At 40.1% G+C, this 72,089-nt stretch overlaps 2 protein-coding genes and 1 pseudogene across 2 annotated transcripts; 1 reads left to right on the top strand and 2 right to left on the bottom strand.

The window, feature by feature from the left end:
* Positions 1-19,625: 19,625 nt before the first annotated feature.
* Positions 19,626-19,971, top strand: LOC131478644 (kita-kyushu lung cancer antigen 1 homolog). The gene has a single exon (XM_058659153.1). The coding sequence runs from the start codon at positions 19,626-19,628 to the stop codon at positions 19,947-19,949; it is 324 nt and encodes a 107-aa protein (XP_058515136.1). The 3' UTR covers positions 19,950-19,971.
* Positions 19,972-23,197: 3,226 nt separating this feature from the next.
* On the bottom strand, positions 23,198-48,189 carry LOC101518877 (sodium- and chloride-dependent neutral and basic amino acid transporter B(0+)). Its single transcript, XM_004587622.2, has 14 exons — positions 47,983-48,189; positions 46,873-47,038; positions 42,830-42,961; positions 41,402-41,563; positions 40,388-40,526; positions 37,301-37,433; positions 36,080-36,220; positions 33,699-33,927; positions 32,449-32,574; positions 28,622-28,740; positions 28,054-28,153; positions 27,687-27,796; positions 24,736-24,903; positions 23,198-23,542 (listed from the first exon to the last, which is right to left on the bottom strand). Exons 1-14 carry the CDS (start codon positions 48,028-48,030, stop codon positions 23,396-23,398), a joined length of 1,920 nt encoding a protein of 639 aa, XP_004587679.2. The 5' UTR covers positions 48,031-48,189; the 3' UTR covers positions 23,198-23,395.
* A 19,366-nt stretch (positions 48,190-67,555) lies between these two features.
* Positions 67,556-68,011, bottom strand: LOC118760462 (small ribosomal subunit protein eS24-like; annotated as a pseudogene).
* Between the last annotated feature and the right edge of the window lie 4,078 nt (positions 68,012-72,089).

The raw sequence follows: 72,089 nt of genomic DNA, 5'->3' as shown, positions 1-72,089 counted from the left end.
GGCCTCCTTGGCAGTTGGGATATAGTCCTTGTTGCTCGTATTAATAGTTTGTGGTGAAGGTCTGGGAGTCTTCATGGTTGGGACCTGGGGGAAAAAGTGTGTTCCCCCTTCCTGCGTCACTAGTCCAGCGGGAGGGCATGAAAACTAGGACGGGGGCTGGGGTGGCTAGACAGAGAGGCACTCAGCAATATCTGTGAGGGCTGGATGGTTGAGTTGGTTAGATGGAACTAAGCTTTAATACCCATTGACAAGTACAAGAGCCAAATGGGATGGGGGACAGACTGGTCTACTGCTACACATACTGGCAAACAAGGGTAGGGGGTGGGCCTGATGGGGGTTATTGTGGGTCGCCCCGACTAGGCTGCAGCTCCCACTGGTTGATGTAAGGGCCGAGTATGTGCTGGGCAGAATCAGACTGGACTGCAACACCCATTGGTTCCAGTGCAACTCAGGACTGAAAACAGAACCAACACAGCAATTGCAACCACCAGCTGGTCATGGCGATGGACTGTGCCGGGCCCGGTGCTGGCTAGAACATACAAGAATCTGGTCTGGGAATACCTCAAGGTTTCTTTGGAGATCTCCCCAATCGAACTGCTGGACTCAGAACTCTAACCAAGAAAAGACAGAAGACAGAACAGGTCAATCATTCATCTCAGCTATATGTTGGCAGCGAAATACTGGGCAAACGGAGACTTTATGATGGACCATATCAATCAGTGGACGACCTCATCGAGCGAAACTGGCAGCGATTTATAACTGGAGAACTATTAAAACCACTTGAGCACATATCTCAGAGCATGCCCCACATCCGGGACTTGGGGTGGGTAGGAAACCGGGTGGGGCTTATCCCTCAATATTCCCCTTTACCTCAGATACATGATGGAAACAATATGGACATAATAGTATTACTCACTTCCCTATACCCCCTGAACCTTTTTTTTTTAACCGCAATTAACTATGTAAAGATTGTCAACAACAATACAATAAAATAAAAAAAAATTCATATCCCCCCTCAAAAAAAAAGAAATACAGTGACCATAACAGGTGCAGACTAACCACTGTCCAAGCTGGAACTTAGTGGTCCAAGGAGCTTTAAGTACCATGTCTTATTATCTAATCCAGATAGATGAACTGATACCCTAACTGGCTCAAAAAATTTCATCTTCATGACTTTATCCTCTGATGGGCACAGGTAATCATGATAGGCTGAGGTCACTGTGGTAGTTATGGTCCAAGGAACTGATGCTCCATCATCCCAAAGATGAGTCACATATGGCATGCACAATGTCCAGGGTCCCGAGACACACACACCTCTATACTGGAAAGCTGTTTTCTCCTATCTTTATTACTTTCTGATTTTCTTCCTTCTCCTCTGTCCACAGGGTATGTCTACAAAAGGATTCCTATATTCACCATGGTGGGAGGGTTTGGGGAGGGGTGGGGAGAATCCCAGTACCTATGAAACTATGTCACATAATACAATGTAATTAATGAATAAAAAAATTAAAAAAAGGATTCCTCTGCATGCTTCATCCTTCCTGATTGCCCTCAGAGAGTGCATGTTGTATTAAACAGTTTTCACATTTGTAAGTGCTAGATTCTGCTCTCAGCAGTGACCTACATACTGGTTAGGATTGGGCCTAAAGTGGTTACAAGTGATTAGAAAATGATCTAAGCCTTTAAATTATTCAGAAATACAGACAATTGATATGGAGTTGGTGGTATGTTCAAAAACACATCAATGAAATTACCTATCGGCGACCTGCTGCAGTTCTCATCCGACCAATACGAGCAATACTTCCATGGAAGTTCACTTTGAAAAGACGCAAACAAGTAGTAAAGACTATAGGCAATAATGACATTGTAATAGATTGTCACAAAAATGGATATCAGGACCATTGTAATTCCCACACCTGGAAAACAGAACAATTCGTAATCAACAGGCTTCAGTGAAATGTATTGTGCTAATTTAACTTTCTTTTTATAAAGCTACATCACAGTTTCCATGAAATCATCAGTTAAACAGCTTTTTGGTTGCTTAGAAAAATGTACTAAGGTCAAGTGAATGGGCCTGGGCTTGTGGTACATCAGCTTAAGCCACAATCTGAGGCACCATCATACCATAAGAGCACCAGGCCCAGTCTGGGTTGCTCTATTTTCCATCCAGCTCCCTGCTAATGCACCTGCAAAAGCAGTAAATGGGGCCCGGCGGCGTGGCCTAGCGTCTAAAGTCCTCGCCTTGAAAGCCCCGGGATCCCATATGGGCGCAGGTTCTAATCCCGGCAGCTCCACTGGGAAGGCAGTCGAGGACGGCCCAAAGCTTTGGGACCCTGCACCCGCCTGGGAGACCCGGAAGAGGTTCCTGGTTCCCGGCTTCGGATCAGCATGCACCGGCCCGTTGCGGCTCACTTGGGGAGTGAAACATCGGATGGAAGATCTTCCTCTATGTCTCTCCTCCTCTCTGTATATCCGGCTTTCCAATAATAATAAAATCTTTAAAAAAAAAAAAAAGCAGTAAATGATGACCCAAGTGTTCAGGCCCCTGATACCCACATGGGAGACAGGCATGGAGTTCCTGACTCCTGCCTTCAGGCACGCTCACTGCAAACTACCCTTTGCAAACATCTGGGCAGACCCTTACAAATACTTTCCAGCAGTTAGCACATACCAAAAGGATGTTTAATACACAGACAGAAAGCTTCATGTTCCCTATTGCGTGAGGAGTTTCCAGGAGAAAATAATGACCTGCCCTTCAACCCTTCTAAATTCAGCCTTGTAAAAGACATGCGAGGCACTAAACTAAAACAAAGACTGCATATTTAGCAGAAAAATGCTAGGCCCATGAAGTTAACGCATAACTGGACCATGTGACAAAAGTATTCAAAAGGTGAAGTTTAAAAAGTAATGCCATTTAGCCCGAGCAGCCCAGCAGCTCCGAACCCTGCTCTTTATCCGGAGCTGTTCATTCCAAGGCTGAGGCAGAAAGTCTGCATGGGACTCTTGATGATGTGGCTGCCCCACTGGCACTCACTGACAGCCTCCACATGCCAGGCAGAGTTGTTGGGCATTTCACAAGTGCTCCAGGCTCTGAGATCTCATGATGACACAGCAAAACAGGAATGTATGGTAACTGTGTAATAGAGCCTATCAAATCCGGATGTGAAGATATAATGCAGTGTGCATCTCTACTTCCAAATCAAAGATGGACTCCCAATGAAACTGTTAAGTATATCTTGACAATAGGATGCTGGATTCTCTGCCATTGTCCATACCTCAGTGTCAGGATACACTTAAACAGCAGAATGATAGACTTTTGACCATTTATGAAGGACTCTATCATTGTAATAATATAGGGAAAATCAGTATGGGGAGGTGGGGACTTAGGATTGGGAGAGGAAATCCCAGACCTACGGAAGTATATTATAATAAATAAATAAACAAATAAAATTTAAAAAGAAAAATAAAGTAATGCCATTTGTACTGTTCTCTCCAGTGATCTTCCTAACCTCTCCCGCCTCTACAGCACACAAAAATCAAGTAAAAGTTAACACTTTATTTTACATTCAGCTGTGGCTAAGTGTACAGGAGAGCCACAAATGCATGATTCTTTGCCTTTACAAGTCTAGTTTAATTTTATGCATCAACAGGTAAAATTGTATTTATTTACTGAGGACAGTATCACATTTTGAAGTAAACATGCATTGTGGAATGGTGAAATCTAGTTCACTTACAAACTACATTACCTCACATGGTTATCAGTTACATTGTCTTTACATCTGTCCCAAACTCAAAGTACTGTCAGTTTATGTACTAACTGGACTCACCATGCTACACTGTACAAGTCACCTCTTGAGCTTTTATTTCTCTTACTTCACACATTTCTCCTATCCAACCTTGGTCTGACATCTCCCTCACCCCTGCCAATAACCATTTGGAGCTACCATTATATTCTCTTCCTCAAGGAAACCAAACACACCCAAATTGTAAGCACCATCTTTCCACGTCCTGCAGAAAGGTAAGTCCACAGAGACCAATAATCATGATGAAGACAACTCATACAAACCTTGAAACAATGGAAGAATCCTCCAGACTGAAATTGGACCCAAGCTAGCAAACTGCCCCATTGAACACTCTAGGAAGAACAGTGGTAGACCAGCCAGTGCCAGCATAACTGTGTAAGGTATCAAGAAGGCACCTACAAAAGGCAGGAAAACACCATTACATCTTCAGATTTGGTGGCACCTTGACAATCACCGTGGTATTTTCTAGCATCCTGATGCAGTGGAGACAGGGAACACTGGGTTTGGGATCCAAACAAACTACATTCTGTGAGATTGCAGTTTGAATCTCTAAAACTTGGACTCTCATCCATGAAACTACCATGCTAGGATTAAGTAATGAGGATATGATCATTAGAAACACTAGCCCATACCAAGTAAGCTGGAGGTGTGAAATGACCACAGACTTTGCATCCAGACAGAGCGAAGCTAAAACCCTATTTCCATTATGTACAGTTATGGACCCAGGGCAATTTGCCTAACCTCTGACTGCTGGATTCCACATGAAAATCAACAACAATAGCAGCTCATCAGTTTGTGGTAGGGGTTCAAATACAGGGTCTATGTGAAAACACTTGGCTAAATGGCAGACTCTGGTGTTTCATGATAGGTTTACCTCCCACGGTTAAACAAATCGTTTCTACGGCTGGTGCCCTGGGCTATGAGGTTAAGCTACCATCTGCAGTGCAGCACCACACATGGGTGCTGGTTCCTGTCATGGCTGCTCCACTCCAATCTCACTCCTTGCTTATAACTTGCAAAACAGAGCATTCAAATGAGAGATACAAAGGAGGCTTCTTGTTCCTGACTTCTATGAGCTCATCTCCAGCCTTTGGGGCATTTGAGGAGCATGACAATGAAAGACAGAGGATTAGCCTGTTGAGTCACTGCTCCAACCCAAATGAATATTTTTTAATTAAAAAAATGCACTTTTATCAACTGCATATCTAGGGATTTTGTGAAGTCACTTGTTCTGGTGGTTCAGTTTCTAATATACACATTAATTTTTGACATTTTCCAATAAACCACATTTTCTTTTCTTTTTAAAGCACATTATCATTTTATTAGTATCTCCAAATTGAGACAACTAGGCACCAATCTAGTAAAATTTGCATTAGATCTTTATGTGGAGTGCTTCAAAATTCTGAATCAATGAAGAAACATTCCATGGTTATGGAGAGGAAGAGTAAGCATTGTCAATATACCACTAGTTCTTCCAAACTCAACATGGGTTCAATGCAATCCTAATAAAAATTGCACCAAATTATTTCATGGGTGTTAACAAAGTGATTCTAAATTTGCATCAAGAAGCAAAAGACTTAGAAATGGTCAATAGACTAATGGACAATGTCAACAGGCTGTCAACACCTGCCCTCAAGATGCTTCAAGAAGCCACAATGATTGACAAAGTTCAGTGTTTGGTAGAAGGACATAGAGACCAAAAGAACTGAAAAGGGAGAACAGTGCCATAGCCAGCTGTTCTTTGCAGAGGGGAAGGGGAGAAGAGTGCTACACAGACAGGGCCTTCCCTGACAAACTGTATTACAACAGCTGTACACCCACAAGCCAAAAATGATTCCTGATGCAGGCTTCCACTCTTTACAAAAGCTAACTCAGAATGCAGCATGCAGAACTGTGACAGTTTCAGAAGACACAAAGAGAAAATCTGTGAGTTCGGTTTTGGCAGCAACTTTTTACATAGGATACCAAAGGTGTCCATGAGAGAAATAACTGACAAGTGGAAATTTACTGTGAAAGTAAACCAGCTTGTTTGTGAAGATGTTGTCAACAGAACGATCAGATAACTCAGACCGGAAGAAAACGTTCACAAAAAATAACCGCATTTTCTTATAACTTCATTCAATTATTAAAAGATCCTCTAAAGAAGCTATGGCACATCTCTCCTCCACGGGTTGCTTACTACTCAGTCATTAAAAGCATAAAATTGTACCATTTGCAAGAAAATGACCCATTATGTTCAGTGAAATATGCCAATCCAAAAAAGACAAATAACATGTTCTCTCTTATGTACGGCAAACTTCATGCAAAGTACAAGATCAACAGATATATAGGTAAACATGCATGTGCCTACAGTCATCTAGAGGAATTGCGTAACAGAGACTATCTTGGTGCATGCATCTCTATTCTTGAATCAACGGTCGGTGCTGCCCCAATCTGAAGCCAGGAGCCCAGATCCTCTTCCAGGTTTCTCACGCGGGTGCAGGGTCCCAAGGCTTTGGTCCATCCTCGACTGCTTTCCCAGGCCACAAGCAGGGAGCTGGATGGGAAATGGGGCTGCCAGGATTAGAACCAGTGCCCATATGGGATTTCGGCACATTCAAGGAGAGGACTTTAGTCAATAAGCCATGGCACTGCACCCCTAAATTCTTTCTTCAGGGCCTGTGTCATGCCCTTGTAGGATAAGCCTCCACCTGCATTTGCAGGTGCCAGTTCCTATCCCTGTTGCTCCACTTTCAATCCAGCTTCCTGGTTATGGCCTGGGAAAGCAGTAGTGGATCTGCCAAGCCCTTTGGACCCCTGTACCCTTATGCGGTATCTGGACGATGGTCCTGGCTTCCAATCGTCTCAGCCCTGTTGGCCTGTAGCCATTTTTTGGAATGAACTAGCAATAGGAAAATCTCTGTCTCTCCCTCCCTCTCTACTTCCCCGTCCTGCACCCATCCACTCTATAACTCTTCCTCTCAAATAAAAATGTAATAAATCTTTAAGACAGTTGCAACTCAGATTTTAAAGAATAAAATTCTTTCCTGTAATTTAATAATCGAGCGTGCCTTCCATATTTCACATCAAAATTTGCCATGGTAGTTTTTGGCATCATGACCTAGATTCAGCTTCAGTGTTCTTCATGAACAATACCCCAAACTAGTAGGCTGTATTGCTGTAGAACCTCCCGTCTGTGTCTTCTCACTCAAAATACATTAAGTCAATCAATCATGTTACAAACTGGAGAGCAAAGAACCAGGCAGCTATCGCTGAATACCTGGTTTCCAGAATTAATCAGGGTTAAAGCTTCTATAGACTGACACTGGGCTGAAAGGTGTGTGATCAGCTCATGTGCAAGCTTCTGGTTGGTTAGTGGAGCTCATGACTGTTGTACTTAAATGAGCCAATACAGACTAGCATAAAAGTCCTTTAGGTACTTGTCGTTGAGAATGGGCTCATGCAGGAGGACAGGAGGAGGCTTGTATCCCAACTCTGGAGACTCCCGGATCCTCACCAAGGACTATCAGTGTGGGCACCAAGGATTATATCCCAACTGCCAAGGAGACCACAGGGAATTGGAGTGCCCACGTAAGCCAAGAATTCTGAGGTCATCCATTCCGTATCGTATCTTCCACACGGGATGGAAGAAGCCCAGATCCTTCCTCACAGGATCTAATGTCATCGGAACAACAGCCAGGAGCCCTGAGCAGTCCTCAGAAACAGAAGAACAGTAAACTTCCTTCGGGACTAGGGAGAGAAGCTTTCTCTGGTCCTTACTTAGTTCTAACTTTGGATCCCCACCCTCTCTTGCAATGACCATCAGGGTCGCTCTGGAGCACCCCCCCACCCGCCGCAATAAAAAAAAATGGATTACATAAACACAGAACAACAAAGAAAGCTTAGAACCAGACAGGAAGCGGTCAGCTTGGACTCCCATATACTTTACTAGGTAGGACACAAAGATTAGTTACTCCTCACTAAGGCATTGAAGATTTCTCTGCACACCCCTCCTAAAACTGTTCAGCGCCTCAAGTGTTAACATATGCCTTGTTAGAGTTATAAGCCTGTTTGGACTATCCTAAAATTCAGTAAAAACCACACTTCAATATTATAAGCTGCTAAATATAAAAATGAAAATAGACACGAGAAGCTAGCAGCCAGTTGTGCGTAAACTAAAATTGAAATGTCAATGAAGTAGTCACAGGATGTGATTGAGAAATTGCATTTTCTAATATATTGGTCACTCAATACCATGTCAATTAACTTTATCATGTAGTAAATTTTTGTTGATGTTGTGTTGTGGCTTTTCATTGGAGGGGATGATATTCTGCCAGCTCTATTTTCAGACCAGGGATGGTCTCCCAATGAAACTATTGAATTTGTCTGGACAATAAGATGCTGGACTCTCTGCACGGTCCATGTCTGCAATGAAAGAATCATGACTGGGTATGAACTGCACTACTATAACAATATGGGGGAATTCAATGTGGGGGAGGGGTTTTGGAGGGGCTGGGAGAATCCCGGAGCCTATGAAACTGTGTCATAAAATGAAATAAAAAATAAAATGGGAATGGAAATATACCAACCAAAGAGGGAGAGAGAGAGAGAGAGAGAGAATGGGCTCATGCCACCCAAGGATGAAGTACAAAACAGCAGGGTTCATAAAGGAAAAGACAAATAAACCAGCAGGGGTTCAGGGGACTGAGCTAATGCAGAACTATTTTAGGGATGAAAAATTAGGGCCTTGCACAAGGATCAGTTGGCTAATCCTCCCTTTGCAAGCACTGGCATCTCATATGTGTGCCAGTTCGTATTCCAGCTGTTCCACTTCCTTTCCAGCTCCCTGATTATGGCCTGAGAAAGCAGTAGAAGATGACCCAAAGCCTTGAGTCCCTGACCCAGAAGAAGCCTAAGATAGAGACTCAAAGCTGCTCTTATCAGCAGGGTCAGTTAGGTAATCTGAGTTGGATGTATGTCAAGGTGTCTGATTCAGGGTTTTCTCTCTAGGAGTAGCTCCTGGCTCAAAGGTAGGACCTGCACTCCTCTGGTGGTTCGGACCATCGGGGAATGAACCAGCAGAACAGCGAACATCTATGTATGTGTGTGTGTGTGTGTGTGTGTGTGTGTGTGTGTGTGTGTGTGTGTGTATTTCTCTCTGTGTAATTCTGAATTTCAAGCAAGAATATACATATTTTTAAAAAACCTTCTAAATCAATCTTAGCCACAAAGGTTTTTGAAGGAATGGGCTTTACACTAGCTTCACCTGATTCTTATTGTCAAACTTAGCTTCAACTGTTCTGTAGGTCATCATCTGAAAGTGCTAGGTCAGCATTAGCTTGCTGGGAATTGTAATTCTGTATGATTCAAACAGGCACTAGGCACAAAGCTCAAGAAATATACATTAAAGCCAACATCAGAGAAAAGGATTATGAAGAGGAATATATTCCTGGTGAGTTTTAGTCCCAGCAAGACCCCAGGGATGTGCCAAGTGCATTTGCTGCAAAAGCAGTGAACACTTCACCAAAGACTGTCAAAAGTCCCCCAGGGCTGTGTCCTATCTGTAGAGATCACTGGGGGTTTCACTTGTACAATTTTCCTTTGAATATATAAAAACTTGCATCTCTCCTATTCTGCCCTTTGGAAAGGCAAGTTCCTCCTGGTTTCTTGTTTATCATAGGAATAACTGATAGCTAGGAGGAGCTCCTGTTGGAATGTGAATCCAACTTCCCTCCTTGAGTTTCCAGGTATATCACAAAGAGCAAGGAAGCCAAAAGTCTCTAAGAGAGCAAGGGTTTGTCTCCCGAAAAGCTATCTAGTAGAAGATCAAAATGTCAACCTGCAGTTTTATTATGAGAAAGCAAGGAGGTAGCATGTGAGATTTCAGCTTCCTGTGAGAATGTGGGAGAAGGTTACCAAAGGCCAACATTCTGCTTCTTGGTATTGAACAAGCTGGACCACTAATGCATTCTCAGCCTTCTGAGTTTCCTCCTCACCTTCTAATCGGTCAACTTTCTTTTTAACTTTCTCAGAAACTGTGCTTTAAAGACACGACTTCCACCATTTTCTCAGGTCTTTGCTTTATTGGAGTCCTTTCTACAACAGATTTCTCACTTAATAAATCTTGCTTTGCTCGCTGACATTGTCCACATTTATTGTGACACAAGAAATGAGGTTGCCTTCCATCGTTCATGTAATTTCTCCAGTAACACTAAGAACAAGTACCCAGTGCCAAAGTTAGGATGGACCCAGTCTCTGGAGTCCAGTCCATTGCTCAAGGTTCTCCTGGACAGATCATACTTCCCTGAGCAGTAAAGTGAGCCTTTGCTCCCCCCACCTTCCCCCCCACCCCCAGGTAAGCCTGCATGTAGCAATTCCCTGTCCCAGCCCCAAGGAATAGGCTGGGATGTGGGAGCTTGAATCAAAATATCTGGCAGTCTATATGACAGAGAGCTGGACAGATGCCTTCACAGTCTCGCCTCCTTTCCTAGGTCCCCTGCTTCCTCCTAACCTCACCTATCTGCCTGGTTTCTGTCTTGAAGCCAAGTACTAGGAACTGGGATGGACCCAGAGTCTGAGATCCAATCTATTCATCATGATTCCCTGAAATAGACCATAATGCCCTTGGCTCACATATTTCCCGGAATGCTGGCCCTCCTTGGATAGCAATTGGTCCCCTTGAGGCAAACGCTGCTTCCAGAGGGAAAACCCTGAATCCTGCACCTTGACTGGCAGCCAGTTCAGATAAGATTACTCATCTGGGCCTGCCTGAAGAGAACAACTTGGAGTCCGTGTCTTCGACTCCTTTCCCAGCCTTCAGGACAGCTTTGTCTTTTACAGGGATTGCTTTGTGTGGGATTTCAAAGACAAACACAAATTATTGAGCAGGTTTTGTTAAGAGTAAAGCTCAGTAGGTTCTTTCCTCGGGTGAGTATAGAAATAAAAAGCCAGAATCTGCTGCAAAGGAGAAGTTTTATTTGCAAAGTCTACAAATGGACCTGAAAAGAAGGAAGGGGAAAGCATCTCCCGGGAGATATTCTGGAGATGGGATATCTCCTGAACGATTGAAACACCAGGTTACAAGAAGACTCCTGAGCTTTTAAGGATCCCCTGATGCCTTATCTGGACAGGAGCTTGTAGAACTGCCAGATTGATGGCCTCTAATAAATTAGGAAACAGCTAGGCAATTCCTGTGCTGTCCACTTGAAGGTGCTATTTTCCTAGTAACCTGGTGAGAAGGAACTAGGCAGCTGACAAATGGTGTGTTTCCCAGCAATCTACATGCCAACATGGGGCAGTGAGATGGTGGCCCAGGAAGAATGAACTTACAAGATTTGTGCCTGGATTTGACAAGATTTTTGTGGGCTTGGATGATGTTATGTTTATGGGATAGTCTATCCTAATCAAAGGAATCCACTCTGCAAAGATGATGTCTAGAAATAAACTATAAAGCAACATTTTAACTTGGCAGGAAATAAGTGTTAAAATGCTGTTCACCACTGCAGTGTATTTTCACAAACAAACTCAGAAGAATCAAGGGAGAGAACATACATCCCTGCTACCCCACACTCACAATCAGGAACCTACACAACAGGTAGGACAAGCCACCAATTAAGCTGTGAGGGAGAGGTTCTTTCTAGTACCTGTCCCACCAGCAGAGATATACCCCAGCTTGTAACACATCAGAGCTTCATAAAGGCACAGAATAAAGTTTACTTCAATTTATAACCTGAAAATGCATTGTACACAATCAAAATTAACTCAAACAGTTATTGTCTAACCCAGGTGAGTGTCCTCGCCTTTGAGAATTCCCAGGATCCAATTGAACATCTCAGAGACTTAACACTCAAGTTATAACTTCACATGTAAAGACTTGTCAGAGGTTCAAATTATTTGGTCAAAATAAGAGCTTAGATCATTATAAAAGTGTTCACCCATTAAACTTGAGTGTTGCAACCAAATTGCAAGCCATATCCAATCAGAGTTCAGGTGATCACCCAAATATTTGAAATAGGCGGATAAAATTAACTTTTTTAAACCTCAGTTCTTTTCAGTAGTCAAGGCTCAGTAAAAAAAAAAAAAAAGCAGAAAACATGTGAGGCATTCCCTTAGGGTCTATAAGAAGCTGTTTATCCAGTAAACAGAACACAGAGAAACCTTGATAGTGCTTAACATGAACATCCGTTGCTTAGGACAGTTAAATGCATCAAGAAACAAAGGAGTTAGAGATTTTTCCAATCCTGCTAGCTGGACCTCTTAGAAAAGGTAACCAGGGGCCCAGCACAGTAAGCCACCGACTCAAGCCCTCTCCTTGCACAAGCTGGGATCCCATATGGGCACTAGTTCGTGTCGCAGTCACCCGGCTTTCCATCCAGCTCCCTGCTTGTGGCCTAGAAAAGCAGTCGAGGACAGTCCAAAGTCTTGGGACCCTGCACCCATGTGGGAGACCTGGAAGAAGCTGCTGGCTCCTGACTGATCAGCTCAGCTCCGGCCATTGTGGCCATGTGAGGAGTGAATCACTGGATGAAAGATCTCTCTGTCTGTCCTCTGTATATCTGACTTTCCAATAAAAAGAAATCAATCTTAAAAAAAAAAAAAAAACAGAATAGCTAACCAGAATAACTTCCTTCTAATCTCACCCATCCTAATTTCAGACAGCACTCAACATCCATGGACTGCAACATATTCACTCTCTCCATTCCTCTTTCTTCTTTTATTCTTATTTTAATTTTTGAATTTTATCATATAATTCCGTATGGTCTGATATTCCCCTCCACCCAATTTCCACCCCTCAAATGACTTTCCCCCATATTGTCACAATAGTACCTTCCTTCCTAAATAGTCACAATTCCATCAGTCTGCTATTTAAGCGTGCCCCGACATTGCTGGTACAGACAATGTCAGACAGCTCATCACCAGAAGTCCTTCTTCTGTTTGGAAGTAGAGATAGATGTTGCAGTGTGTCTTCACATCTGGATATGGTAATCTCTATTACTCCACCACTATGCATTCCAATTTACATGATGGATTCCTTACATTTAGAGAGAACATATGATATTTGTTCTTTGGGAATTGACTTATTTTACTGAGCATGGGACCATGCTAGTTGGGACCATGTAGTTGCAAATTGTATAATTTCATTGTTTTTAATGGCTGGATAATATTCCATGAAGTAGAAGTACCACAGTTTCTTTATCCACTCCTCTTTGGATGGGCATCTGGGTTGTTTCCATGTCTTTGCTATTGTAGATTGTGCTGCAGCAAATATAGGATTACAGGTCCCTTTCTCATATGTAGTTTTAATTTCTTTTGGGTATATTCCTGGGAGCAGGATAACTGGGTCATATGGCAGGTTTATTGTCAATTCTCTAAGGACTCTCCATACTGATTTCCATGGTGGTTGAACTAGCCTGCATCCTCACCAGCAGTGAAGGAGGGTACCTTTCTCTCGACATCCACATCAGCAGGTGTTGTTAGCTGAGTTCCGAATTAGGACAACCTGACTGATGTTAGGTGGTACTTCAATGTGGTTTCATTTGTATCTCTCTGATGGTTAGGGTGCCTGAGCATCTTTTCATATGTGTGTCTGCCATTTGAATCTTTCATTTGAAAAATGTTCATTTCTTATGCCAATTTTTAACAGGGTTTTTGTTTTTGTTTTGTTTTACTCTCCCTGGGTTTCTGAAGCTCGCTGCAAATCCTGCACATAAGTCCATTTTAAATTGTGCAGTGTGCAAAATTTTTCTCTCATTCTGCTGGTTGCTTCTATACTTTGTTAATCATTTTCTTTTTAGAAGCTTTTTAAATTTGATGTAGTCCCATCTGTTCATTTTGGTTTTGACTGCATGTGCTTTTGGCATGTTTTCTAAGAAGTCTTTCCCTGTTCCTATATCTTGGACAGTGCTTCCTATGTTTTCCTTTAATAGTTTGATGGTTTCTGGGTGTAGATTTAAGTTCGTGATCCATTTAGAGCTCATTTTTGTATAATGTGACAGGTGCGGATCTTGCTTCTTAATTCTGCAAACTGCTACCCAGTTGTCCCAACAGTATTTGTTGAATAGCCAAAGTTATTTCCCTGGATTGTTTTTAGTTTTCTTGTCAAAGATTAGTTGTCTGTACAAGTGTGGGCTCCCTTCTGTGTTTCTGTTCTGTTCCTTTGATCTCTGTTTCTGGACCAGTATCAGACTGTTTTGATTACCACTGCTCTGTAGTATGTCTTGAGGTCTGGAATTGTGATTCCTCCAGCTTGATTTTTATTTTTCAGGATAACTTTGGTCATTCTTGGTCTCCTGTGTTTCCAGATGAACTTTTGTATCTTCTTTTCTATTTCTGAGAAGAATGTTGTTGGGATATTGATTAGAATCGCATTGAATCTGCATATTGCTTTTGGTAATATGGACATTTTGGTGATGTTGATCCTGCCTTTTAAAATGTTTTATACTTTCCATTATAGGTCTTCCATGTTTTTACTTAGCTTAATTCCTAGGTATTTAAGATTCCTCTCTGCTATTTTAAAGGAGACCGTACTTACAATTTCATTTTCAACCATGGAATTATTTGTGTACACTACTGCCGTCAATTTGTGTTCATTAATTCCGTATCCTGCTCCCCTGCCAAAGTCTCTTATGAGTTCCAATAGTCTCTTGACTGAGTCTTTTGGTTTCCCTATGTAGAGAATCATGTCATCTGCAAATGGAGATGATTTCAGTTCCTCATTTCCAAGTTGGATTCCTTTAATTCCTTTTCTCTTGCTTAATATCAAGGACTTCCAATATATATTGAAGAGTAGTGATGACAGTGGACATCCCTGTCTAGTTCCAGATTTTAGTGGAAAGCCTTCCAAACTTTCCCCATTTAGTATGATGCTGGCATTGGATTTTTTTGTAACTTGCTTTGATTGTGTTGTAGAATGTTTCTTCTATGCCTATCTTGCTTAGGGTTTTCAGCATGAAGTGGTGTTGAATTTTCTCAAATGCCTTCTCTGCACCTATTGAGATCATTCGGTTTTTGTTTTCCAATTTGTTGATGTGATGTATCACATTTATTGTTTTGCGGATGTTGAACCATCCCTGCATGTTTGGGATGAATCCCACCTGGTCCGGGTGAATGATGTGCCTGATGTGTTGTTGGATTCTGTTGGTTAGTATTTTGTTGAGGATCTTTGCCTCTATGTTCATCAAGGATATCAGTCTGTAGTTCTCTTTCTGTTATTTCTCTATCTGGCTTTGGTATTAAGGTGATATTGGCTTCATACAAAGAGTTTGGAAGAACTGCCTCTTTCTCTTGTTTGGAAAAGCTTGTGGAGGATTGGGGTAAGTTTCTCTTGAAACATTTGGTAGAATTCAGCAGTGAAGCCATCTGGTCCAGAACTTTTCTTGATTGGAAAGGCTTTAATTACTGATTCAATCTCAGCATATGTTATAGGTCTATTTAGATTGTTAATTGCTTCTTGATTCAATTTTGGTGGATTGTATGTGTCCAAAAACCTATCCATCTCTTCTAGTTCTTCACATTTGTTTCCACACAGTTGCTTGTAATAGCTCCTAATGATTGTATGTGTGAAGTATCTGTTCTTATATTTCCTTTCTCATCTCTGATGCTATTGATGAATATTTTCTCCCTCCATTTTTGATTAGGCGGGTTAGTGAGGAGTCTATTTTGTTGATTTTCTCAAAGAATCAGCTCTTTGATTCATTGATCTTATGTATAGATCTTTTGGTCTGTATTTCGTTTATTTCCTCCCTTATTTTGATTATTAATTTGTTCCTACTAATCTTGGGATTGCTTTGCTGTTGTTTTTCTAGTTCCTTCAACTGCAAGGTTAGCTGATTTACTTGATGCTTTTCTAGTTCCTTAACATAAGCATTGATTGAGATGAATTTTTCTCTTAACACTGCCTTGATTGTTTCCCATAAGTTTTGATATGCTGCATTGAAGCCTTCACTTGTTTCAAGCAATTTTTTAATTTCCCCTTTGATTTTCTCTGTAATCCATTGCTCATTTAGTAACATATTATTCAGTCTCCATGTGTTTGCAAATCTTCCTTTTTGTTTTGACTTCTTGGTCTCTAGCTTCACTCCATGATGGTCTGAGAAGATGCATGGTATAATTTTAATTTTTTAAAAATTTGCTGAGGCTTGTTTTGTGGCCTGTTACATGGTAAGTTCTGGAGAAGGTTCCATGCACTGATGAAAAAAAGTGTATTCTCTATCTGTAGGATGAAAAGTTTGGTAGATGTCAACTAAGTCCATTTGCTTTTAAGTTTGAGTTCTGTTGTTTCGTTGCTAAGTTTCTGTTTTTCTGATCTCTCCATTGATGTTAATGGGTTATTGAATTCCCCACTATGATTGTATTGGAGTCTATTTCTCCCTTTAAGTCCATTAATACTTGGCACTTGGTGCATATATATTTATTATGGTAATCTCTTCTTGCTGAATGGATCCTTGGATCATTATGTGGTGTCCTTCTTCATCTCTTTTAATGTTTTTGACAATGATGTCTATGCCATCTGATATAAGAATGGCTACACCTGCACATTTTCCCATACTATTCTCTTGGAATATGTTTTTCCATCCTGTCACTTTCAGTTTCCTTTGATCTTTGTTGATGAGTTGTGTCTCCTACAAGCAGCAGATAGCTTGGGTTATGTTTTTTAATCCAGTCCTTTAATATATGGTGTTTGACTGATGCGTTTACGCCATTTACATTCAGTTATTATGAATAGGTGGCTGTTCGGCCCTGTCATTTTAGCAATGGATTGTTCTTTGATTGATTCTTCTTTTAGTCTTTTAGTGGTATGTTCTCCACAATTGCCTTTGGTTTTGGTAGCTGTTGTTCCTTTTCTCTTTCATGACAACATCTTTGAGTATTATTTGTAGGGCAGGTTTGGAGGAGACAAATTCTTGGAGTTTTTCTTTATTCTGGAACAAATTTATTTCATTTTCAGACAAAGGAGTGTTTTGCAAGATATATTACTCTGGGCTGAAAATTTTTCTCTTTTAGAGTCTGAAATATGTCACTCCATTCTCTCCTGGCCTGTAGTATTTTCTCTGAGAGCTCAGCTGTGCATTTGGTTGAGGTTCCTCTATGTGTCAATTGATTTTTTAAAGTGCACATTTAAAGATTTTTTTTCCTTATGTTCAACTTAAGAGCGATTGATTATCATGTGTGGAGGTGAAGTTCACTTTTGATTAACTCTGTTGGGAGTTCTGTGCCCCTCCTGTATATTGTTTCCCAATATTTTCTCTAGATTTGGGAAGTTTTTGTTTATTATTTCGTTGAATAAACCTTTAATCCCATTTTCTCTTTCTGTGCCTTCTGGAACTCTCATAATTCTTATGTTGGATCTTTTAATCATATCTTTTAATTCTTGGATACTTTTTTTTAGCTTGACCCAGCTCTGCTTCCAGTTTTTTGCTTGCTTCTTCATGGTGACAGGTAATATCTTCCAATTCCCAAATTTTTTTTTCTGCTTCATTCATTCTATTTTTGAGATGATCCACTGTATTCTTAACTTCTGAAATGTCAGCTTTCATTTGATTCATTCCCTGTGTAACATATTCCTTAAATTCTTTGAACTCTTGTATTGTGTACTTCTCCTTGTTGTTCAGAGGTTTTATAATAAGTTTTCTGAATTTTGTGTCCCCCACTTTTTCAATGCCTTTCTTAATTAGCTCTGAGGGTGGTAGAGGCTTTTGTTCCTTTACTAGGGAGTCTTCAGTAGCATTCATTGTGCCTCTGTCTCTTCCTTTAACTTTTCACATTGCAATCCTTTTTGGTGGATTTTTCTCCTTAGTGTGGATTTCTAATATGTATTATCTGCAGGCCTGCAAGTCAATTGTTATGTTCAAATGTTCAGTCTGTGTCCTGTATTGTGAAGGTGCCAACTGTCCCAGATAACTTGTTATTTGGTGGCTCTGATCTTGTCTAGACACACAAAATGGCACCCAGCAGAGCGCTGCCCGAGAGCTGGGGCTGTTGGCCTTAGGATCCGGGGACCGGGCCTGGTGTGATAGCGGCTAAAGTCCTCACCTTGAACATGCCAGGATCCCATATGGGTGCCGGTTCTAATCCTGGCAGCCTCACTTCCCGTCCATCTCCCTGCCTATGGCCTGGGAAAGCAGTTGAGGACGGCCCAAAGCCTTGGGACCCTACACCCACTTGGGAGACCCAGAGGAAGCACCTGGCTCCTGGCTTTGGAATGGCTCCAGCAATTGTAGCCACTTGGGGAATGAACCATTGAACCATTTTATGGAAGATCTTCCTCTCTGTCTCTCCTTCTCCGTGCACATCTGCTTTTCCAATAAAAATAAATCTTTAACAGAAAAAAAAAGCATCCAGGGACTACACAGATCCTGCAGGACACAAAGCTGACACTGTCCTCCCCCTCGGATTAACACGGGTTGACTTGCCATAAAAACGCCCACTCAGGCATTTGATCCCTGTGATGTTAGCTCCGACCTGCCACTACTCTGCCCCATGGAGTCTGCAGCTTCCTTTCTGTTCATTGCTGGGCCAAAGTATTCGACACTATTAGCCAGACCCAGCCTGCCTTCACTTCACAAGCTCCCCATGTGAACCCAAGCTCCCACCTGGCTGCTGTAAGTGCTGATCTGTGGCCGCCGCTGGGTCCCGGTTGTCACTGGAGTCTGGGTCACAGCTCACCAGTGGCTGCTGGTTTTTCTGTTCTCTGTAATACCACTCCACTGTGGTTGCCTCTTCCCGGTGTTTAGGCAGTCTCAAGGTACCCCCCTGTTGACTGCCTGACCCCTATCTTTTTCTGTAATCTGCTCTCTGTTCTTTACCCTGTCTAATGATTCTCTGTCATCCCAAACATGTCTACACTCTATGACACCATCTTGATTCTCCTCTTGAAATTTCTGTTAAATTTTTAGCCTAGGAAATTAAATAGTATAAAACTAACAATGTTTCATTAAAAGATACTGCCCCATGAATCTAGTACATGTATTTTAGTAACATCACAACAATGGATGACAAAACAATAAAACAGACGTGCTCACAATAGTAGTTATAGCATTTAGAAAGAACAGCCGGGTTTCTCAAACTTACAACCCAGCGCAGTGATAATCAAGGAACTCTCTGAATATAACAAGGGCAATTGAAGGATAAAAGGATCCTGAACACATGGGCAGAAAAACCTCAGGAGTTATTTATAAAATGGGAAACCCTTGGGTTAGAGGACATGATAGAAAAACATGACCCTACACAGGGTCTGGTTAGTAGTAAATACCAGTAGTTTCAAACAAAACATCTTAAGGCCAGTTCTTGCCAGTGCTTTTCTCAAAGAATAGCAAAGGAGGAAAGTAGTAAGTAATAAGCAAAGATCTTGGTGCTGATAGATACCTGTCACTGGGTCCTGGCTGTCAAACAGACTCTAAATACTTTAAATGCTCATTGGCTACTACCCTCTCCCATTTCAATAATCTATAGTGCCTCTCTCCTACCTTTTCTGCTTCCTCCCCATAGCTCCCTGCTCTCCTTATGGGAGCCTTGTGGGCACTTACAAATAATTAAGGTCTAAATAAGGTCTCCTGGGCTAAAAGTGGGAAATAAATGCTTTTATTTTAGTTTAGAACTCAAGAGTCATTGCAGGCCTGTTGAAGTACCCAACACAGTAAGAAAAGGATATTGCACTTTGATGTTATCAAGTTTCATTCACAAGTATTTTTCTTCTCAGGCCATCTCTGGGGAGGGTGTGTTTCCCAACTGTGAAATCATGTAAATATTTTCAATCTCCAGTTTGAAGGATAAATCCATCCTGGTAGCCAATAGTAACCAAGTTATTGATGAATTTTGGAATTTGCTAAACTCAATGGACTACACATGTACAATTTCTTTCCTTTACAGAAAAATACTGGTCAACGGTCATCAAATCTGGCTTCTCTTGCACTAGTAGCAACTGCTACTGGGTCAGCTAAACACAATATCAATGAGGGTCTTTCAGTCAACAGGCTCTCTCAGGATATCTTAAACAACTTCCCTCACTCCGTAGCCATGCAAAAGCGAATACTGATAAACCTCAGGATTGTGGAATACAAGCTGGCTGAACTGGAACATTTCCTACTTACTCAGGGTATTAGTGATGCAGTACCTAAACGACAATCCCCTAAAAAGAATGCAAGATGGAGTGACAGTGGAAGCAGTTAATAAAGGCGCTTTGCTTGACTTCGATTGATCATGTGGTTGTACTGAATGAATCACTGGGGGAGAGGGGTGAGCACACCAAGTTATACACAAAACACAAATATCAATTGAGTTGTTCGATCATGTTCGATTTATTTGGAGACTTGGTGACCTGTTGTTAATATATATTTTACTATGAGACGAATGAAAGCACCATGGAGATGGGAAAACAACTCAAAGACCTGAATTATTTGTATTTTTTCAATACAATAAAAATGCTGTCAAAAAGGATATAATTGATCTTAATTGTATTCTAAGTGTGAAGTGTTCTCTAATAGTCTATAATATTGTGACTGTGTCCAAGAGTGCATTAAATGGGATTTGATGGAACCCTTACCAATGGGTATCATACGGTTTTGTCCACTCTTGAATCTGTGTAATGAAGTCCATCATGAGAACTCTGGTAAGATCTGTGTTTCACATCCTTGTGAAGACAGTGACACAAACTCTTAATTACTCCTGTGGTCAGTTTTCAAAGGTATTTCTTCCTCTTTGCACCTCCTCTACCCCAATTAAGTTTCTTTTTCATTTCCAATGTGTCCAATTCTTCCCAGAATTACAAGAATCACCCATAGAAAACTGCATGCATTTTTTAATTGGACGAACAATCAACATCTCAAATGCAATGGTTGGATGCATGCAATATTATGTGGATTAAAACTAACAAAATAGAGACCTGGCATGATTACTGTATTAGCTAATTCTCCCCCTTGCAAGAATCAGCATTCTATATGGGAACTTGTTCTTGTTCTGGCTGCTACACTTCCCATTCAGCATCCTGCTTATGCCAGGTGAAGTCAACAGATGGCTCAAAGCCTTGGGAAACTGCACCCACATGTGAGAGCAGGAAGAAGCTCCTGGCTTCAGATTGGCTCAGCTCTGGGCATTGCTGCATTTGGGCAGTGAACCACTGGAGAGATCTTTCTAACTCTCCTTCTCTCTTTAAATCTGCATTTCTAATAAAAATAAATCTTGGAAATTTTATAATAAAAATCTAAGATCCAGTTAACATCAATCTTAAATTATTTTATAAAATCTGGTATAACTACAGAATTTTTACTCAACATTTATTAGCAATATTTGGCCTATTATCACAACCTCAATGCTTTCACTGAGATGGCATGTTTCCCTCCACCTAAATCCCATCACCAATATAAATCAAAGTTGGGCCTTTATCCCTTAGTACTTTCTTGATCTCAAGTCAAGAAGAAGGGAATAAGAAATGTTAAAGGAAAAAAATTGCTTCTAGTTACAGTCACTTGCAAAGCCCAAAAAGCCAGTGGTACATGTTTTTTAATTTTTAATTTAGGACTACTTGAGATTCAAGGAAAACTGTAAAATATCAGCCCTAGGGAAAAACAAACACATTTAAACATACGCAAAAAGGTGACATGTATAATTTTGCTGTCATCTATTCTAGGGATTAGATTTTAAAACTTTGTAACAAGTTACTGAAAAGTTCCTTTTATAGTGGGGGCAGATAACATCAGTGATACATAAACAACACAGAATGCTTTAGTGATGTATTTCATTGCATTTTTGTGGGGAAACAGAGGATTGTCTAATTTGGCCTCCTCATCCTTGACAAGTTGAACAGGTTTCCCTAATATACTATGAAAATTGTACATCACTTCTCAGGAGTAACTTTGTCAGGAAGACACAATCACTCTAGTGATCCAGTAGCTAAATAAAAAACCACAGAACACTAAATTTGGTTGAACTAATTTTCTCATTAATGTTTAGTCCATATCCTATTTATACTAGCCTATATTTCAAAGAGCATGATAAACTATTCTTAGTTCTGTGAAACACATAGAGAAACCAGATAGGTCAGTTTTATCACACCTGGCACGGTGCCCTGACCGCTAAAACCCTCGCCTTGCGCGTGCCAGGATCCCATATGGGCACCGGTTCTAATCTCAGCAGCCCCACTTCCCATCCAGCTCCCTGCTTGTGGCCTGGGAAAGCAGTTGAGGTTGGCTCAAAGCCTTGGGACTCTGCACCATGTGGGAGACCCGGAAGACACTCTGGGTTCCTGGTCTCAGATCAGCGCAGCTCCAGCTGTGACAGCCTCTTCAGGGAATGAATCAGCAGAGGGAAGATCTTCTCCTCTGTGTCTCCTCCTCCCTATTTATCTGACTTTCCAATACAAATAAAAATAAATAAAAAAACCACCACAGCACTTCAAGATGACTTATAAAGCTCCAACATTTTGGTTCCATTTTTAGATTTATCACTTAGTGAACATCAATCCTCATTTTTAGTCTACCTCATTTCACTTTTGGAAATAAACAACACAGACAATAAGTTCACATGAGCCAGGACAAATCCATGAAGATGAAAAATATTTGGATAAAAATATATTAAACATCATTCTTTATATAATTTATTTTTTTAAAGATTTATTCATTTTATTACAGCCAGATATACACAGAGTAGGAGAGACAGAGAGGAAGATCTTCTGTCCGATGATTCACTCCCCAAGTGAGCCGCAACGGGCCGATGCACGCCAATCCGAAGCCGGGAACCTGGAACCTCTTCCGGGTCTCCCACGCGACGCGGGTGCAGGGTCCCAATGCATTGGGCTGTCCTCAACTGCTTTCCCAGGCCACAAGCAGGGAGCTGGATGGGAAGTGGAGCTGCCGGGATTAGAACTGGTGCCCATATGGGATCCCGGGGCATTCAAGGCGAGGACTTTAGCAACTAGGCCATGCCGCCGGGCCCTATTTTTTCTTCATGAAAAAATAATCTCAGCAGCCCCACTTCCCATCCAGCTCCCTGCTTGTGGCCTGGGAAAGCAGTTGAGGACGGCCCAAAGCCTTGGGATCCTGTACCCGTGTGGGAGACCTAGAGGAGGTTCCTGGTTCCCGGCTTCAGATCGGCGCAGCATCGGCCATTGCGGCTCACTTGGGGGGTGATTCATCGGATAGAACAGCTTCTTCTCTGTCTTTCCTCCTCTCTGTATATCTGACTTTGTAATGGAAAGAAATAAATCTTTAAAAAAAAAGAAGAAGAAAAAATAGAAACAAGTAAGCACATTTTAAAGCCTTGTATAATGCAAAATGCAATTTTTTCATAAGTAATCAGCTCAACAGAATTCTCTGATTTATTAGAATAACATTGTGGTAATATTTACAAAAAAGTCTTCATGAAATACATGTTGTGATGTGTTTATACAAACAGCTAATCTAAAAACAAATATAAGCACATGGTAAACAATAGATTCACATTTCTGTAAAACATTCCTGTTTAAATAGAAAAAAATATCAGTGTAATGAACAAGTATATACAATTTTCTACTCAATTAACATAAAAATAAATAAGATTCCCTCCTAGTCTGATAATCACGCTTTCAACACATTTTCAAACTATTTAGTTTCCATGGTTTCAACCACATATATAGTGAGTTTTCATTCTGGGATGCTACTGCCACTAACAGTAGGTATTTCAAGGTGAGACTCTCTTTTGGGATCTGTCATGCCCTTGTATCTCTCCCCACGATGTCTTTCCAGGTACGGACCCCAGTTAGAAGCTGGTTTGCAACAGCTTATGATGCGCTGAAAAACAAAAGCAAAACAAAAAATATTGTCTTACAGCTTATGTAACATGATCTTCAAAGAGATATACTAAACAGGTCATGTGACTTGAAATGTTTAACAAAAATCATGCACGATTCATGGAACAGAGAAAGCAATAACCCAGCCAGGAAAAGTGTATCAAATGTAAAAGTTAATGTACTACCCATATAGGAAAATAAGCAAGCATGTAAACAATCTCAAATGAAGTCTGCGACCTTTAGAGTAACGGTGCTCACTGCAAAAACCTTTGCTGAATTCTCAGGCATTTCCAGCCTGACTTCAGGGTGAGGATGAGGATCCAGACCAGTGCATGGTGTGGAAGGTTGACAAATCAAAGCAAGGGAGCTCCAGAGTAAAGTGCTAATTTAGAACCATCCTCGTATGGGCTTGGGGAGTGATGCAAGCCTTTCTTTCTCCTGAGCATTTCTTATCACTGTCTGGTAACAAGTCTTAACCAATGCCATGCCCCTCAGGGCTCCAGTGAAGAGGGATCAATCAGTATACAGACTGTGTTCAAGAGAATGTATCGAGGGCTGACATTGTGACACAGCAAGTGAAGAAGCTGCCCATGGCACTGGCATCCCACATGGCGCTGACTCATGTCCCTGCTTCCCCAATTCCCATACAGTTTCCTGTTAAAGCTGGCCCTGTTAAATGATGGCCCAAGTCCTTGGGTCCCTGCACCCACAAGTTAGACTCAGATGAAGATCTTGGTTTGGGCTTGGCTTAACCTTGATCATTGTATCCCTCTGTTGAGTGAATTGGTGGATGGAAGATTCTCATTCTCTCTCTCTCTCTCACTGCTCTGCCTTCTAAATAAATATATACGTCTTACTTTAGAAAGATAACTCATCACAGTTAGTCTGACTGAACACATGATTTTTAAGAGAAAAATGTAAAAGATCATTTGCTATGAGACATCTTCAGCGCAAGCACAGACATCCTTGCTGCTAGCTGCTAATCACTGCAATAAGCCTGGGGAGACACCAAGAAGTCAAGGTCAGACCCCTCCCAAGGAGCTGAGTCTAATGCACCAACACATAGAAATGCATATGTTAGCATATAGAGTCATGCACTAACAGATGGTTGGATCATGCACAAATATAACCCAAGTGATTGTTTTATACCATACAGGTTACATAAAGTATTTAAAACTAATTTAATGTACTTACCTGAAAAATGTTCCCTTTAGCCTGACTTATTTTTATGACAGCCACAATTGGAATCCAAACAATGCAGAAAATAATCATACACCAGCCTAGAGCAACTCCCCAGTCAGGGTATGGAATTTGGCCATACTCGGGTCTGTGGAACTGCACCAGTGACCAGATTAAAATTGCCTGTGTAATGAAATATGAATGCAATAAGTCAAGAGATTATACTGTACTAACACTACCTTTTCATTCCTTAGAATAAATTTATCACAAGCAAGTAAAATATAAATACATTCAAGCAACTAAGATAATCAGAAACCAGAGTACACCAATATGAAATTAATCAACAAATCATTTCCACTTATATTTGAATAAATTTTTTCAAAATAATGACATTATTTACTCAAAAAAGATACTAATGTTGCATACATAGTTAATTGAATATTTGGCCTTAAATTGGAGTGAGAGTAAAATAATTTGTGAAATTTTGTTATTGAGCTTTGATTTAAAATAATATGCTTCCATTGTATCTCACAATGAAAGCATTATATTTAACAATTCAGTGCAAATGTAAAGGATGCTTTACTGGGACCAGCCTTGTGTCACTGTGGGTTAAGCTGCTGTCTGCAAAATTGGCATCTGACACAATGCTGTTCCAGTCCTGGCTGTTCCACTTTCAATCAGCTACCTATTAATGTGCCTAGCAAGGCCATTGAAAATCACCCTAGTGCTTTGGCCCCTCTGTCCATTTAGAGAGATGGGGATGGAGCCTTAGCTTCCTATCTTTGGCAGGGCCCAGTCCCAAGCCGTGACAGTCATTTGGGGGAGTGAACCAGCAGATGTAAGATTCTCTCCCTCTCTCTTTCCACATCTTTGAAAGTCTGAATTTAAAATAAACAAGTAAATCGCTTTTTTTTAAACAAGTACACTTTAGTTGTCATGCTATTCCCTTGGCTTAGCAACTGCTTTTATTATTGCACTGTGTAGAGTACCTCTTCTTCTACTCACAAAACAAACAGTTTGCTTTCATAACCAGTATATGTTTACAAAGTACACTCCACCTCGGCCTCTTACTGGAAATAGCAAAAAGGAAGGGAAAATGTCCAGTTTTTGTTCAGGCACAACAGAGAAACATGAACATTAAAAGTTGCTTCACTTTTGAAATTTATTATGTACCATGATACAGTTTTATAAGTATAGGGTTTCATCCTTTCCCTTTTCTTTCCTCCCTGCGCATTTTCCCCTCTCAGCTTTTCCCCTGTGTTATTACAGTAATACAGACCCTTAGCACAAGCTTAATTTTCTGACATTGAAATGTATCATGACATGGTAAGTATAGCCATAGGCAATATTGTAATGTACAAGTGTATGTTTAGGATCCGGTGCAACAGCCTTATGGCTAAAATCCTTGCCTTGCATGTGCCAGAATCCCATATGGGTGCCAGATCATGTCCTAGATGCTCCAATTCCCTTCCACCTACCTGCTTGTGGCCTGCTAAAGCAATAGAGGATGGCCCAAACTTTTATCAGGAGTAGAGCTGCATACTGCATAGTACCTTTACTTCCTGGTATGCTAATCTCCCTTGTACAGTTCATAAAAATTGAATTCATTAAAAAATCATTTTAAATATTAAAGCATTAAAACTCATTAGTTAGAAACCTGTAAAGTAAACAAACCTGAGACCTCCTAGAGGTTTCCCAAATATGGCGGTCTTTGTTTCACTAAAATCAGTGAGTAAACAGTAGTCTATAAGATGTTTATAAATAAACATGCAAGCGCAATTTTAGAATTAAATCCATTAATTCCACTAGGTAAATGTAATTACAAACATGTAAATATGCTTCACAATTACTACCATTATGTCACTATAAGATCCTTGTGAGTGATGTTGGAGTCCCATTTATATGGTTTTACACAAGATGAATGGTAATCTGTATCAGTTAATATTTAAGGTTTGGTATTTTAAAAAGTAAACCTTTCAATCCTGTGCAATTAATGGAAATCAGCTGATAAAAAGTCTCATGAGATTTTCTACATTGATAAGGTTCTTACTTTACTATACATAATTGTCAGATTAGGAAAACCATATTTAATGGCACTTTTTAATTTTTTTTAAGATTATTTATCAGAAAAGCAGTGAGCTAGAGATTCAGACATCTTCCTTCTCCTGTTCAGTCCCCAATAGGCTGCACCAGCTAGGGGTGCACCATTCCAAAACCAGGAGCCTGTTCTATTAAACACAGGTCAGTTATTTTGGTAACATCAGACACTAACTGCCTCCTTGATAAAGAAAAATTGCATTAAAATAAGAGCTTTTCTTCTTCACAATCATTATACTCACAATAAATTGTTTTAAGAAAGGATCTGAGCCTTAATGTATCTTTGTATTTTCTGACCCTAGCAAAGAAGTTAGGAAAATAACTAATCACTCAGAATACCTTTAAGGGAATGAACAAACTAGTGATTTATTTTTATTTATCTGATTTATAGTTTGTAGCCTATTGATGAACTTTCAGCTATCAAAAACTTTGGGACTTATAGAATTATATTTTCTCAGAGTGTACAAGTTCAAGACTTTGGGCTCAAAACCAATACTACAGGGGCTGGTGCTATGCAGCAATGGGTTACATTGCTGCTTGTGTCCCATTTGGAGCTGCTCCACTTCCAATCCAGGTCCCTACTAATGCATCTGGGAAAGCAGTAGAAGCTGGATCAAGGACTTGGAACCCTGCCACCCACATTTGAGACCTGAATGAAACTCTTGATTTGGCCTGGTTCAACCCCAGCAATTGTGACTATTTGGGGAATAAACCAATGGATGGAAAACGTCTTCCTCTTTCTTTCAATGTATTCCTCCTTCTCCCTCTAACTCTGCCTTCCAAATAAACAAAGTAAACCTTCAAAAACTATACATAAATTCCTACATGGGTATATTATCAATTAAAATTCAGAGTATATTTTTACTTACAATCAAAAGGATAGGTGTAATGAGGAACCAACAAGTTCTCCACCATAACCAGAATATCCACTTCTTTGTGCCAATCATCATTTCTATGTCTTTAATAAATCTGTTCCCTCCTAAAAAAAAACCCATAAAATATGCATTGAGCCCTTGCTTGTATTTTTCTTCAAAGTCACATGAACAATATTCTCTTCCTACCTAAGCATTTCTTAGCCTACAACAATGAGGCCCACAGGTGCTCCTCCAAATAGATTTAACAATTATTACTATACAGTTATGCAAGTATATTGAAAAGCAATGATGCCACACTAATTACATAAAACTCCATAATAAGCACACAATTTATAATAACAATATCTATACTTATTGTTACCATAAATCCAGATGACTCCCACTGTTTCCAGTATGGCTGCAATCAAAATGCCCCATCCAGCACAGAAGTGGTCAATCAGAAGAACCCAGTAAATGCCAGCCTACAAAAAATGGTCAGTTACTTCAAAGTAGAATTTCATTATCTTTACAATTGATGCATCCAAGTTGAAAATCCATCAGTTTAATCTTCACATAGACTCTAATTTCTCTGCTGCTAAAATGTGAAAGTGAATGTTGCAAATGCAAACATAAATATGACTCCAAATATCACGAAATAATCCATTCATTCTGAGTCCCTAGCAGAAAACCCAAGCATTCAAATACTTGAGTGTCAAACTCCTATGCCACATCTGCATGCTCTGCAGTAGCTGCCAAGCAACTTGGAGTCTATGTCTACAAGCAATAAGCCTACTGGAATTGGCAGAACTGTGTGATACTGAGCCTCTAACTCGGCCAACCTTGGTCCAAGTTGAGCTTCAGACTGTCACTAAACATCTCTGCTTTCTTCATTTGGATTACAACATGCTTCAACTAATATTCTGGGTACAGGAAGAAGAGCTGCACCATACCTGAGTCACACACACGAGCCCAAGGAGAAACAAAATCAAGCAGCAACCCAAAGTTACAGGACCCCTCATTTTCTTCATCAGCTTGGGGAACAAATCCTGGATCGTGGTTGTAATAGTTTCTTCAGAAGGAAACAAAATGGTGTGTGATTAGTCAACTTATTTGCCAACTGAGTTAATCACAAAAGTCAACCTCTGTTCATTATATTGACAGTATGTATGTTGAGAAAAAACACTCCAGGTCCCGCTCCTTGCTTTCGAGACTGAAAGTTGCTTCCATTAGCAGTCTACACCTGATGATAATGACACAACTAAAATACAGCTCCATTTGCAATTTTCTGCCTATTTTATCAAGTTTGTTATTGATTGCAAATATAAGGGTTTTTTTATTGCAACTATAAGGTTTGATACAGAGTTATTGGAATGACAGAATTCCATGGATGTTTTTCTTTAAATCATATAGCCTTAATGTAAAACCTTTTTTATTTATAAAACAAAAATTGTGAGGTGGTATAAAGAGTTCCCATATACTTCACATCAAGCTTTCCATATTGTTAATTTATTAGTCATCAACTATATAGGTTTAAATCAAAGGAACACTGAGTATGTAGTAAGGATGCAATTCTTTCTTCTTCTTCTTCTTCTTCTTCTTCTTCTTCTTCTTCTTCTTCTTCTTCTTTTGAAAGGCAGATTTACAGAGACAAGGAGACAAAGATCTTGCATGTGCTGGTTCACTCTCCAATTGGCCCATCCAAAGCCAGAAACTAGAAGCTTCTTGCAGGTCTCCCACGTGGTGCAGGGTCCCAAAGCTTTGGGCCCTCCTTGACTGCTTTCCCAGGGCAGAAGCTGGGAGCAGGATGGGAATTACAGCAGCCGGAATACAAACCAGCACCCATACAGGACCCAGCGCATGTGAGGTGAGGAATTTAGCAACTAGGCTACTGTGCCAGGCCCAACAAATATCAATGTAAGAAATAAAAGCATTCATTGAGTAGAGAATTGACTATACACATAAACATATATGAAGTGGAGGACTAGGATATATGTTCAAGATTTACAAGGGCTTTGAAAGTCAGGGAACCAGCATAACGGCTCAGCATGCTAATCCTCTACCTGTAGTTCCACCATCCAACATGGGCACCAGTTTATATCCTGTCTGCTCCAGTTCTGATCCAGTTTATTGCCTATGGCTGCCGAAGGCACAAAATACTGGCTAAAGTCCTTGGGCCCCTGCACCGACGTGGGAGACCCAGAAGTGTCGCTGCCCTGCAGCGAAACTAAAATGGCGAGGAATCTCGAGGGCCTGGAAAAAACAGGAACCGCCACTGCAACTGGCACACACACACCGAACGAACACACACACTAATGAATGAACGAAAAGCCGAGCCAAAAAGAAGGCAAACAAAAAGGAGAAGGCAAACGAAAAGACGAACGAAAAAAGCCACAGGTGAACAAGAGGGAAAGCGCGAAACAAAAGAGAAGGCGAACCAAAAGGTTTATTGCCGAAAGCGAGCTGCTTATATCCAGTTCTCCACCAATCACTTCTCCCCGTGGGTCCACGGGGCGCTATCTGATAGGCCAGCAATCACAGCGGGGGAGCATTAGCCTATCCTTGTGACTTCCTGCCTGCCTACTGGTGGGACAAATCCCGCTTCCTGGCCCTCAGCCAGCCGCCATCTTGCGGCCTCTCATAGGCGTGGGGTCAGCTCCCGGCACACTGCTCCCCATACAGAAGAGTTCCTGGCTCTGGGTTTTGGATTGGCTCAGATCCTACTGTTGTGGGCATTTAGTACTGAACTAACAGATGGAAGATCTTTCTCTCTCAGTCAATCCTCTTTGTAAGTCTGCCTTTCAAATAAAATAAGTAAATCTTGAAAGAGAAAAGAAGTCAACTAAAAGAATTATCCTGTAAACAAACTATGAGAATTTGTTGTGTTAAGAATAAGATAATGGGGCCTGGTGTGGTGGCCTAGCGGTTAAAGTCCTTGTCTTGAACGTGCCAGGATCCCATATGGACACTGGTTCATATCCCGGATGCATCGCTTCCCATCCAGCTCCCTGCTTGTGGCCTGGGAAAGCAGTTGAGGACGGCCCAAGGCTTTGGGATCCTGCACCCATGTGGGAGACCTGGAGGAAGCTCCTGGCTCCTGGCTTTGGACTGGCTCAGCTCCGGTCTTTGCAGCCACTTGGGGAGTGAACCATCGGAGGGAAGATCTTCTCCTCTGTCTCTCCTCCTCTTTGTATATCTGCCTTTCCAATAAAAATAAATAAATAAATAAATAAATAAATAAATAAATAAATAAAATAATGAATTTGTTTTAGGACTTCCAGTCAGAAATCTTGGAGGAAAGGAGTATGTGTTCATAGTGACAGGTGCAAGGATAATCACTCCAACAGCATACATTAGAAAAATATCAGGGTCCAAATGCCCACCTCTATAGCAATAATCAGATCACAAATTAATGAGACCTATGTCTGTTTATCAAACATGGATTGATAATAAAGGCAAAGAAGAACAACCCTGATATGACTGTGTGAACAGTCACAAGTAGGGTTTGAGTCATAGCTGCTTCACTTCCAATTAAGCTTCCTGGGAAAGCAACAGCAGATGGACGATACACATGGGCTCCTGCCACACACATGAGATATCTAGAAGAATCTTTAGGCTCTTGACTTCAGTGAGGCTCAACACTAGATATTGTTGCCATCTGGGAACTGAGCATGCAGAAGAAATCTTTTTCTCTCTCTCTATGCCTTTAGCTTTATCTGTATCATTGACTTTAAAAATTCTAAAAGAAAAATATAAATTTACATGAAATTTTAAAATTCTGCTGCTTATTTCTAGAAAAACAAGCAAGTATGAACAAAGTAATATACACAATCCATTGTGATGGCTGCTTCTAGAAAAAAATACAGTGAATTTTAAGTAGAGAAACAGAACATTAAATTCACCTATAACTGTTTATTTTTAAAAAACATGTATACTGAAAGTATGATAACATGAATGGTTTTTTTCTGTAGAATGTAATATTTTTCAATATGTAAAATTAAGTTAGGTTGGGAGCATTGCGCTATTGCAGGTAAAGCCTCAATCTGCAATATTACTATCCTATATAAGCACCAGTTTGAGTCCTGGTACTGCATTTCAGTTCCAACTTTCAGCTAATAGGCTGGAAAAGCAGCAGAAGACAGCCCAAATCATTGGGTGTCATTGCCATCCATGCTGGAGACCTGGAAGAAGATCCTGGATCCTGACGTCAACATGGTCCAGCAAAGGCACTTGTAGCCATCAGGGGAATGAACCAGGAGTCAGAAGATCTCAGTGTTCCCTCCATCTTTCTCTTTAACCCATCCTTTCAAATACATCAAATGTAAATCTCTCAAGGTAAGATAAAATCTGAGCAGGGGAGGCATTGGGCCTACCAGTGAAGGCACCATTTTACAGGCTGTATTCCATTTTGGAGAACTTGTGATTGATCCCTAGGTCATGAGGTCAGCTTCCTGCTAAGGAGAACTCTGGGAAGCAGCATTGATCACTCAAGTAACTGAGTTCCTTGTTACTCATGTGAGAGACTGGAATTGATCTCCTGATTCCTGGCTTCTGCCTGGACCATAGCAGGCATTTGGAGAGAGAACCTGTGGGGGGGAGTGTTTTGTCTCACATAAATGCACTTTGAATAATCTAATGTTCAACTTAAAAAGCTGTTCAGAAAGGGCATTCTGAGAGTAACTGAAGGTGGAGCTGTTAGAAGTAAGAAATTGATTTCTTCAAGGAGATGAGGCATGAACAAAATACAGGAGGGATATGAAACACTGAAAACAATACTCACCAACAGAAGCAAATTGAGAATCGAGACCCAAAGTTAAAAGCATGAAGAAAAATAATATGGACCAAAATGGGCCTCCTGGGAGCTGGGCTAGAGCTTCTGGATAAGCAATAAATGCCAAATCAAAACCTGGGAGAATAAATGGTATTTTATGTAAGTTGTTAAGAAGAGCTATATTATTGGGAAATAATCAAAATAATGGAGACAAAAGTCATTGTACTTTGGTACTGCAATTCTTGACATAAGTCCATTCTCAAGTAACTCAATTTCACTTTAAAAAGAGGTGTTTATGTGAAAAGAACCTTCTAGAGAGGGAAAGTGATGGTTACCTTGACTCTGTGAAGTGTCCTGTCAGCCAGTATATAATTCTCTGACACCAGTTGGTAATGCAACTGTAGATTACATCACATTGTTTTCTATTTGATGCTACTTTTAGAAATAGTCATTGTTTATTCAGCATGTAATTCATGTTTCTCAATTTCGTGTATTTTCAAGTTCTCTGTTTCCCAAACGACTCACATATGATTCATGAAAGTTAGCTTCTAGCCTGGGCTCTATCACTATGCAAACACAGGACATTTCTGTGCACCAATCCCTCCTCTCTCAATGAGGAGTTGCACACTATGTGATCTCCAAGGCCCCATCTAGCCCTGACACTCCACCTATTTGTATTTGCAGCCACAGATACTATAATAAAACTTTAACAAGCACCTCCTACTTGAAAGACCTCTAGGATTCTTTCCTGTGACCCTTTAGATAGATAAATAAGAACTCACAGTGAAAACATGTAAAGATAGGAAGTTCATTCATCAGATTTCTTTAGAAACAGAAACAGCTCTACATTTAAAGCCACTTGAATATCGTGGGTCTCTACAGCATACTTGTGCTCAAAAATGCTGACCCTGCACTATAATTTTATATAAACAAATTTGTATATACGCTGTCCCATGCCCTAGCAATGCACGGAAAGTGTTCCGCATGAAAGCTGAAACCTGTGATTATACAGGAAGTAGATCATCTAAAGGAATAAATCAAATCCAGAGAAACATCACCATGTTCTTTGAACCTGTTATTCTCTAGTGCATTCTTATTGACCCAGATGGCCTAAGAAGTTTTACATTACCATAGAGAAATTATACACGACGGAATGACAGAACGGGATAGTTTGCATCGGAAGTGTATTAATTTCGGTAGAATATGTAAGAGTGTCACAAGTGAGCTACATTGAATTAAACAAAATTGACAATAAGTACCTGATTTTACAACTTGAGAGACTTCCTTTCCAGATACATGAGCCATGTGTCCCAGGATAGAAAAAATAGCAAATCCAGCAAACACACTCGTGAGGCAGTTTGTCAAGCAAACTACAATGGCATCAGAGTAGCAGTTATTATGGAACTTATTGTAAGACGATAGAGCAACTAAGCCACCCCAAGCCACTGAAAGGGAATAGAATATCTGGGTAGCAGCATCTTTCCAAACCTGAAGGAGAAAATGGTTCATTATTTTTAAATGGTTCATTTTTATTTGTATAAAACATTGCACACATATGGATACATTTTAAAAGTAACAGTGAACACTCAATGAACACTACAAAGCCTAAGCAATAAAAAGTTACCAGCCTTTTCCCATTTCCTCCTTCCACTGGCAAATGCCACCCTGACTCTGTGTCTATCATTGCCTTCTCCTCTGTATGGTTAGCTTTTCATGTCTTTGAATTTGCACGAGAGTTCCATGAGACATGTGAACCTACACAACTTGCATTTTCTGATATTCAGCATACTTGGGCTTGCATTGTGGTGCAGTGTGTTAAGTCAGCACATGGAACTCCAGCCAATTTGAGACTGGTGTCTGATCCAGCTTCCCATTAGTACATCAGAAGACAACAGAAGGTGGCCCAGCTCCATGGCCAGTGTCGTCATTTTGGGATATTAAGATTAAACTTGCTATAGATCTGCTGTTGAAGAAGGAACATCTCTCTCTCTCTTTCTCTCTCCCCTCCCCCTTTCTCTTTTATCAAGGCAAGGGACCTGAAACTCCATGCAGGTTTCCTACATATTGGCAAAGGAGTCCTTGGGCTATATCTAGATCTAGCCCAGGCATATTAGCAGGTAGCTGAATCGGAAGTGAGGCAGCCAGGAGTATGTGATGCCACTGTCACAGGTGTCAGGATAACCCACTGCACCAAGACACAACTTCAGGCCAGACTTCCTAACATAATCCAATTATCAGACTGTGAGTTAAAAATTTGATTTTCACAATTTCTGCCAGCAGTTAGTATCTTTTGATCTCTTCATTTCCCACTGGAGTAATTTGCTCTGAAATGGTTTTTTTTTCTCCCAATTTGTGATTAATTTTTTACACTTCTACATGAGGTTCTTGATGTTCTAAAATATCTATTGCTTAACATTCCTATATGCATCCTAACTTTGCTCACATAAGTTAAATTGTCCTTGATCTATGTTAACTTAAAAACTCCTAATGTGATAAAAAAAAACAGTATTTTCTATTGATTTCTGGAAGTTTTAATGTTTTGCCAACATTATTATGCTCTCAATTCACCTAAGATTGACATTGTAACTATCATGATGTGGAAAGCTCCTTTCATCTTATTCCCCAAATGGGATTATCAGGTTATGACAAAAAGTGATATGATCTGCATTGGATATCTATTGGATATCAATTATGTTGATCTCCAGGGCTGTCCTTTCCCCACTAAGCTGCTTAAAGATCACTGTGAGATGTCAAGTTTCATTTGATTGCGAATCTTTTTGTAACAGCAGGTGTCAATATTTTGATAAAACTACTTTAACTATTATAGGACTATTAGGGTGCTTCAAATCTCATAGAAAAAGTTTTTGAAATAGCCTCCTCATATACATGCTGCCTTTTTCTGTCACATAAATTTTAAAGTTATTTTTCATGTGCTACAAGAAACTGTCTAAGAATTATTGTTTGAATTCTACTGACTATCCATATCTGTGGTGAAAAGAAAAATATTTTCATTTTTGTCAAGGTTGGTATTCCACAATTTTTCAAGAATTATGACGCATATGAGCATCTACTAAATCATTCTATTTCATCATTGGTTTTTGTTTCAAAAACTATTAAAATGCATAATTTGTGCAACTGTGTGGGTCAGTAAAATTACAATTCATGAATTCAGCAACAATAATCAAATTAGGTGATGGCACACATGCCTCCCTACAATTTTTCCTTATGCAGAGATTCCAAGCTCATGTCTTCCACTTGTTAACACAGTATATTTTACAGTACTGGGAGACACTGTCGCCCCACTGAGCTACAAAAAAAATACAGCTTATTACTTCTAATTGTGATTTGATGTCTTATACCCAGCCTGCTCTACTGCCTTCTCCTCATGCATTCTTTATTTTGATTAGTGATTCTGCCAACTGGCATCATGCCTTCAATCAGCTCCGTACACCCTTCATCTAATCCCATTTCCCACCATGGCCAGTGGAAGCAATGCAGTGTGAGAATCTCAAAAGAAAAAAAAAAAGAATTATACACTCTGTGTAAAACTACTGTGTTATGACACAAACAGGGACCAAAAGACTTTTGGTGTTTGAGCTTAAGGTTTGCCTCCTTAGGTGATCCAAGCCCACATGCTTACCTCAGCTTCTCTCAATTTGGTAAAATTCGACTGTGATCCAATATAGTATGAAATGCCTTTGGATGCACCCTCCAGGGTTGCTCCTCGTATCAGAAGGATGAGTAGGACCACATAAGGGAAAAGAGCTGTAAAATAAACCACCTGCCAAGAAAAGCAACCCAAAGTTACTGCCTTTCTTCAGGATCATGGTATATAAGTGTGCGTGAGTCAATTAGCCAGTGGACACTAGTGAGATGAAGTACTGGGGATTTTGTAAGGTCTCCAGGAAGCCCAATGATACCAATGCCAAAGGTGGCTTAGCTCCAATGCCTGCTCCAGCCACTTTCCAAGAGCCCTTTGCAAAGGCGCTGTGATGTATGAAGCCACATTTCCTACAGTTCCCATGCCAATAAGCAACGCATCCGCAGTGGTGACTTGGGAGCTGGATGGTGTGCTTTCAGGAACGTATATCCATAAACGTCTGAGGGAACAGTGCGCTCTCAGCATAGGCATGCACTCCAGTGAAAGGGAAAATGATTTCCAAGCAGCAGTATATGTTCAGCCCCCAGGAGAAAGAAATTCCTCTCATCTCATAGTAGGTGTCTCCCACTTTCAAGGAAATGTCAGTCAAGTAGTCAAAACCATAATCATTTACTTTTCCTCAAAATGTACAACTGCTCACACAGAAAACTGTATGTAGTTCTCAAAATTCCCATCATCTTATGTGAATGTTTAAACCACAAAACAAGAAAACGGGGAATAATGTTTTTTGTAATAGGCCTCTTCCCACACACAGAAGGTTCTAGGTCAGTTTTGGTTATCTCAGGTGAAGAGAATGATTACCTACAATCCATCTTCTCTCTCCACACAGCGAGTTCCTATACTGTCAGTCTACATAATAAGGACTTGACTTTCCTAACCAAGTACTGCAATATATTGATTTACAATCTATTGCAAGGACACCCTTCTACAGTGAGGCAGAAATTTGTGAAGTATATTCTCAAGCCTCAGAATGAGTGTTCTTCCAGCAAGAAGGGTACATGTTGACTAAGCACTGCTTTAATATTTCTTTCACACTTAACAATGGCTGTTGCTCTAGGCTTTTACCGAGCGCTAGAAAGCCTACTTTGAAAGCCTTTCCCACATCTGAATGTTCCCATCATGTGTCTGATAATGGCTGCCATGGAACTCCACTGATCTGGACAGCAGCTACTTGAGTGTTGCTTGTGATTCCCAAATTACCTTGCCAGAAGACTTGATTCCTTTGAATAGGGCTGCTCCAACTATGAGCCAAGCCAGAAGAAGACAAAGTGCTAAATACCACACAATGACTCCAGTCTCATCCATTCCGCTTGATCGTTGGAGCGCCACTTTACTGAAAACACACAAGACATTTAGGAATGCACAATTGCTCGTCTGAGAACACTCACATTGGAGATAGTATTTTCTCTCATCCAGGGGAACTTTCATAAATATTGCATCACATCGATATACCAATGCTCTTTTACTATTACAGCAAGGGGTAGCAGGCTGAAGGAATGACAAAGCCAGGCTCTGTGCTTCAGGGTTAATTGCACCCAATCCACACATCTATACCCTACACTCCAAGACTGACTTGGGGAAGTGCTTGGCCTGGCAGTTAGCATGCTCACTCACATTCCACAATGGAGTGCCTGGGCTCAGGGCCCATCTCTGGGTTCTGATGCCAGCTTCTTGCTAATGCAGGCCCTGGGTAACAACAGGTGATGACTGCTGCCCCCATGTGGGAGACTCAGAGTTCTTGGCTCCAGGCTTGGACCATCTGGAGAGTGAACTAGTGATTAGGAAACCTCCCTCTCTCTCTTCCTCTCACAGAAAATTTGAATGTCAACGATCTATGATTCTTCTTTCTGTCCTTTCCTCCTAATGTTTCAAACTGTTTTTATGTCATGCCTTCATTTTACTTCTTATGTTTTTCTCAAGTTAAAGTAATGGACATGATATTTAAATTATAATTAAATATTTCCTTAATGCCAACTTGAGGATATAAACAAATCCAAATGGTGGCAATATTCATGCTTTTACATAGATGTACATACATGCATAAATATAAATATTCCACTTTGATAGGACATGTGAGAATATTTAGACATCTAAAAGTTTAAACGAGTCAATGGAACACTATTTATCCATAAAAAAACAGACGAAATCTTTTTATTTGCAACACGGTTGTGCCAAGAAGCCATTATTTAAGTACAGAAAAAAAGTATCACATGTTCTCACACTTATATGTGGTATCTGAAAATCTATTTCACTATAGTTGAATATATTATGCTGGTTATTATAGACTATAGAAAGTGGTGGGAGGTGACAGAGTAGAAAAATAATGATATTAATGTGTAGTCAGATAGGACAGAGGATTTGTCCTGTTTTATTACACATGAGGGTGACTAGAGATAACAAGATTATATTATACATTTTTGGAAAATAAAGAAAAAAGTTTCAGGCTGTGTTCGGGCACAAATTTTGCTGCTACTTGTGATGTCAGCTACTCAGTTTGTGCCACAGCTTCCTGACAAGGTATCAGAGAGCTGTGACTGATATCCCAAGGTCTTGGGTCCCTGCTACCCACATGAGAGACAGAGATGAACTGCTGAGCTTTTGGAAGATTATCTCTCCATCGTTGTCTCTAAAACTCTGCCTTTCTCCAAAATAAGTAAATAACTAAAAAAGAAATGAAAATGATTTTGAATGTTTCCTCATAAAGAGAGGATAATTGGTAGTGAAAATAAGACTCTACTCTGATTGGACACGACAAAATGCATACATCATTAAGAAGATGGTACATTATAAATGGGTGCAATTTCCATGTCAGTAAAATTTTTTTACTTTCTAGAAAACAGTCACATATTAATGAGTAACTGATTTTTTAAGTACTAGAAGCAAGAGCATTAAGTAAAGGTAGTGGGTAGATCATTTTAAATAAACAAAAACAAATATACATTTACATGTTCTGCTACCACAAATGACAATTGTAACAAAAGATAAAAACAAGTTGCAGGTATAAAAATCTTCCCCCAATGGAACGCACTACCAAAATGTTTGTTACTACAACTTCTTGTTATACTCTATAATATCAGTACTTTTATTTAAGGCAACACAATTATGTAGGGCTAGTTAACACTAAAGAAATCATAACAGGCTGAAATGAACCAATTAAACAATGAATTCATAAAAGGAAAAATATTTCTATAACCCAATTCCAACACTTCAGGGAAAGGGAAAGATTAAAAGGAATCTGTTATAATTTTTCGTTTTTATGTGAGTCAAAGAAAGGGTTGATAAGTATTTGGTTATTGATTGGAAAAGCTTCCAAAAATGTGGGGAGGCAGAGACACAGAAGGAATGCTAAACAGAGAAGGAGAGGAGGATAGAGCTGCCACCTGCTGGCTCATTCCTCAGAGGCCCAGAGGTAAGACAGGGCCAGGATGGGGTAGTGAAGGAAGTCAAAAGGATCTCCATGGTAAGCAGCAGGAATCCAACGGGAGCCCTCCATGATGCTGTCAGGAACCAGATGCAGAAACTGGATCCAGGGACACAAAACGGTTGTGCCACCACACCGCTGGGCTCAATGGCTACTCCCTAAGAGCCATTTAATAACATCTGCTTAAGAAATGAATACTTACTCCCTTATGGAATTAATTGACATGGTATTGAGTAACAAATATGTTAAAAAGATGCAAGTTCTTAACCACATCCTGTGACTACTTCACTGACATTTCAATTTTAGTTTATATACTACCAGCTTCTGTACACCTTAAAATGGCTATAGGGTACTATTCAGCTGTCTCGTGTCTATTTTCATTTTAGTATTTAGCAGTTTATAGTGTTGAAGCATAATTTTGCTGTACTTGGCAGATTTTAGGATAGGCTAACCTGGGTTATAACTCTAACAAGGCCTATGTCAACAATTGAGGAACAGAACAGTTTTAGGTAACGTTGCAAATTGTTGTTGATGTTATGTTGTGGGTTTAAATTGATCAGGATGATATTCTGCCAGCTCTTCCTTCAAACCAGAGATGGTCTACCCAAGAAACTGTTGAATTTATCTGGACAATAAGATGCTGGACTCTATGCTTGGTGTACAGTCGCAATGAAAGAATCTTGACTGAATTTGAAATGTAATACAGCAACACAGTGGAGGAATCCACCATGGTAGGAGGGTACAGGGAGGGGTTGGAAGAATCCCAGAACCTATGAAACTGTGTCACATAATGCAAGGTAATCAATAAAATATATATATATATATATATACATATATATATATTTAAAAAAGAAATGAATACTTACTCCCAATACTGTTCACTAGGAAGCTGCCCTGGCTGATAAATCTCACTCCCATTGATGCAGGTCAGATTGTTGAGGTTAATCCAGCTTTTATTCACTTGGATGCTCTCCCCTGTTCCAGTGCTGACATTACACTGGGTTACTAAAAAAACAAGAACAACACAAAAAATGAGAGACACAGACATGTACCTAGTTGTAAAAAGATGATATTTTAGCAGTGGGAGGAGGAAAGTTGCAATGGTAAAAGGCTGAAATTCCACTCAAATGTGTTACCAGCTGATAGTGGAGTAGCAATGTTCAAATGAAATAAGCCACACACGTTCAGCATCTGAAATGCTCTCCACTACAATCTGGGATTGAGTAGGAAACTACCTGACCTTTTAAACTCTGACTGTCTTCATAGAAATACAGTGACCATAACAGGTGCAGACTAACCACTGTCCAAGCTGGAACTTAGTGGTCCAAGGAGCTTTAAGTACCGTGTCTTATTATCTAATCCAGATAGATGAACTGATACCCCTAACTGACTCAAAAACATTTCATCTTCATGACTTTATCCTCTGATGGGCACAGGTAATCATGATAGGCTGAGGTCACTGTGGTAGTTATGGTCCAAGGAACTGATGCTCCATCATCCCAAAGATGAGTCACATATGGCATGCACAATGCCCAGGGTCCCGAGACACACACACCTCTATACTGGAAAGCTGTTTTCTCCTATCTTTATTACTTTCTGATTTTCTTCCTTCTCCTCTGTCCACAGGGTATGTCTACAAAAGGATTCCTCTGCATGCTTCATCCTTCCTGATTGCCCTCAGAGATTGCATGTTGTATTAAACAGTTTTCACATTTGTAAGTGCTAGATTCTGCTCTCAGCAGTGACCTACATACTGGTTAGGATTGGGCCTAAAGTGGTTACAAGTGATTAGAAAATGATCTAAGCCTTTAAATTATTCAGAAATACAGACAATTGATATGGAGTTGGTGGTATGTTCAAAAACACATCAATGAAATTACCTATCGGCGACCTGCTGCAGTTCTCATCCGACCAATACGAGCAATACTTCCATGGAAGTTCACTTTGAAAAGACGCAAACAAGTAGTAAAGACTATAGGCAATAATGACATTGTAATAGATTGTCACAAAAATGGATATCAGGACCATTGTAATTCCCACACCTGGAAAACAGAACAATTCGTAATCAACAGGCTTCAGTGAAATGTATTGTGCTAATTTAACTTTCTTTTTATAAAGCTACATCACAGTTTCCATGAAATCATCAGTTAAACAGCTTTTTGGTTGTTTAGAAAAATGTACCAAGGTCAAGTGAATGGGCCTGGGCTTGTGGTACATCAGCTAAAGCCACCATCTGAGGCACCATCATACCATAAGAGCACCAGGTCCAGTCTGGGTTGCTCTATTTTCCATCCAGCTCCCTGCTAATGCACCTGCAAAAGCAGTAAATGATGACCCAAGTCCTCAGGCCCCTGATACCCACATGGGAGACAGGCATGGAGTTCTTGACTCCTGCCTTCAGCCACGCTCACTGCTAACCAGCCTTTGCAAACATCTGGGCAGACCCTTACAAATACTTTCCAGCAGTTAGCACATACCAAAAGGATGTTTAATACACAGACAGAAAGCTTCATGTTCCCTATTGCGTGAGGAGTTTCCAGGAGAAAAATAATGACCTGCCCTTCAACCCTTCTAAATTCAGCCTTGCAAAGACATGTGAGGCACTAAACTAAAACAAAGACTGCATATTTAGCAGAAAAATGCTAGGCCCATGAAGTTAATGCATAACTGGACCATGTGACAAAAGTATTCAAAAGGTGAACTTAAGAAAATAATGCCATTTGTACTGTTCTCTCTAGTGATCTTCCTAACCTCTCCCACCTCTACAGCCCACAAAAATCAAGTAAAAGTTAACATTTTATCTTACATTCAGCTGTGGCTAAGTGTACAGGAGAGCCACAAATGCATGATTCTTTGCCTTTACAAGTCTGGTTTAATTTTATGCATCAACAGGTAAAATTGTATTTATTTACTGAGGACAGTATCACATTTTGAAGTAAACATGCATTGTGGAATGGTGAAATCTAGTTCACTTACAAACTACATTACCTCACATGGTTATCAGTTACATTGTCTTTACATCTGTCCCAAACTCAAAGTACTGTCAGTTTATGTACTAACTGGACTCACCATGCTACACTGTACAAGTCACCTCTTGAGCTTTTATTTCTCTTACTTCACACATTTCTCCTATCCAACCTTGGTCCGACATCTCCCTCACCCCTGCCAATAACCATTTGGAGCTACCATTATATTCTATTCCTCAAGGAAACCAAACACACCCAAATTGTAAGCACCATCTTTCCACGTCCTGCAGAAAGGTAAGTCCACAGAGACCAATAATCGTGATGAAGACAACTCATACAAACCTTGAAACAATGGAAGAATCCTCCAGACTGAAATTGGACCCAAGCTAGCAAACTGCCCCATTGAACACTCTAGGAAGAACAGTGGTAGACCAGCCAGTGCCAGCATAACTGTGTAAGGTATCAAGAAGGCACCTACAAAAGGCAGGAAAACACCATTACATCTTCAGATTTGGTGGCACCTTGACAATCACCGTGGTATTTTCTAGCATCCTGATGCAGTGGAGACAGGGAACACTGGGTTTGGGATCCAAACAAACTACATTCTGTGAGATTGTAGTTTGAATCTCTAAAACTTGGACTTCTCATCCATGAAACTACCATGCTAGGATTAAGTAATGAGGATATGATCATTAGAAACACTAGCCCATACCAGGTAAGCTGGAGGTGTGAAATGACCACAGACTTTGCATCCAGACAGAGCGAAGCTAAAACCCTAGCTCCATTATGTACAGTTATGGACCCAGGGCAATTTGCCTAACCTCTGACTGCTGGATTCCACATGAAAATCAACAATCGCAGCTCATCAGTTTGTGGTAGGGGTTCAAATACAGGGTCTATGTGAAAACACTTGGCTAAATGGCAGACTCTGTTGTTTCATACTTAGTTTCCTTCCACTGTCAAAAATATTATTTTTTTTGCATCTTGAGTAAATGGGCCCAGCAAGATTGTTCTATTGGCTAAATCTTTGCTTTATAAGTCCTAGTATCCCATATACGTGGTATCCCATATGCTCCTTCATATCCCAGATGCTCCACTTCCCTTACAGCTCCCTGCATGCATTCTGCAAGGCAGTAGATGATGGCCTAGTACCCTTGGACCATGTACTCATATGGGAGACCTGGAGGAGGCTCCCGTCTTCAGATTAGACCATTGCTGCCATTTGTGTAGTGAACCTTTGGATGAAGATCTGTTTCTCCTCTCTGTAAATCTGATGCACCTTTCCATCAAAAATAAATAAATCTTAAAAAAGACTTTGTACATATATTAAATTTTATTCAGACTAGCAGCTTTCACAATTATAATCTTCATTCCCTAAATAGTCACTAACTACCTACTCATTATTAATAAGACATGTATTTGTTATTTCACTCAATCTGACCTTTCAAGATTCAGGTAAGATCAATTTTATAGGAATCAGTTATCTCAAGTTTGATTTTCCAGTCTACTTTTCTTGTTTTAGACTTTCTTTTTTCATCCAGGTTTTGCCATACTATTGCTCATTGTTCATTTCTTAGACAATATATTTAATCAGGGACTAAATACTAAAATTAACCAACAAATATTCTACAAGTCCTTTCAAAGTTTATTAAATAAATATGACTTTTGAATTTTCTATATTTTATTTACCCATATTAATAGTTTTTGCTCGTGTACTTTTCATATTAGGATACTGTGACATCATGTCTAGGAAAAATATTTCTAATACTCAAAATATTTATCATAATTTTATCAGTGTGTATACTTTCTTTCTCCATCAATGTGATTTAAAAAAATAAAATGTTTTATGTATACACACACACACGTATAGTAAAGAATGGCACAATTAGCCCACTCTTTGTGACTCTGGCATCTGATACAGGCACTGGATTTTCTAACTAGCTTTCTGGCAGTGTACCTAAGAAAGCAATAGAACATAGTCTGTGTTCTTGGTCCTCTGCACTCAAGGAGGTGATGTAGATGGAGTTGCAAGCTCCCAGCTTCAACCTGACCAAAGCCATGGTGGCCATTTGAAGAGTGAGTTAATGGTTAGAAAAGCTTGAGCTTACATGGTCTTTCTTCCTTTTTCTATTTGTAATTCTGCCTTTCAAATAAATAAAACAAATCTTTAAAACATAATGATTTTTATCAGTTTATACTACAGATATTTGCTGAAATACTGTGCTCTCCTCCATAAATATATACAAATATTACAGATTAATAAAAATCTTCAAATGAATAGTGTACATACCTCATAAAATGAAATAATAGAGTTTGTTCCATACTCATAGTCAAGTGACTTTATTTTAATTCTAATCGAGAAGTCTAAGCTCCTGGGACAAATGTGTTTGTGTAAGTGTTGCAATACACATACCTTTATTAATATGACTAATAGGTATATAAGTCCTATCAATAATAAGCATGAAGAAAAAATGTAAAATATTCCCATTCAATTTCAGCAACAAAAAAGCTTTAGAAGGAAATGGTGGAAAACACTATAGCATATTATCAATAATTCTATTTTGATTTGGTTATATTTCAAAATTCTACATAAGAGGAAAGCATCTTTTAAAAGAGGAAAGCATTGTGGTAAGAAGGGTTAAGCCACTTCCTACAATACCAGCATCCCATTTGGGTGCTGGTTCTTGTCCCAGCTGATTCATTTCCAATCCAGCTCTATACTAATGGACTAGGAAAGCAACGAAGGATGGCCCAAAGGCTTGGGATCCTGCTATCAATGTGGAAAACTCATCTGGCTCTAAACTTGAGCCTGGGCAGCTTCAGCCATTGTTACCACTTTGGGAGTAAATCAGCAAATAGAAGCTATCACTCTAAATTTAAAAAAAAAAAAAAACTTTTCTTAAAAGTTCTCTATTAATCTAATATAGTTTCCAAGAAATCCCTGACAATTACTGAGTAAACACATATGTAACATCAAATGACAAGGAATGTCTTTTTCCATACACAAAACAGAAGGCTCCAAAGCAGACTAAATGCTTCTCTTTATCACACGGGACCTTACATCACAGACACTAAGGGGATCATGATTTCTGACTCATTTTCCCACTAACACTAACACAAACCCCAAGACTGAATAACCTAGGCTTGGGATAGAGGAATTTACACCACCAACACTTAAAGTGTTTAAATGAAGCTCATTTTAATGTGACAATTAACAAGAAATGTAAGACTCAAACATCACCATACAAAATCCTGCTGTACACCCCCCAAATTAATAGCGATAATGATAATAGCACAGTTTAACTTGTATCCAGTGGTGAAACATTGGAACATATCACCTTTGTACTTTTAGGAGAACCTATAATTACAAGTAAATAAAAGATGGTGTAAGTGAAAAGTTGTTTTGCTATTACTACAGAATTGTGCAATTCATTTTGTTTCCCTTTGTATGTCACCGCAAAGTTATTTTCACTCTGTGCTCTAATTGAATCTACTTTAATGAAATGCAAGATGTGAAAAATATTACTTTGCAAGAATAAAACACCTAGCTTTGAATTAAACATTATCACATTTTTAAAGGATTATCTATATTATATGCCCAGTTTAGAATATAAGGAACTGAACAGTGCAACTTAGAATACAAATGTTAAATTATGTTGTATAAATTTCCTTCCATAATTAACTTATAAAATTCAATGTCTTCTAGTTCAGCAAATAATCCATTTAAATTTCTAAGAGATCAGGTTTTGCTATTTTTTTTCTTACTTTCACTGTAAATTAAAGTGGGCCAAAACTGTGCAACTCCTGGTTAGATTACTTTCATTCCATCTCCCTGCTAATGTGTCTGGGAAGACAGCAAAAAGATGGCTCACTGACCTGGACCCCTAAACTCACGTGGGAGACCTAGATGAAATTCCTGGAGGTGACTTGAGCCTGGCCCAACCCCAGACATTGAGGCTGTCTTGGGGAGTGAACCAGTGGATGAAAGATCACTCTCCACTCTGACTTTCCTTCTCTTTAGCTCTTTCTTTCAAGTGAACAAACCAATTTAAAAAATTAAAGCACAACTTGGATAGAAATGCATCATCACAGAAACATGCATTAACTTATAAAGAGTAAATCCTAGCTGAAGTGGAAGGGGCTCTCAAATCAGTGAATCTGAAGTGCTAATTTTAAAACTTTTATCAAATTTATATCTGAAGATTTGTGGAGCCAAATTCCTCACTTGAGCCAGCAACTTATAGTCTAATAATAAATACAGTAAGCTTAATTTCCATTTTTGCATGAACCCAAATAATGTTCTACAATTATTGAACTACCAAAATATCCACAGAGGCATATGAGCACCCCAGTTAAAATTTGAGAGAAAAGAAGGGGGGAAATACCTCCACCGTTGCTGTAAGTCAGATACGGGAATCTCCACACATTTCCCAGTCCCACTGCATATCCGACCATAGACAGAAGATAGTCTGATTTTTTGGACCAGTTACCACGTTCCTGATTCTCATCATTTTCACCAACATGGAAATTTTCAGATGAAGCTGTCACTTTCTAAAGAAGGAAAATTATTGTTTGTTTTTGCGCCATTACAATCAGAAGCACAATTGCATGAAACAACAGAGTTACGGAAAGGGTCGGGAGAGAGAAACTCTGAAACTCTAGCCTAGAACTCTTCCCAAAGCTTGGGAGAACCCTGATGATGGCAGCTAACAGTTGTTGACAAAATTTGCCCCTTATAATTTAAAAAAGAGGTTTTCTGGTAAATACTTTCAGTACTCCTTCAGCTTGACATCATCCAATTGTGGTGAAAAGGTTCAACGTCATGCAGCATGAGTGGTCAAAGATGTGCACAAAGCAGGTTCCAAATAAGAAAATCTTCAAAATGAATGAAGTGAGATCAGCATTTTTGAGATTATAGCAGATCATTAAGAAGGATCAAATGCAGCTTTCAGGAAAATGAAAAACAGAGATTTCATAGGCCTCTTTCCTTAGGAGCAGGTAGTTTTTAGATATTGGGAGTTAAGGGAAGGCTAATTTCTCCCCTTGTCTTGGAGTGTAAGTCTAGTGCTTTACCAAAAGCAACAGAAAAATTGCAGTGACCATTTCTGCTGTTCCACCAGGTGATGCAACTCTGGCCAGTTGGGGCTAGGGTGAGTGGGCAGTAACAGGGCTGCTCTGGCCACCTGTTGCTGCCCTGGGCTATGGACGGCTTTTCAGATCATAAGGGCAGCACAGTTTGGTTTTTCCCTCTACCATATGGACATGACCTTGGGAGCAACAGAGTCAAGGATTGAGTCCCCACACACTGGCTACCACACAGGAGCTGTTGTCCAGTTCCTCTATTCTCTGAGGACATCACAGGCACACTAGAAGACAGCTGAATAGAACTGTAGAGAACAAGGAGCAGCCACAGAAAATAAAAACCCAGCTCAGACCTCCCTCTTAAGTTTTCCCTCCCCAGGCCCTCCACTTCCCCACAGCTTTCAGATCCTTACCTCCTTTCTTCTGCACTTGAAGAAGCCTGGACACTTCAACTTGTCCATGGTTCACTCACTCCTTCAGCTTGCTCTGCCTAGTCTCTTCTCACAATCTGGCCGAGCTGGACTGAAGCAGGTGTACACACCTCTGTTGCTACCTGCCAGAGTGAACCTCCTTGCCCAGGGGTGGGACCATTTATGGAGGTAAGTTCTCCCTCCCCCTCTCAGGTGCTCAGGCGTGTCAATTACCCGAAGGGACTAAAGTGAGCCTCTGGTTTTTCCCCCAGGTAAGCCTGCATATAGCAATTCCCTGCCCCAGCCCCAAGGAATGGGCTGGGCTGCGAGTGTCTGAATCGAAATGAGTGACAGCCTTTGACTCAGAACTGGGCAGGTGCCTTCACAGTCTCGCCTCCTTTCCTGGGTGCCTTGCTTCCTCCTAACTCACCTTTCTGTCTGGTCTCTGTCCTAGCGTCAAGTGCTGATCTCCAATGGTGCCGAAGCTGGGGCAGATGTAGATCTGAGATCCAATCTGTTCACCATGGTTTCCTGAAATAGACCATACTACCCTGAGCCAGCATATTTCCAAGAATGTTGACCCTGTTCGTTAGCAATTGGTCCCCCTGAGGCAAACGTTGCTTGCAGAAGGAAAACCCTGAATCTGGCACCTTGACTGGCAGCCAGCTCAGATAAGATTACCCAGCTGGCCCTGCCTGAAAAGAGCAACTTTGAGTATGTGTCTTAGGCTCCTTTCCCAGCCTTCAGGACAGCTTTGCCTTTTACAGGGATTGCTTTGTGTAGAATTTCAAAGAAGACAAACACAAATTATTGAGCAGGTTAATGAGAAATTCTAGCCTAATCAAAGGAATCCACTCTGCAAAGGTGATGTCTAGAAATAAACTGTAACATAACATGCTAACTTGACCAGGGAAGAAATAATTGTTATAATGCTGCTCACACCTGTAGTGCACTTTTTATCAGAAACACAAAGGAAGTAAACTCAGTATGTATGGTGAGGAGATGCTGATATTTTTATGAAATGAAGCACAACTTTATGTACATGGAATAAACAGAAGAGAGCCAAATTCTGTATTCTATGTATAGCTCCTTTGTTCTCCACTAACGAGAATTTTCTATTTGTAATAAAAATATACCCTGGGGAATCTGGACTGGCAAGATAGAAGAATGTTCATAAGGGAAATGGAAAGGCTTAAGGTTAAAAGAGCAACAAACTTTGTCTAACTTGATACACTTTTTAAAAATGATGAGGTAGCAAAATGTAATGAAGAGACTATTACCTGATAAACCAGGGTTACTTCTCAGTTCAGAACTGAGTATGCAGTCTGGCTTGTGCTGAAGAGTTTATTGGTATGAACAGAGGCCCTCTGTTTTGCCTGCTTCCTCCCTTCCTGGGATATTACTGGGTGGAGGGATGCCTGGGCACGGAATTCCAGACATTTCTTCCAGAATCTCTGTGTAGCGTTTTTGGACCTAATAGTTTCCCCTGGTTTCTGGGGAAGGAAGATTTCCCTAAACTGCTCCTAGGAAAGGGCTATACCCTGCCTGAAAAAAGCACTGGATAAAGAAACTCTGGTGCATCTACTCTGTGGAATACTACTCAGCCATTTATTTGCAATAGAATGGTCCAAACTAGAGATCATTATGAGCAGTGAAATAAGCCAATGCCAAAAGGACAAATATGATATGTTCTCCCTGATACAAGGAAATCTGCATACAAAATATGTAAGTAAACATGCATGTAAATATATTTATCTAGAGCAAGAATAAAATTTTCAATATGTAAATGCTAGTCTGCTTCCTTGACCTGCTCCTACATTTCTTTCTATATTCAACCATACATAGATTTCAATTCTTTTTTGACCCTCTCACACATATTTGCCCCTCAAGGGAAGTAACCTGTAATCTTATGGGAGTAGAATGGGTGTGGCTATGCCTTTTGTAATGTCTTCAAACTGTCATATGGGCATAGAGCTGTGTACGAGGTTTTTTATTCTTGCTCTCTGTCCTATGGCATTTGGGGGTGGCATGGAAAAAGCTGACAATGTGTGGTCCTCAGAAACAAGGTATAATGGGATATGTTGGAAAGCCTGCTTCACAGCCATTCTGAGATGGATACCTTATATTTTGTTAGAGGCAAAGCAAACTAGTATATTAAAAGTAGATGTGTCAAAGATAAGTGGTAGATGCTAGCACTGTGGTACAGAAAGTTAAGCCATTGCCTTCAGTGCTAGCATGCCCTATAGGCGCCAGTTCAAGTACAGGCTGTTTTTGAGCCAACTTCCCAATAACACACCTGGGAAAAATAGCAGAAGACATCCCAAGTGCTTAAGCCTCCGATTCTCTCTCTCCCTCCCTCTCTCTCTCTCTCTGTGTGTGTGTGTGCGTGCGCGCATGTGTGCCTACCTGCATATAATTCTTTCAAATAAATCTTTTAAAGAAAGAAAGAGGAAGGAAGGAAGGAAGGAAGGAAGGAAGGAAGGAAGGAAGGAAGGAAGGAAGGAAAGAAAGAAGAAAGGAAGAAAGGAAGAAAGGAAGGAAGGAAGAAAGAAAGAAAGAAAGAAAGAGAAAAAGAAAGGAATGAGAATGAATCAATGAGAAGAATGAATGAATCTTTGGAACCAGGTGGAGCAAAGGGCTTCCTCAGCTTAGACTGGTAGGGTCTATAGTTCTGACCAGGGAGTTCTTCTAACCCTTAGGGCAGTTCCATTTCCAGTGGCCTGGCTTTTGGCAGAGCAGATAGGGCTCTTTCTAGGGCAAACTACTGTTGGGATGGCTGTTCGCCCAATTCCCTGGATACTGTAATTGAAAACAGGTGCTAGTCAGGGTAGACTGGCCATTTCTGGTCTCTTAAAATGGAAAACAGAGATGTAAGAAGTTGAATAAAATAACAAGCAGTCCCTTTAAAAGTGTACCAGATGCTTGCTTCTGCCCAGAGGTGCTTGTACTAAAACGAAAAATCCTTTCTGCTCTTTTCAGTATCTAGTTTTAATAAAATTTAAGCTCTATTTCTTTGGGGCATGATTCTTGGTCCTCTCAACTGTGGCCAAGCAGTGTTGCAGAGAAAGGCAATTTGAGGATCAAACTGTGTATTCTTTCTCCCTGCTGTGTTAGGGGATGACTCATGGGGAAGTGTAAGCGGAAGACTAAGAGTTGAATGTGTTTGGGTGACATGGTGGTCACCAGTTAAATACAAAAGCCCTGGAAGTGGAATTAAGTGAAGACTAGATAAGTCCCAAATCTCAGGGGAAAATCCAGTGGCTCTTTCCAAGGAGATGGAAATGGTCAGGGAGGTCTGCCTTACCGCTTCATTGCTTATCTATTCTCTTGCAAATCAGAATATGGAATCTGGAAGCTATCCCATCAGCAGAGATCATTCTCAGCATGTAACATATCAGAGCTTCATAAAGGCACAGAGTAAGTTTCACATCAGTTTATAACCTCATGATGCATTATACATATCAAAATTAACTCAAACAGCTATTGTCTCTCCCAGGTTGAGAATCCCAGACTTTGCAATTTCCTGGGATCCAACTGAATGTCGCAGATTAGAACTGCACGACTAGAGATTTATCAGAGATTCAAATTATTTGGTCAAAATAAGAGCTTAGATCATCATAAAAGTGATAACCCATTTAATCTAAGTGTTACAACCAAATTATGGACCAGCTCTAATAAGAGTTAAGGTGAGCACCCAAACAAAAATAGGCAGATAAAGTTAACTTACTTAAACTTCAGTTTGTGGGCCTGGCACAATGACTCAGTGGTTAAATCCTTACCTTGAATGCACTAGGATCCCATATGGGTGCCATTTTGTGTTCCAGCTGCTCCACTTCCCATACAGATCCCTGCTTGTGGCCTGGGAAAGCATTAGAGAATGGCCCAAAGCCTAGGGACCCTACACTCATATAGGTGACCTGGAAAAGCTGTTGGTTTAGGATCAGCTCAGCTCTGGCCACTGCAGGCACTTGGGGAATGAACCAGCAGATGGGAGATCTTTCTCTCTTTCTTATTCCCTGTAAATCTGCCTTTCCAATAAAAATAAATCTTTAAAAATAAACAGAAACCCTCAGTTCTTCTCGGTGGTCAAGGCTCAATTAAAAAAAAAACAAACAGAAAACATGTGAGGCATTCCTCTAGGGTCTACAAAATGTTGATTACCCAGGTCTACTACAAGAACACAGATAAACCTTGATTAAAATGATTAGCACATGACATGAACATTCCGTTGCTTAGGACAGTTAAGTAAGAAACAAAGGAGATAGAGATTCTGCCAATCCTGCTAGCTGGACTTCTTAGAAGAGTTAACCAGAATAATGTCCTTCTAATCTCATCAACCCTAATTTCAGACAGCACTCAACTTCCATGGACTACAGCATACTCACTCCCTCCATTTCTCTTTCTATCCAAAAACTCTACAATTCCTTCCTAACTTTCATCACCAAGAATATATTATCATGCTTGTGGCTTTTTTCTATATCCCCTTTCCTACCTACCTACTAGTTCCTTCAATTCACATGCTCAAGCAATCTCTGAAGTCTCTAGATTGAAAGAAAAACATCTGGGTCTAGCACAGTGGCAGAATGGGTAAAGTTCCCACCTGTGGTATTATAGCCATCTAGAGAGTGACCAAGTACATGGGAGATCTTTATATCTTTCTTTTTTCTCTAACTCTGCCTTGCAAATGCATAAAAATATGTTTAAAAAGAAAGGAAAATATTTTATATGAACACAGATTTTTAAGCCATAGATACTCTAAAGGGATTCTTAACTTTGGCAAGAAACTGGTAAAATAACTTTTACACAATTTGATTATCTTAAACCCTAGAAATCTCAGTAAAATTTTAGCCCAGGAAATGAAACACTTAAGTATAAAACTAACAATGTTTCATTAAAAAACATAGCTTCATGAATCTAATCAAATATTTTCAGAAACTCACAACTACGGATGACAAAAACTGTAAAGCAGATGTGGTCACAGTTTACAGTATGTAGAAAGAACAGCAGGGTTTCTCTTTCACATCCTTTTAGGATAAAGGATTAAACTATCTGATACTATAGTCTTTAGACCTATAATGGAGGGCAGAGGTGATCAAAGAGCTCTATGAGTTTAAAAGGGTTATATTGGTCCAAACTGGAGGACAGAAGGAACTTAAATACATGGGCAAACATGGCTAACAAGTCAAAAAAGTTAACCCCTTGAGTCAGAAGAACCATGATTGAAAAACATAGCCCTGCAGGGTTTCCAGCTAAATGGAAAATATTAGCAACTTCAAACAAAATGTCTTAAAACCAGTTATGGCCAGTGCTTTTCTTAAAGATTGGCCAAGAAGGTAGGGTGAAAGAAGTATATGACAGCCTTCAGCAACAAGCAAAGATCTCAGGTTGACAGAACTGTGCTTTAGTTCTCAGCTGCCAAACAAACCCAATATCTTCCTGCCCTTCCTAGCATTTGAGATCAAAGATAGGGAATCATGAGCAGACGGTGGGAAGTTCATGCAAGACAGAAAGAGCCATGAGGTATGGGGGAGAGTTTGAAAGAGAGTGAGGCAGCCTCTGTCTCTTGCTAGATACTACTCCTACACTGCGTGTGGCAAAGATCAGCTGAAAGAGACCACAGGAAGAGGTCAAGGTGGCTAGTTTATTTGGCAGAGAGTTAGGCACCCCTAGATATGGCAGGAGAAAGGATACAAGTAGGCTGGATATGGAACATTACTCAGGGCAAGGATGCTCAGCACTTGTGGCTGCTCTCATTCACTCCTGGTTGGCTTTGCCAACTTTGCAAGTGGAAATGCCTGCTAAGTAGTCCCTGTCTTTATACAAAAAGAGAATTCATTCGAGAGACAAACAGTAGCAATAAGTGAAGAAGCAAAGCTTACTGAAGAGAACACACTGATAGATCAGGCGGTTGTCTCAAGAAAGTACAGAGCACTCTAATTTGATATTGAATATAACACATCCTGTTTGTGCTTGTAAGAGGAGAGAGAGAGAGAATGTTACTATTAGACCAATATACAAAGGTACGTCTAAAAGTTTGTGAGAACATAGAATTAAAGATAAGCATTTGCGCAGCAAAAAATTGAAATCCACACAGTTAAAAAAAAGAGATTTATTTATTTGAAAGATTCATAGCAAGACAGAGAGATCTTCCCATTTGCTGCTTCATTCCCAGGAGGATCATAACACCTGGAAATGGACCAGTCCAAAGCCCAGAGCCAGCAGCTTCATCTGGGTCTCCCACATAGGTAGCAGAAGTTCAAGCACTTGAGCCATCATCTGCCACTTTTGTAGGCACATTAACAGGGAGTTGTATGGGAAATGGAGCAGGTAGGAAATGATTTGGCACCCAAATGGGATGCTGGCATTGTAGATTACTATGCCACAGCACTAGCCACTTGTACATTTTTTTCATAATATATTCTCCATGAACTTTTTGAAGACCCTTTTTATGATTTGATTTCAAAAATTCTTCTCAAAACAAGCATGTGTTTTCATTTGATTCTTCCACAAACACTTTCAAGTACCCACATCTTACTGGCATGGATGTAAAGGCTGAGACAAAAGAATGATTACAACATCTTAAACACAAAAGATGCATGAATAAGAAGGGCTTCTAATCTTTCTAAGAGGATGAACTGAAAATGAAATCTAATAGTGCTTACAAAATTATCAAAATGCCATGAAATGAAAGGGACCCACCATAGACCACAGCAGACAATCATTTTAACTTAGGAAATATAAAGAGAATAATGATCTTAGAGATAGGGAGATTTATGGGGATTGCAAGGCAGTGATCAGTGAAAGGTAGAGGGAGAGAAGGTTCTAACAGCTTTGAGAGCTAGAGCACCAGCAGCATTTAAAGTAGACACAAAGTAGACACAAAATTCATCTGGAAACACAAGAGACCACAAATAGCCAAAGCTATCCTGAAGAGAAGTCTGGTACTGGTACAGAAACAGAGAAAAAGATCAATAGAACAGAATGGAAACCCCAGAAATGAGCCCACACATGTACAGTCAACTAATCCTTGACAGTAAAACTGAAAATAACTGAGGGGAAAAGTCTAGTCTTTTCAACAAATGCTGTTTGGGACAATTGGATAGCAGCTTACAGAAGAAGCAAGGCCCTCACCTTTCACTTTACACAAAAATCAGCTCTTAATGGATTAAGGACTTAAATCTGCACACAGAAACCATTAAACTGTTAGAGGGAAATGTAGGAAACACTCTATAAGATATAAGCATTGGTAAAGACTTCTTAGAAAAATCACCTAAAGCACAGGTAATCAAAGCCAAAATAAACAAATGGGACTACGTCAAACTAAAAAGCTTCTGTACAGCAAAGGAAATGATAAACAATGTAAATAAGCTACCCACAGAATTAGAGAAAATCTTTGCATACTACACAACAGACAAGGGACTAATATCCAGGATTGACAAAGAGCTTTACAAACAACCACAGAAAAAGAAACAAATCAGTTAAGAAATGAGCAAATCAAATGAACAGTTTTTAAAAGAACAAAATCAAATGGATAATAGACATACAAAAAATGCTCAAGCTCCCTAGCTACCAGGGAAATACAAGTGAAAACCACATTGAGATTCCACCTAAATCCAGTGAAACTGACCTACATTCAGAACTCTACCAACAACACCTGCTGGCATGGAAGTGGGGAGAAAGTTACTCTACTTCACTATTGGTGGGAGGGTAGGCTAGTACAACCACTATGGAAGTTAGTATGAAAAGTGCTAAGAAAACTAAAAATTGACCTGTCGTACGATACAGCTCTCCCACTTCAGGGAATATAACCAAAGGAAATGAAATCCACATATGAGAAAGTAACCTGCAATCCTATATTTACTGCAGTACAATCTACAATAGAGAAGACATGGAAATAATGCAGATGGACATTGAAAGAGAAGTGGATAAAGAAGCTCTAGTATCTCTGCTCCATGGAATACTACTCAGCTATTAAAAGAATGAAATTCTACCATTTGCAACCAAATGGTCCCAAGTAGAGACCATTATGCTCAGTGAAATAAGTCAATCCGAAAAAGACAAATATCATATGTTCTCTATGATACAAGGCAACCTTCATGCAAAATACAAGAGCAACAGATACATAGGTAAGGGTGTATATACATGTATTTATTTAGAGGAGGCAAGTATACCATGAAGTGAAGATACAGTGAAGTATGCATCTCTATTTCTGAATAAAATATGAACTTCCAATGAAACCATTAAATATATCTTGACAATAGAATGCTGGACTTTATACCATGCTATATACCTAAAATATCAGGACACACTTAAATATCAGAATGATAAGCTATTGTTACAATATAGGGGGAAATAGTGAGGGAGAATGGGGAAGAATGGAAGGGGTGAACCTAAGCAACTATATCATGAAAAATAGTTTTTTAAAAAGCAGATAGGGGCCCAGCAGCATGGCCTAGCGGCTAAAGTCCTCGCCTTGAACGCCCCGGGATCCCATATGGGCGCTGGTTCTAATCCCGGCAGCTCCACTTCCCACCCAGCTCCCTGCTTGTGGCCTGGGAAAGCAGTTGAGGACGCCCCAATGCATTGGGACCCTGCACCCGCGTGGGAGACCCGGAAGAGGTTCCTGGCTCCCGGCTTTGGATCGGTGCGCACCGCCCGTTGCGGCTCACTTGGGGAGTGAAACATCGGATGGAAGATCTTCCTCTCTGTCTCTCCTCCTCTCTGTATATCCGGCTTTCCAATAATAATAAAATCTTAAAAAAAAAAAAGCAGATAGTATTTTGAAGAATGTATTTTTGTTTGTTTTGTGAGATGTTTTGCCATTGACATGCATGATTTTTTCATGACTCAGCTCCTATCTATCTTTTTACTCTAAGGTTCTCTCTGCCTTTACCACAAACTTTTAAGCTTTTGCATCCTTTCCTGCACATGCACACGCACATTGCTTCTCACCTCTCTCTTGCTCACCTGTTTCTCACCTCTGTCTCGGTCATTGCTGATTCTGGAATTTCCCTTCTTCCTCTTTATTTGCCTACTACTCATCCTTTAAGACTCTGCTCGGGAGTCACCTCCTCCAGGTGTTTCCACAACAGTTTCTCCTCTGTTACCACAGACAGGGTGCTCTCCTCTGTATCCCTATACTGCCTTATATTATTTTTACATGGTGTGAAATTATTTTCTTATAGTTCTCTAGACTGTGAGTTCTTTGAGAGAAAGATTACAAGACTGTGTAATCTTTCCCATCTTCTGAGCACCTGAGGTTAAACAGGCATTCAGCAAAGGTTTATCAGAACATTTGACTCAAGTCTATTCATGACTTTATATTGTCCAAAGAAGGAAAGGACAGCTAGTCTAGAACCGCCTTCAAAAATCACGAACATATGGAACATATTTTCTTTCCTTCAGTGTCTGACTTTGTAAATGATGAACAAATTGTATTTGTGAATTGTTTATTTGTCTGTAACTTGAACGAGCTCTAGAAGCTGAGTAGGCAAAAGAACCAGGGAAACACATAACTCCAGTTTCAGGCAGTATGAATAAGCACAGGGTGGGAGAGTGTGAGAAAACTTTTGGAACAATAAGAAGTGAGGTTTGGGGCTGGCTCAATGGCTCAACTGGCTAATCCTCTACCTTCAAGTGCCAGAATCCCATATCGGCACTTGTTTGTGTCCCAGCTGCTCCACTTCCCATCCAGCTTCCTGTTTATGGCCTGGGAAAGCAGTGGGGAATGACCAAATTCCTTGGGTCACTGCACCCATGTGGGAGACCTGGAAAAGTCTCCTAGCTTTGGATCAGCTCAGCTCCAGCTGTTGCAGCCATTGGGGAGTGGACCGGTGGATAGAAGATCTTTTTATCTATCTCTTTCTCTTCATCAATCTGCCTTTCCAATAAAAATAAAATAAATATTAAAAACAAACAAACAAAGGAAATGAGATTGATAAGAGAAAGTGTGGCCATTCATGGGCCTTGCACACAAGGCCTTAATCCGTATTCTGAAAGACAGTAGTAATGTGATTATTAACTTAGGAATGATACATGACCAGCTCTGCTTTAGTTGTGCAAAAACCTCTCAAAAGGATAATTGAAGACCTCCGTGCACTGAGTTGTGCAATGCTGGACTTTTAACTATGAACCACCTCTTTCAGGATATACAACACTTCTGTGAATCTAATTAGCTTATTATAAAAGCACTGTCAACATTTGAATGGTTTGCTCATGAATAAGTAAACAACTAAAACATCAGCTCATAAATGTGACTGACTTCTCAAAACAAAGCTAATCCAACAGTTTTATCAAACATTCCTTATCATTCTTCCTGAGATTATATCATTAACTATAGAAGTTTCTGACCTGCTGCCTTTAGTAGTGAAAAATAAAAGGAACTCCTTACTCTCAGCTTTCTTACAGCTATTTGTAGAAGAAGAATTTACATAACAGGAAAAAGTCTTTGAAAACACTAATGAAATCCAATGCCTTATTGAGCAACCAGGTACTTTTCTAGTCCTCTCCCGGAGGAACTCTTTAAACTTGATCAGTTGAAAATTTTACAGAATGAATCTTCCAAATCAATTCACAATAAAAATAAATATAAGCAGTACAACTTTTAACATTCCTATTGGAATAGACATGGATGTGTCAATTCACATGGGGACTTGGGGAGTAAACCAGAAGGTGAAGATCTCTCTGTATTTCTCTGTCTCTCTCCCCATCTCTCTATGTGTATGTCTTTATGCCTTTCAAATAAAAGAAAAACAAATATTATGAAATGGAATGTGACAATGTCAAAAATTAACTATTTCATTACCCATAGTCAAAACCTTAGCAAATTATTTCTAGATGTTTTTTAAAGATTTTATTTATTTTTATTGGAAAGGCGGATTTACATAGTGGAGGACAGACAGAGAGGAAGATCTTCCATCTGATGATTCACTCCCCAAGTGAGCACAACAGCCGGTGCTGTGCCGATCCAAAGCCAGGAACCAGGAACCTTCTCCGGGTCTCCCACGCGGGTGCAGGGTTGAAAAGCTTTGGGCCGTCCCCAACTGCTTTCCCAGGCCACAAGCAGGGAGCTGGATGGGAAGTGGAGCTGCCGGGATTAGAACCGGCGCCCATATGGGATCCCGGGGCGTTCAAGACGAGGACTTTAGCCGCTAGGCCACGCTGCTGGGCCCTATTTCTAGATATTTTTAAGGCCTACTTCTGAAGAGCTTTTATTTATTTATCTGAAAGACAGAGTTACAAAACAAAAAGAGGAAGAGACAGACAAAGACACATCTTCTTTCTGTTGGTTCAATCCCCATATGGCAACAATGGCTGAGGCTGGGCCAAAGCCTGAACTTCATCCAGGTCCCACACCAGGGTGGCAGGGGTCCAAGCACCTTGATCATTTCCCACTGCTATCCTAGGCATACAAGCAGGGAGTCGGATCAGAAGTGGAACAGCCAGGACTCCAACTGTCACTCAATGTGGGTGCTAGTGTCACAGGTATTGGCTTAACCCACTGTACCAAAACAGTAGCCCTGAAAAAAGGCTTGTCTAAGGAAGCCTATCCCAACTCTTGTTGTCAACCCCGGGAGATAATGATTCTCCATCTACATCAATTAATGACTAGACAGAGTGTGAGGAGTGACTCAAACATTGGCCCTTTAGATTCCCCCATTTTGGACTTGACACCATTTTAAATATCTGCTTCCCCTAGGTCTCAACTTCCTTAAGATTCACACACCGTTTACATTCAAATTTAGTTATCTGTCAATCTGCTGTAATCTCGTAACCCTGTGCCCACTAATTCGCTGTAACCTTCTAACCCTCTTCCCACCAATCCACCACAATCTCATGGTACCGTACCTGATGGCCCTATCCACCAGTCTTTCGCACCTTCTCCCCCTAGTGCTCGCCCACCACTGTACCTGCCAATCCCCTGCATCCTGACAGTCCTATCCACCAACCCTTCAGGGCCCTGTGACACCCACCCCCTCATCATAAAAAGGCAAACTCCCTTGTGCATGCCACCCCCCCTTCATTTTGCTCTCCCCTTCTCCCTTCCCTTTGGAGCCCCCTCCTGCCACTATGGCAGGAGACATTCTCTCTCTCTCTGCTTCCACTCCTGTCTCTGTGGCCATCTTCCCTGCTGGAACAAAGCCTCCTGTGTGGCTTCATGTATCTGGTGTTTTGGGTTTGTGGTGACAAGCTGAAAAGACCTAACACAGAGAATACACAAGACTTTTCTACAGAATACCAAGGATAACATATACCAGAAAGCCTTGAAAAACAGCAACTCCACATGCATTATTTCACGGATATGCTTTATAAACAGGCAACAAGAACCTCTTATGTTTCAGGTTTTTCTGATTGGCTATAGCATAACAAAAAGTTTTTAATGTATAAACTTTATAGTGAAGTGCTATGTGCATATCAAGTTGTGCACAAATCACAGGTGTACAGCTTAATGAATGTTCACAAAATTAATATTCCCATGCAACTAGTATAAACTTCAAGAAACATTACCAGAATCCAAGGAAGATGACCTCATTACCTCCCCCAAGGTTAATAACTCTCTTGGGTTTTAAAACTAAAAATCATCTTTACCTATTTATTTTTTAATCTTTTAACAAATGAAATGTTATGGTATATGTTTTTGTGTGTACGACTTCCATCGATTCAACGTTATGGTTTGAAGATTCTATCATATTGCTGTGTAGCCTATAATTCATCTGTTATCATTCTTACTAGTATTATAATGTGTATCAATATGAAATCATATGACCCTGCATAATATTAAATTATACTACTGACATCCATTTTTCTGATGCACATTTAAGCTCTATCTCAAGTTAGGGTTCATTTTGAACAGTCCTGATACAAACTTTCCTATACAACCTCTTCTGTAAGTATTTAGGAACATAATTAGTATACAATTTAAAGTGTGTGTGGAAAGAATGGGGTATTTGATAAGAACAGAAGAAACAATTATTCAGTCTGTGTTGCGTGATCTACATTTAAATTTTATTTTATTTTATCTTATTTGAGAGAGCATAAAACAGGCAGACAGATTTCCCATGTATTGGTTCACTCCTCAAATGTTCACAATGGCTCAGGTTGAGTCAGAGCAAAGCTGGGAGCTGGGAACTCCCTTTAGGCCTCCCATCTGGATGGCCAGAACCTAAGTACTGGGACCATCACTACTGCCTCCAAACATGCACATTACCAGGAAGCTGGCATCAAGAACAGAGCCTGGACTTAAGCTATATACTCTGAAGTAGGATTTGGGAATCTTAACAAGCATTTGGGCCACTAGGCCAAAGTTTCATGACTGATCTACACTTAATTACCTACTTTCTTTCTCTCAGAACTCTTGCGGTAGGAACATTTTAATCTTCATTTTACTAATGAAGAAACAGAGACTCAGAGAAATTGAGTTGCTCAACTAGTTAAGTGGCAGGTCTGGTATTTGAATGCATACTATCTTACTCTAAAACCTATGCTCCAAAACCAATTTAAGAAAATGAGAACCTGTTAGAAAATATTTTATCTACAGTATCTCTAATGCTTAGAGCTTGATGTGCCATCAACATCAATAACATTGGATAAGTAGGTATTATTAGCCTCCCCATGTCCAGTGGAACACTGGATATGGATAGAATTCTGTTTCAGGAGGTTGGCACTGAGCCATAGTAAGCTAAACCTCCATCTGTGGTTCTGGAGTCCCATATGCATCAATTCACATCCTGACTATATTACATCTGATCCAGCTCTCTGCTACAGTCTGGGAAAGCGACAGAAGACAGCCCAAGTGGGACCCTGTCTCCACATGCAAAACTTGGAAGAAGCTCCTGGCTCCTGGCTTTGGATTGGCTCAGTTCCAGTTGCTGACAGCTATTTTGGGGTGAACCAGTAGATGGAAAATCTCTCTATCTCTTTTATTCTCTGTAACTTTGGCTTTTAAATAAAAATATATAAAACTTTAAAAAGAAAAGAACTGTGTTTCACTTGTTCATCAGTGTGAATCAGTTGGCCTAGCTGTGTGTGCTCCTTGAAGAAAAGATCAAAGCTTTACCTCGTTTCTAGCTGAATCTGTTACAACTTTAGAAACAAAGACAGGCACACATTGTTCTCCACAATGTAACAAACACAAAAATTTGGAGTTTACAGAATGATTAGTTGCTTTACTACCTGTTCCATGAAATAGACCTTTTCCCCCTAAAAATCTTTAACCAAACACAATCTCTAATATAAGATATACCCCAGTCAACTGGGCAATAGATATATAGGTAAGCATGTATATACATGTATTTATTTAGAGGATCTGTATAATGGAGGCAAGTATACCATTAAGTGAAGATACAATGAAGTCAACTGGGCAAAGGCATGAAAGTGGAATTTTGGAGTATTTTCCAGAGAGATACAAAGGGGGTCTTTCTTCAACACATCCATTCCCATTCTTTGCATCAGACTGAAAATAGGTTATAACTAGAGGTACTCTTTCAGTTGTAACAATCAACACACATTTTAACTTGACCTAGTTACCCGATACTATTCTAATGAGGCTTTAAGGGAGGGAAACATTCAGACTTCAACCTTGGTACACCGGTATTTCTCCTTTTAAATGCACTCTGTCAGGTGCACTTCCTGTTGGTTTGCATTTACAATGAAATTTATCAGAACTCTATGCCTTTGTTCTTAAACATCAAGCTCTTTAAAGAACCAAGCAGCTAATCTTTTGCTCACTCTTCTGGGGAAAATGTACTCTGTGTATGATCCACAGAATATTTCCTCTTGTGAGCTTCCTGAATAAAAACAAGCACAGAAGAGTCACATCACTATGGAACCTAACTAGAATCTGCTTGTTACACTTTTTTGAAAAGTTGAAATCAATATAAAAAACACAATTGTGTTAACATTATCTCTGTTCCTGTGTGCTTACTTCCAGTATTTTATACAATTAGTAAAAGCAAGTAACATTACTACACGTTCTAAGGTACTGGAAAAATGAAGAACCATAAACAAAACCAATCAATTGTGTATAGCATAGCCTTTACTTTTTTCTTTCTTGGCTGAAGTCTTTTCATGTGAAACTAACATTCAGCAGAATGTCTAACATGTGAGTAATAGAATGTGATCCCTCCTTGGCCACACACACTAGTGCACTAAGTTCTTTTGCGAAAACTAACATCAAGAGAGCTAAATAGGTCATTGTTCTCTTTTACTTCTGAATGTTATGGCAACTGCTGGTTTGTGCTTTTTCACAGTCAAACAATACTATCCCCAGCATTGATAACATGACTGTCTCTAATAACTACCACCTCAACACTAACATCAGCTACTTATTTTTCAGTAGCTATCATATACTATGCACTTTATGTATGTTCTTTGCATTCCTCCTAACTCCAGTAACAAATAATAGTATTATTCACACTTTCACAGATTAACAAGCAGGCACAGAGAGATTGAAAATATAAAAAAAACTTGTCTAAAGTTGTAAGTCTGGAAAGTGTAGGGGCTAGTATGCAAATTTTATTTATTCACAGAACCTCTAAGAAGCTTTCCCCAATAATCATTAATCATACTATAGGACTTCTCTTCTCCTTCCCACATTAGTCTCTCTCTCTCTCTCTCTCTCTCTCTCTCTCTCTCTCTCTTAATATAAAGAGAAGAGATTTCATGTAATTCCTAAATATGATTCTGAGAATATAATGACACTTTCAGCTCTGTTACTTTTTTTCACTCCTCTACACATTCCTCTGTCTTATTTACTTCTATTTCTCATTCCTCCATCCCACCTCTTGGAAGTCCCTCCTCATTCTGCCCATACCCTCTTTCCTTAAAATGCAGAGAATAACTCTTAGTCATCACTAACCAGAACAGAGGACACCTTAACACCTGCTAGATATCTCACAGGTACTGACCCAGGGATCCTTCTCAGGAGACTGCTGAAGACAAGAGGGGGTGTTCCTGCATGTAAGCTGATTGAATCAGTTTCATGAACTTTCCTGTCTACAATCAGAGTGTGAAACTAGTACAAGGACTTTCGCCAACACCCACAGGATGGAGGATTTAGAAATGTAAAGCAGGGTCCAGCTCTATAATCAACATTCCGCAGTTTTTCATGTTAGTGAAGAATAGCCATCAGTTACTTCTGGTCAAGATATCAGGCTGCCTGTATTCCTTGCATTGTTGGGATAGTGTTATTTGCAGCCTTAGAAGTAGAAGCTTCAGTGTGGGTTCCAATCTGGCTCACTTATTTAGACCCTTTGTGTCTAGAAGTGAAGGAAGCTATGTGGTCAGGAGTTACTGGGAAATATCATTTAAAATGCATAGAAATTCAAACACAGCTGCTTATATAATACCTTTCTGTTAAATTCTTGGACCAGCTTACTCATTCCACTGAGGTATGGAAAGAGAAGGAGGTGCACTTTATATTAGTCCTATTTTTTCTAAAATGTTAAGAAAAATACTCTGTTTTTATAGAGCTTCTTGATGAAAAAAAAGTTATGGATCCAGGATGTTAAATCTTTTATCTATTCTAAGGAATATGTCAATGAGGAAACAAATAGTAGAACATCTATTTAAAATAAACTAGATATTAACAGCGATAGGTATAAAAATCTCTATATTCTGACACTTTAAAACACACCAGGCATATTCCTTAGCTTTTTTTTTTTTTTTTGGTCACTTTCAGGTACTTAAAAAAAAATAGACTACACATTTTAAAAACTTCAGTTCATTGTCAAATCACTGTGTATCTTCTCTTCCCCATTACTACGTGAACAGCCAGAGCTACGTTAAAGGGAAGGGTAAGTGTGCATGGGCAAGGCAGGAAGAGGAAGTCAGGCTGAACTTGTGCTTTTCATCAGGAATACACTCCCTCGATAATGGCATTAGTCTATCAAGAGGGCAGAATCCTCATGTCCTGATTACCCTTTAGAAATCCTGCCTTCCAATACAATGACAATGCAATTAAATTTCAGCACAAGCTTTGGAAGGACATTCGAACTATAGTAGTGCCTTTAACATTACATTGGAGCTTTTTATCTATTCTTTTCATTGTGCAACCTTATTGTACATATATTACATATTATACATGCACAATAAGGTTGTACATATATATTATATATAACATATAATGTATAATATATAATACATATTATATATTATATATGTACAATAAGGTTGTGTATATATAATATATAATGTATAATATATGATAAATATAATATATGTGATAAATATATATATAATATATGATATATGATAAATATGTGCTATGTAATATGTGATAAATATATAATATATAATGTTTTCCATTATAAGTTGTATATATAAATATACTGAGCATGTCCCAAAGTAGTTAAAGGCAAAACAACAGTCTCACAACATGAGATGAAGTTGAGAAATGCCACAAGAAGCACTTATGTCTATTTCTTTGACTATCCACAGAATCAAGTTCTGTCATAGTATTTGTGTTACTTTTTGTGGTTTGAGAATCAAGGTTTACATTATTTTTCATAGCTGCCAGCACTGTATATTGGTGCAAATTTCTACAGGACAGTTTGATAATGTGTTATCACAAATCTGAAGAATGTTCATACTCTTTAATCTGATGTTTTTTCATTTTAAGCATCCATCCTAGGGAAACAAAGATTTGGACAACATATAACATACATAACATAACATGTTATACATAACATCATATCATCTTAAATTAAGGCAAACATGTGGTATTTAACCTTTTGTGATTGGCTCATTTCCCTTAGCATTATGGTGTGGTTAAGAACTCACATTTACTTTTAACATATTGGTTACTCATTACTATGTCAATTAATTCCATAATGATGTAAATTTTTGCTGATGGTATGTTGGAGCTTTTAATTGATCGGGATGATACTCTGCTGGCTCTGTCTTCAGACCAGAGAGGGTATACCTAAGAAGCCATTGAACTTGACTGGACAATAAGATGCTGGACTCTATGTTTGGTATACGCTTGCAATGGGAGAATCTCAACTGAACTTGAGCTGTGGTTATGCAACAAGGTGGAGGAATCCACCATGGTGGGAGGGTTTGGGGAGGGGTGAGGAGAATCCAAGTACCTATGAAACTGTGTTACATAATACAATGTAATTAATGAATTAAAAATAATAAATAAATTTTTTAAAATACAATGTAATTAATGAATTAAAATAATAAATGAATAAATAAATAAATAAATAAAAACAAAGATTTGGACAAACATGCAAAAAGAAGGGTATTGATTATAGTGGTATTTAGAAGGCCAAAAAAACCTAGTAAGACACTGTATATATCAACATTTTGCCAGTGTTTCAGTAAACTTTATGTTTCAATTAGGAAAATGTCTTTTGTAGAATACTCAATGACATGGAAAAAAATGTAATGTGTACAAATATAATGTAAACAGCCTTGAAAGAATTATGCTAAAATATAAAAGGAGATTGTCTCCAGGTGGTAAAGTTACTGACAATTTATATTTGCTATCATCATGTGCTTTTTATACATTTATTTATTTATATATGATGCTATTTTTCATTCTTTTTGCAGACCCAAAAAACAAAAAGTCGACAGAGAAATGAAAGTGGCAATGGAGGCACACACCACATACCTGTACTAACTATGGCCAAGCAGCTTAAAGTTCTATACCAGGATAATCCTCCAAATTCCTCTTTTATCAGTCTGTTCTTGGCTCAAAACAGTTGTCCATTGCAAACAGAAACTAAAAGTCAAAGGCAGAAAAAAGTTTAAATCATATGAGTCTCCACTTTCTGATGCCCCAGGGAAGAAATAGGCAAAGTCACTGTATCTCTACACCTGAGAATCTCCTAGAAAAGCAGTCTGAGCCTCTGCTCTGTTCCTTGCCCTTACTTGTTGTTGTAAACCTTAAAACTACAAATGACGGATGTGGCATCTTGAACCTCTGAGCATTAATTGTACTTCTCTCAAATTCTCAGGAATTGGAAGTATTAGGAAATAGGGCGATTGACCTCAAGCAGTTACTTCATAGCTGACTAACTTTCTGGTGTCATCATCCATGGTAATCGCCAGGGAGCAGAGGGGAGGGTGGCTCTTTTCTGATGTCCTATAGCCAACAGCCTTCCTTTATTTTATCTCCCTCACTCCCCTGTTCACATATACTCTTGCAGTCAGATGTAGCATAAAACTGCTACAGAGTGTGGCTATTTCCAGATCTGAACTATACAGAGCTTCAGTCCATGGGCTTGTTACTTAAAGTAGCTAGGCACAGCTCGCTTACTAATTAGGACCTAAAAGGGGGCTGTTGCTCTAGAATTTTCTCTGACAATGCACAGCTCACACTGACTGATCAACAAACCCACCCCTTGGGGCTAACATAAACCCCACCTCCCTTACATCTTCCTAAAGTATGCAGCATACCATGCATATTTTTCCTATTAATAATAAAAGCAGTATTTTGTTGAAAATTTTCATAAAAACCTAAAGTAAAAACAAAAACCTTCCCTAAGCTCTCTACCTAGATACAGCATTGCTTGGGCATACAATACATACATCAAATACTTGGAATTTTTAAAGTTTTTTTTTTAACAGATTACTAATTCCTGTGAAAAATTCTCAAATACTCACAGATAAAGTCACAGTAAAATTTTTGCTCCTTCAGCTTTTTGCCAGCACCAACATTGGCCTTGGCATTTCTCCAGACCTTCTTCATCCCGCTCTTATACTCCTTTCGCTGTTTTCTTGAGGTCTTTTTCTTCTCATGCAGGCTGTGTCTTGCATGTCTGTATTTGGGTTCATTTTTCTTGGCATAATCCAAGGAATCATAAATCATGCCAAAGCCCGTTATCTTACCATTACTAAAGTAAGTTCGGAATCCAAATACAAAGATGACGTCCAGAGTGGTCTTGTACATTTTGGCCAGCTTTTCCTTGATTTCTGCCCTGGGCATGGTTGCCTTCCCAGGGTGGAGGAACTCGATGACCATTTGTTTCCTCTCAAGTAGTCAATTAGTCATGAATTTCCCGGTCTAGACAGTTACTGTGTCATTCATAATGGAAGTCAATACTCAAGCATCCAGTGGGGGAAAGAGCTGGATTTTTGTTGTTGTTGTTTTAAAGCTTTATGGGTGTTAAGTCTCTGCCTGTGACACCAGCATCCCATATGAGCACCAGTTTGAGTCCTAGCTGCTCCACGTCTCCTCCAGTTCCCTGCAAATGTACCTGGGAAGGCAATAAAAGATATCTCAAGTGTTTGGATACCTAACATCCACGTAGGAGACTCGCATGGAGTTCCAAGCTAATGGCTTAGGACTGACTCAATCCTTGCTATTATGGTCATCTGGAGAGTGAATTGGCAAATGCAAGATCCCTATGTCTCTATCCTCCCCACCCCTTTCTGTAACTCCGCATTTCTCCATTTTCTACAAACTTAATGTCATATTTTGAACATTTGTCTGTCAATGACAAATCTTAAAGATTTGTCAGTTTTTATTTGAAAGGTAGATTTAAAGAGAGAAGAAGAGAGAGATTTTCATCTGCTGGTCCACGCTTCATATGGCTGCAACAACTGAATCAGAGTCAATCCAAAGCCAGGATCCAGGGCCTTCTTCCAGATCTTCCACATGGGTGCAGGGGCCCAAAGACTTGAGCCATCCCCAGCTGCTTTCCCAGACCATGGGCAGAGAGCTCGATCAGAATTGGAGCAGCCAGGACATAAACCATTGCCCACAATGGGATGCCAACCCTGCAGGCAGAAGATTAAGTTGATATGCCACTGAGCTGACCTCTGTATGTCAATATCTTTTAAAATGGTTCCATAGCATCCAACACATAAAATAATTTTTTGGTAATTCAGATTTTTCCAAGTTCTCTTCGTTTTAAATTATGTTTGGCCAAACAGCTTTGTCTGTCAATTGCTAAGGATTATTTCCTCAATATGGATTCCTAGAAGTGTGATTAGAGATTATGAAGAATGATCATTTCAAGGTTCAAGGCACATCAAAAGGTCCTGGGCAATGCTGGATATGTGACGGTTATGGGCCGATTTTTTCAGTATGAATTGGGAACCCTGAGCCTGTAACAAGTATGCAAAGATCTTACCTAATTATCTGCAGACATTTAATACACATAATTGGAAAGTTTCTGTGTGGGCCTGACATTGCAGTTGGTGGGTTAAGCCACTACCTGCAGTACAGGTATCCCATATGGGCACCAGTTTGAGTCCTGGTTGCTCCACTTCTGACCCAGCTCCCTGTTAATGTTCCTGGGAAAGAAGGGGTGGATGGTACAACCATGGGGGAGATGTGGAACAAGCCCCTAGTTCCTGACTTCAGTCTGACTCAGGTAGGCCCTTAGTTATGTGGGGAGTGAACCAACAGATAGAAGATCTCTTTTTCTGCCTCTCTCAATTTGTAGCCCTGACTTTTAAATAAATGAAATCAATCTTTAAAAAAAAAGTTTCCCTATAGATTTCCATAGATCTTTATGGAAAATTACTCTTTTATATGGCCATGAGGTCAAATTAGAGATTTTGTTATCCAATGGCTGTTAGTCACAGGTCTACATCCTAAATCTCACTAGGATGTAATAAAAATTATACAGTAAATGCAATGTGAATATCTTGCAAGCTACTGTTGTGATACTAGAGGGTCAGACTGTCAAATGCTTGTGAAGTATGATTCCCTGATATTCTGCATTTTGGGTTTTATAACTTCAGTCAATTCCTATGAATGGTATATGGGAGATGATTCTCAGTTATTGCATGATAAAGCATGCAAGAGACCATGTGCCTCTCAATTTACAAGTATAATCCTACTTAATTCTCACAAGGCTCTTAGGTTGAAATTCTCATTATTCTCTTTTACTGTTAAGAAACCTGAGGCTTGGAGAGGTTAAATAATTCTACAAAGAGTATGCAATGACAGAACCACATTGAACCTAGACCTCTTTCTACTTTACCACATGAAATTCAGAAAGATTAAATTGAAACAGAAATATTGCTTCTTATGACCAATAATCTATAATTCCTCCTATAACAACTCATACTACATTTGATTCTATATGCAGCCAAGAACTATCTGCCATGAGGCATTAATAGCCCAGAAACATTCTGAAGGAGAGCCAATAAGTGATTTCAAAGTCTACTGTGTCTTTTTTTAAAATTTTTTATTGAATTTTTTGAATTAATTTATACATTAATTACATTGTATTACGTGACAGTTTCATAGGTACTGGGATTTTTTTCCCCACCCCTCCCCAAACCCTCCCCCCATGGTGGATTCCTCCACCCCGTTGCATAACCACAGCTCAAGTTCATTTGGGATTCCCTCATTGCCAGCATATAACAAACATATAGTCCAACGTCCCATTGTCCAGTCAAGTTCAACACCTTCTCAGGGAGACCCCCTCTGGTCTGAAGGCAGAGCCAGCAGAGTACCATCCCGTTCCGTCAAAAGCTCCAACATACCATCAGCAGTAATCCAGGTACAATGAGGCAGGTGCAGAGTCCACTGATTGACATAGTTCATCATAGAGTCTCCCCTTGTCCAGTGTTTCGCTGTCAACATATAGCTGAGGTAGCTGGTTGATCTACTCCATCTTCCATCTTTTCTTGGTTAATGTTCTGTTTCCTCCATTTTGATTGAAGGGATCCCCCAAAGAGACTTTGAGGTGTTCCCAGATCAGGTTCCTGTATGTATTAGCAAGCACAGTGCTCGACTCAGTCCATCACCCCATCAGCTGGTGGTTGCAACCGCTGGGTTGGTTCTATTCTCAGCCCTGACCTCCACCGGAACCAATGAGTATTGCAGTCCATCCTGGCTCTGCCCATCACACGTTTGACCCTCACCTAAACCAGTGGGATGTGTGCTGGTTGGGTGCTGCTTTCCTAACAGGCACAGGCAGCCTCGCCTTGGTATTTTGTGTTGTGTACTGTGTTTATCGCAACAGAACCTGGCCAGACCCCCACACAGCTCCAGCGCTCAGACTTACCAGTGGATGACGCGAACCGACTCAGCCAGGTCCGCCCTCAACCCAAGCCAGATGTATGCCAGTGGGACACTTTCCATAGCCTCTTCTGGGTTGTTTTCCTCCATGCTTCCTGCGCTTATTTGTAGGGTCAGTGTCCTGTCAGAGGAACTGTTCAGGTTCCTCCATCAGACCCCTCCTGGAGTCATGTTTCGCGCATAGCAGCAGGTCCATGGGCCAGCACCACTCATTCCATCTCTTGCCCCAGCACAAGCAGCGGCCATTCTTAACTGGTCTTCAACCCGTTCTGGTTCCTGCGGTTGGAAGTTTCAGCCCAGCCACGGCTCGTCCATACCCACGTATAGCTCATATATGGCTCATTTGGGGTTGAAACCTGGCCGAATCTGTCCCTCATCCACCCTGGTCCTCTGGAGCACCAAACTGTGCTGCGGTCTAACCCGGCACGGTGCGGCTTGTCCCAATCGGCACTTATGCCAAGGGAGATTACAACTGTGACCCGGCCAGAACTCAGCCCCCTTCCAGCTCCTGTGCCCCTTATTGGGAAACTCCACCCAGCCAGGGCCTTCCCCTAGATCCCCAACCAGGCCAGTTCCTGGCCAGTACTGAGCATGCCAGTGGTTGTTCTGGGTCAGCTTAGCACATCCCACAGCCTGTGGTGTCTCCTGCCTTGTCTCCAACAGCCCTCCTAAGCCATCCAGTGGGGTTAGAGTTCCCACGGGGTTTGGTCCACACATCCCCGACCCCTTCTACCACCGGGTATGGTTTTCGAATGCCAGTCAATGTCATGATCCTGCCTACTGTGACCCCTCTGCTAGATTTTGGCTCTTGAATGAACTGGTGTTCAATAATCTGCATTATAAAGTGATTACAGGTTCTTCTGAGGATGATTTACTGCAATGGAAAATCTTTAGGACTCATTCACGCCCCAAAGCACTGTGGGTTCAGGAGGGAGCCTCCCAGGCAGCAGGTCAAAGAACCAAAAGTCCAAAGCTATCTGGCCGGGTGGCCAGCAGGCGGAGCCTGGCGCCAAATGGCGCACTGGCCGCCCTGGAGCAGCTCACCACGTGTACGTGGTAGCTACTGTGTGTTCCCAGGCTTTAGGGGTGGCCATCCCAAGGCCCCCGGCAGGCAGCAAGGTGGCTG

This window comes from Ochotona princeps, chromosome X, assembly GCF_030435755.1.
Source record: "Ochotona princeps isolate mOchPri1 chromosome X, mOchPri1.hap1, whole genome shotgun sequence".
Taxonomy (NCBI): Eukaryota; Metazoa; Chordata; class Mammalia; order Lagomorpha; family Ochotonidae; genus Ochotona; species Ochotona princeps.
This window is presented reverse-complemented; position numbering and strand designations above follow the sequence as displayed.

Coding starts and splice junctions, on each gene's coding strand:
- LOC131478644 (XM_058659153.1), top strand. CDS start 19,626: ATGTACAATTTCTTTCCTTTACAGAAAAATACTGGTCAACGGTCATCA.
- LOC101518877 (XM_004587622.2), bottom strand. CDS start 48,030: ATGGACAAGTTGAAGTGTCCAGGCTTCTTCAAGTGCAGAAGAAAGGAG. Junction 33,928..36,079: donor CCAAATTGAGAGAAGCTGAG/GTAAGCATGTGG, acceptor TTTCTCCTTCAG/GTTTGGAAAGATGCTGCTAC. Junction 23,543..24,735: donor CTAAAGGGAACATTTTTCAG/GTAAGTACATTA, acceptor TTTGTTTTTCAG/CGCATCATAAGCTGTTGCAA.